At 41.1% G+C, this 72,089-nt stretch overlaps 1 protein-coding gene, 1 long non-coding RNA gene and 3 other non-coding genes across 12 annotated transcripts in view; 4 read left to right on the top strand and 1 right to left on the bottom strand.

Annotated features, from left to right (window-relative positions):
- Positions 1–15,793: 15,793 nt before the first annotated feature.
- LOC110583411 lies at positions 15,794–17,700 on the top strand. The gene is made up of 6 exons (XR_002480505.1): positions 15,794–15,821; positions 16,209–16,431; positions 16,516–16,579; positions 16,663–16,724; positions 17,030–17,079; positions 17,310–17,700. It is a non-coding gene; the product is annotated as an uncharacterized LOC110583411 (long non-coding RNA).
- LOC123325633 lies at positions 16,807–16,876 on the top strand. The gene has a single exon (XR_006540564.1). It is a non-coding gene; the product is annotated as a small nucleolar RNA SNORD50 (small nucleolar RNA).
- Positions 17,147–17,215, top strand: LOC123325632. The gene has a single exon (XR_006540563.1). It is a non-coding gene; the product is annotated as a small nucleolar RNA SNORD50 (small nucleolar RNA).
- Positions 17,701–64,721: 47,021 nt separating the features above from the next.
- LOC123325559 lies at positions 64,722–64,828 on the bottom strand. Its single transcript, XR_006540498.1, has one exon. It is a non-coding gene; the product is annotated as a U6 spliceosomal RNA (small nuclear RNA).
- Positions 64,829–69,219: 4,391 nt separating this feature from the next.
- The window catches only part of LOC110583657 (synaptotagmin binding cytoplasmic RNA interacting protein), a 30,425-nt gene continuing 27,555 nt past the window's right edge, over positions 69,220–72,089 (top strand). For 3 of the 8 annotated variants that reach the window (XM_021693652.2, XM_021693653.2, XM_044917653.1), the window contains exons 1-2: positions 69,779–69,853; positions 71,217–71,376. In XM_021693652.2, the coding sequence (XP_021549327.1) occupies positions 71,229–71,376 (148 nt within the window). In that variant the 5' untranslated portion in view covers positions 69,779–69,853; positions 71,217–71,228. Of the gene's footprint in view, positions 69,262–69,372; positions 69,418–69,727; positions 69,854–71,216; positions 71,377–72,089 lie in introns of those variants that run through there. The other 5 variants (XM_021693656.2, XM_021693655.2, XM_021693657.2 and 2 more) reach the window with 5 other exon arrangements.

Here is a 72,089-nt window from a genome sequence, read left to right on the forward strand (position 1 = left end):
AAGGAATGTGACATTCTTTGCATATCAATATTTTGGACTAAAATTCATAACTATCACAGACATTTAGACAAAATAAGCTAGAGTTCCTTATGAATACAGCACAAGAGACTGCAAAGTTTTAGGGCACCTGGGTGGCTCAGTCAGTTGGGCATCCAACTCTTGATTTTGGCTTGGGTCTTGATCTTGGGGTCATGAGATCAAGCCCTGCAGCAGGCTCCATGCTCAGTGTGGAGTCTGCTTAAGATTCTCTCTCTCCCTCTCCTTCTTCCCTTCCCCCCCACTCACATGCTCTATCTCTCTCTAAAATAAATAAATAAAATCTTTAAAAAAGAAGAGAGATGGCAGAGTTTTAAAAGAATTAAGAAGAATAAAAGGCAAAAGACAAATGTCCCAGTAACAATGAGAAAGAACAGCAAATAGGAATAAATCATATGCATTAGGGTTCTCCAAAGAAACAAAAACAATAGGAAATACAGAGTATAAATATATCTAGATAGATATCTATACTTAGATATCTAGATATATTTATATATGTATACAACAATGGAATATTACTCAGCCATCAGAAAGGATGAATACCTACCATTTACATTGATGTGGATGGAACTGGAGGGTATTATGCTAAGCAAAATAAGTCAATCAGAGGGGCGCCTGGGTGGCTCAGTCGTTGAGCATCTGCCTTCAGCTTGGGTCATGATCTCAGGCTCCTGGGATCGAGTCCCGCATTGGGCTCCCTGCTCCGCAGGGAGCATGCTTCCCACTCTCCCTACTGGTGTTCCCTCTCTCGCTGTGTCTCTCTCTGTCAAATAAATAAATCTTTAAAAAAAAAAAAAAAGAAAGAAGTCAATCAGAGAAAGACAATTATCATATGGACCCATATGTGGAATATAAGAAATAGCGCAGAGGATCATAGGGGAACAGAGGGAAAATTGAATGGGAAGAAATCAGAGAGGGAGACAAACCATGAGAGACTCTTGACTCTGGGAAACAAACTGAGGGTTGCAGAAGGGGAGGTGGATGGGGAGATGGGGTAACTGGGTGATGGACATTGAGGGCACGTGATATGATGAGCACTGGGTGTTATGTGCAACTGACGAATCAATGAACACTACATCTGAAACTAATGATGTACTATGCATTGGCTAATTGAATTTAAATAAAAAAATAAAAATAAATTCACTTAAGTATGCAGAGAGAGAGAGTGAGATCTACAGGGTAGGCCAGTAGGCTGAAGACCCAGAAGAACTGCAGTTCTAGCCCAAAGGCAGTTCTGCTGGCAGAATTCGTTCTTGTTCTGGAGAGGTCAGTTTTTGTTCAATTAAGGCCTTCAGCTGATTGGACGAGACTTATCCACATTGTGGAGGGTAATCTACTTTACTCAAAGTCCACTGATTTAAATGTTAATCTCATCCAAAAAACTCTTTCACTGAAACATTCAGAAGAATGTCTGATGAAATATTTGGGTACTATGGCCCAGCCAAGTTAGAGCATAAAACTAACCACGTATCATATATTCCCTGAATGCCAAGGCAATTTCCATTTACCATGTAAGATACCTGCAGCTGTAAATACTTGAGAATCCACTTTAGAAATCACTTGATATGTAAAATAGAGAAACAGATGTTAGGTTATTGCAAATATTTCAAAATAATAGGAACATCTATACTTAAGGTTCTAGTACAAAAATTTAAAGGATGAAAACTGTCAAATAGTGGAAGTGTCTGAAAACTGATTTTAAAAGGATGTATCTTGTAAACAGTTTGTGAGAAGTCATTCTATTTTTCCTAAAACTGGGAACAAGGGGTAAGAAAATAATCAAGAGACCATAGACTGGCACAATAGAGATAATTCTCTCCCACCTCACTCTTTTTTTTTTTTTTTAAGTAGACTCTATGCCCAGCGTGGAGCTCAAACTCACGAACCCATGACCCTGAGATCAAGACCTGAGCTGAGATCAAGAGCTAGATGCTCAACCAAATGAGCCACCCAGGCACTCTTCCAACCTCACTCTTTTACAAAAAACTAACTTGACCCTCTCTTCTCCTTCTCAGCAGCTAGAATCTAAGAATCAGAGGGAATGAAACTAACCCACTGTACTTGACCAACATGGCCCCCAACTGATATTTGACAAGGGCCTAGAAACATTCTCTGCTAGGTATAATGAGCCAAAGTAGCCTCAACTAAATCCCCAACAACTTCAGGCCTTGAAACAGGGCAAAAATTTGACATATTAAAAAATACAGTGTGGGGGGTGCCTGGGTGGCTCAGTCGTTAAGCGTCTGCCTTCGGCTCAGGTCATGATCCCAGGGTCCTGGGATCGAGCCCCGCATCGGGCTCCCTGCTCCGTGGGAGGCCTGCTTCTCTCTCTCCCACTCCCCCTGCTTGTGTTCCCTCTCTCGCTATCTCTCTCTGTCAAAAAATAAATAAAATCTTTAAAAAAAAAAAAAATACAGTGTGGCCTTCACTATCATTATCCCACATCTTTATTCTAATGAATAAAAATCGGTAGACTGGCCCTTAATGTGTTAAATACTCTAAGAAACATCTCCATCAGATTTGTCTCCACATGACTTCCTTGAAATGCCAAAAAGTTACAGCTTATACTATCGTTCTTTAGTTTTTCTTTTTTTTTTCAAAGATTTTATTTATTTATTTGAGAGAGAGAGACAGAGAACACGAGCAGAGGGGAGGGGCAAAGGGAGAGGGAGAAGCAGACTCCCCACTGAGCAGGGAGCCTGATGCAGGGCTCATCCCAGGACCCTGAGATCATGACCTGAGCTTAAGGCAGACATTTAACTGACTGAGCCACCCAGGCACCCATATTGTTCTTTAGTTTTTCGATACAGACTTTAGATTTGCTCAAGCAGATCTCCTAATTCTCAGAATGATATGTATGTGTTGAAGATCTTTATCTTCAGGGCATGCAGTAAAAATACATAAGGTCTATTCATAATGTATATCATGCTTAGTGAATCTTTGAATTTAATCACTCTTTCCAAATAAGTTGATTTTCAATATGTCTTTCTTAAAAGGTTATCTTTCATTTTCTATTCTTATACATAAGTATCTCCCAGAAATAAACTCTAAGTTTCCTTCCATTTCAATACCTTCACTGTATAATCATTTTCAAAGTTGACAAGCTCTAATTACCTACATAATATGAGGTAGAAAAATTCTTTCTATGACAGGCCATTAAATAATATTTCTGAGATAAAGACTTCTGATCCATGGCCTTGCCCTGCAATAGTACATGCATTTCAGGTTCCTCCATATACCTGAAACAGACCGTTGAGAACATCACAGAAAAGTACTAGTGTGAGGAGAGCTAAGTAAACACGTACATCGTACATCAGGGAGGCCATATACTGTAGCCAATTCCCAACACCACTTTAATTCCCAACCCCCCAGAAACTGCTCAGCCATTCATGATATTTGATACTGAAGTATTTACAAAATATAGTCAATCATTACATTGGTTGTATGATAAAAGATAACTGTCAAAACTTAGTCGTGAGCTGGGAAATTATTTTAACAACATACAATAGCCATGATTTCATCCTTCCAAAATATCTTTAAGAAATCTGTACTAGCTGTTTGCCATCTAGCTGTTTGTCATTTAGAGAATTACTAAATTCTCTAAAACCAGAGTTTAAAATACATAACACATGACTGTATATTATAAAGCTAAAGGGTGGGACACCTGGGTGGCTCAGTCATTAAGCGTCTGCCTTCAGCTCAGGTCATGGTCCTGGCATCAAGTCCCATATAGGGCTCCCTGCTCCACGGGAAGCCTGCTTCTCCCTCTCCCACTACGCCTGCCTGTGTTCCCTCTCTTGCCGTGTCTCTCTCTGTCAAATAAATAAATAAAATCTTTTAAAAATAATAATAGATAAATAAATAAGAAATAAAGCTAAAGGGTGAAAGTGTTGATATAACACCTGCTTTACAAACCTTACTTTGAAAATTTAGAATGCTAGGACTTATGTCCCTGAAGTTATCATAAAATGACAGCTAACAGCAATTATATAAAATTTACTGACAAGGTATGGGATTCAGTTATTATAAAATTTCCCAATCCGTTTCTAGGCAATCATTTGCCTGCAGCCCTTCTAAACAGTGCTTAAGAATTATCTGAACATCTTATTTAATACTGACTATAATTTATTTGTAAGGAGCTACAGTAGAATGGACAGTTGTAATATGCTTCTCACAGATACACTAAAAGCCAGCTTTCATTTAGACAATGTTACATAATCTTGGAGAATGGGGTAAAAAAAAAATAGACACTAGCCACCAGGTAAAGTTGGTATATAGAAACCAAAATATTAATTCACCTTCGCAAAGTTGACAAGACTAGAATATCCTTTATTATGTACATAAGTGGCATGTGTACTTTTAAGTGTACTTAATTGGAGCTCATCAAAATAGTATTTTATAGGTACATTTTATTCAGGGTCCCAACAGAAAACATATAGGTAACTTGAGAAAAGTTCAATAAGCTTCACAAGGTAGGCAAGATGTAGGAAAACCAAAAAGAATAGTATCCTGGGCAGTTGAGCCTTGGGTCTGAATGGGCAAGGGAAGAAAGAGAGGGGTGGGCCACTTTAAAAGAAGTTATCCCTTTAGTAGAGGCCAATAGCAACTCCCTCTTCCCTCTGATTGGGATTCCCTACTGGCCCAAACCAATGGGAAACCAGAGGACAAGGAATTCATTGATACAATCCATTTAGGTTAGCTTCCCAGAGCAAAAAGCAGGTGGAAAAGTTTAAGGAATGGCTCTAGTGGGAAATGTAAGAGAGTTAGCATAGCAGATATTTTTTTTTAAAGATTTATTTATTTGAGAGAGAGAGCATGAGCAGGAGGGCAGAGGGAGAGAGAATCTCAAGCAGACTCCACCCTCGGTGTGAAGCCGGATGCAGGGCTCAATCCCAGGAACCTGAGATCATGACCTGAGCCAAAACCAAAAGTCCAATGCTTAACCGACTCAGGTGCCCCCATAGCAGATTTTTTTAATGAGGTAAAGTGAGGTTGATATATCCCTTTGGTCCATGAAGGAGCTTCAAGGGGTTTAAGAATTAGTAGAAGCAGGGGGCACCTGGGTGGCACAGCTAGTTAAGCAACCAACTCTTTATTTCAGTTCAGCTTATATGATCTCAGGGTCATGAGATTGAGCCCCGAGTCAGACTCCACACTGGGTATGGAGCCTGCTTTTGATCCTCTTTCTCCCTCTCCTTCTGCCCCTCCCCTTTCCCCCACATTCTCTCTCTCTCTCTTAAAAAAAAAAAAAAGAATTAGGAGAAGCAGATGGTCATAGATCATTACAGTAATGACCCTGGCAAATCACACCTCTGAGTATCCACACCCTTGTTCACCTCCCCTTATATTGACCCTGGGCTTGGCCATATGACTTGATATGATCAATGGAACATCAGCACACATGATACAAGCAAAAGTTTAATAGGTGACCTCTTGTAATACTGCTCTGATATGTCTATGCCATGAAGACATCCAGAATGAAATACCATGTGGAAAGAGAGGACCAGCTGTCCTAGTTGTCCCAACTGAGCCTCACCCCCAGCAGATCTATTCATGCTGAACACCTCAGCATGAATAAGCCCAATCAGAAAAACTACCCAGTCAACCCACAGAATCATGAGAAATAATAATTGTTTTTGTTGTAAGCACCGGGTTTAGTATGGTTTATTAAGCAGCAATAGATAACTGAACACAACCTGATTTGACTGAGGAAGGGCTAAACTCCAGTGCCATAAGAATCAATCATGTTCAAATGATATCCCTACAACCTAATTCTCTCTGCCTCTCAACTCAGCTCTACTCTCTTCCCCTCTGTGTGTTAACTTAATTCTCAAAGAGGTTCTCATCTTGTGGTCAAAAGATGGTTGTAGCAGGATTTAGAGAAAACGGAACCCTCATGCACTGTTAGTGAGAATGTAAACTGGTACAGCCACCGTGGAAAACAGTGTGGAAGTTCCTCGAAAAATTAAAAATAGAAATACCATGTGGTCCTGTAATTCCACTGCTAGGTATTTACCCAAAGAAAACAAAAACACTAATTCAAGTATAGAAAAAAAAACAAAAACAATAATTCAAATATCCATTTATTGTAGCATTATTTAAAATGGCCAAGATATGGAAGCAACCCAAGCGTCCATCAATAGATGAGTGGATAAAGAAGATGTGGTATATTTAGCTTGGAATATTAGCCATAATATTCCAATCCTACTTCACTTCCTTGGTCTGCCTTTTTCACTCTGCAGACTGACACAATGGAATATTAGCCATAAAAAAAGAATGAGATCTTACCATTTGTAACAACATGGATGGACCTAGAGGGCATTATGCTAAGTGAAATAAGTCAGACAGAGAAAGACAAATACCACACAATTTCACTTATATGTGGCATCTAAAAAAACAAAATGAATGAACAAACAAAATGCAGAAACAGACCCATAAATACAGAGAATAAACTGATGGTTGCCAGAGGGGAGGGGGTTGGGAGAGAGGCAAAATGGGTGGAGTGGGAAGTACAGGCTTTCAGTTTGGGATGAATAAGTCATAGGGATGAATGGTACAGCACAGGGAATACAGTCAATGGTACTGTAATGGTGTTGTATGGTGACAGAGGGTAGTTACACTTGTCATTAGCATAGCATAACATATAGACTTGTTGAATCACTATGCCATCCCCCTGAAACTAGTGGAACATTATGTGTCAACTATACTTCAATTTAAAAAGAGAGATGGTTGTAGCACTTCCAGATTTTACATCCTCAATATGCAATATGGACTTTTTCTCAACAGTTGGACAAAAAAGTTAAATCTGACTCTCACTGGCCCAAACTGGGTTGTTTCTACCTGCAAACCAATCACTGTAGCCAGGTGGGTAGGACTGGAGTGGTTAAGCCAATCAGGCCCTACCCTAGAGCTGAGAGTGAGTAGTTGCATCCAAATAATATGAGCTGAGAGTAAATGAAGGATGGATCCACAAAAAAACTAAGAGAACTTGGAAAAGGATCCTGTGGATGCCAGGTAGCCAAAACTGATGAATTTGTAGTACGAATCCTAAATGCGTGTCTCCACCTTTCACCTTTCTCCCAAATTCTAGGCTTGTTTATTCAATTGCATACTTGGTATTTTGTATGGGATGTCTACAAACATCTCAAACTTTAAATGTCCCAAACTGAACCACCTATGTAAAGCAGGCCTGGAGGTGGAGTGCTCCCCTTATTCTTTGTTGTAGCTCCCAAATCTTACCCCCACTCTCCTCCTGCCAAAGCCCCATAATCTTTGAAGTAAGCCAATAGATTTTAACACTAGCTTCTTGTCCTTGTTACTGTCGTCTTTAAACCCCTGCATCACACTCCCTCATTCACTGATGACTCTAGCACCTGTTTGTCTTTATTCTCACCACCACTCTTATCAATTATAGTGTTAACATCCACAGTGATGATTCACCTAATACCTTACATTCTCAGTTTCTCATCCTCCTTCCCTCCAATGATCATTTCATTCTTCCAGCTCAACCACCCCATCCTGCAGTAACACTGTTGACTCCATCTTTACCAACAATTATACTACCTCTGAAATCTCAAATTCCAGAACCCCATTCTCTAATGCTCCCATTTCCTATCATTTCTAGTCTTCCCACTGCAGCTCTTCCTTGGACTTAATGAAATGTCCAGTCCACAGACACCATCTCTTCCTCGCTACAAATCATCCCCTTACCCAGTTTATATTTCCTTGTTTTTTATTCAAATCATTTCCTTGCAAACACTCTTTAACTCTTTAGTCCTTTCTTCCTTCATTATCTTGCCTGGCAAAACTTTAAGCCTAATTAATCCCACCTACTCCATACCTGCACCCAAGTGTCTGAGTATTTCTAGAAAAGGAAAGCTTAAAACTTTATTCATAAAAATTTATGGCCATAAATGTCATGGGCACACAACTCTGGCAACCAATCCTACTTCACTTCCTTGGTCTGCCTTTTTTTACTCTGCAGCCTGACAATTTCACATATCCTTTTCCTAAACCTCTTGTACCTCATTATTTTCCATTCTCACTTGATGACCTCGCCTCATGATTATTTGAGAAAATAAAAACAATGAGTCAGGATCTGCATTATCTGTACCTATACTTCCTGCCGTGGAGCAAGAGACATCTACTGCTTACTACCAGAAGCCACAGCCCCAGGATGTCAACCACTGCATGATTTGCAGGTATCAGGGTCATCAAGAAATATGACTCACACAGGCACTGGATGTAACACTTTACTCACACAAGAAGCAGAGCAAAATCAGCCTCAATAGTGAGCATCAGTCCCCGATGGCCAGCGCATCTCACCCCACAGTTGATGCACAGATGATCTACACACACTCCTCCTGTGTTGCAGGTGAAGGATCCCCACCTCTCCCTGCCAGAACAGATATAGCAGTGGGGTTGGCCAGGTGCCATATGATGCACACTTTAGGCAGAACAAAGTAAATATCAAATCAGGAACAGGGAAAGATACTCCCAAACAAATCTATACGCCCAGTACAGGGTATGAGGGCTCATCTCCATGTACAGAAATGTTCCAGGTCCAAGGCACACTGTTACGCTGCCACACAAGGGTCAACAGACTGTGCATGACTGCCTTTCTCAATGGTCCACCCCCCCCAACCATTGTTCAGCTGCTTAAATAGCAGATAAAGTGCATAAAATGTGATAGGACCACTGTCTGCCCCAAATTTGGAGGTACAGCTGGATCTAATGGGGCCCTTGAACAATCTATATGGATGCATTTTGCCTGCAGAGCCTACCTGTCATTTTGAGGCAGTACTTCATCAAGGTCTCTAGGAGAACAAGACCCAGGATGACGATCAGGCCTACCCTTGAGGATGGTCCCTAATTAGGAACCCCAAGTGCCTGGATTAAGCCAACTAAGGAGTTTTTTAAAAAATGCGTCAGGGGGATGGGGACTGCAGGTATATAGTCAGTAATCATCCCACCTGAGCATGGATGCTCTTTAGTTTTTACCTTACCTGAATTATTGATATATACAGAAGAGTTGTTGGCAATAATACAAATGCCTCAGTTCTGCCAACAGATAATCGAGGCTATTCAGTTATCCATCACTACCTTAGCTAGTGAGTTTTGTGAGTCTTGTTGGTTTTGGATAGCTTGGAGGTCTGAGTCATTCTATACCAGTCAGGCCATCACAATGGGAATATGGGATTACGGCCTTAACCTTTAATTTAGAGGACTTCTCTCTACCACATAGTATGGGTGTAAGTCTTCTGTAGGAATCTCATTCACTTCGGTTTTATCCACCCAGTTTTGCCAACAAAAGCCGTATTGCTCCATGGATCAACTCTGTGCTGTCCTTTTTTCCCCCCTTTATAATCTCTTGAATTCCCCTTTTGGCCCTCTGGGCATGGATTCCCCTTGTTTTCTATCTGTTCAGCCCAAGTTGTCGGAAACCATTGAAATCATTTTATTGTTTTTTATCCCAAGCAAGACTTTTGAGTGGAGCTTTTCCATTGTTTCCCCCACGGTCATTTCAGAGACAACAGTAGTGATAGCAGGGTCTTCCACTGAGAAGGGCCTTATTGCATGAAGGCCTCCAATGCATCATCCATGTCCCCAGAGGCAGGGTCATATAATCAGGTGTCTATGGCTTTTACCTGAAATGCAGGCTTTATGAATGATTTTCCAGAGTGTCTTAGTCTTAGGGAAGTCCTATATTGAGAATACTATTCTCATACTCCTTGCAATCTACATCAAGAGTGACATGGACTTATCTCTCTGTCCTGTTTGTTGCCTTATTCAATGCAGGCAAAAAATGCATTGCAGCAAGGGGTCAGTGGTTAGCTTCAACTGCACCACTCATCCTGAGACATTTGGGTCTGCAAGGCCTTCTCATCAAACAGGGGCACCAACCAAGCTGCACAAGACTCTCCTGGCCTCTGCCCATATCTTTCAGTTTTTGTATTTCACTCTCTGAAAAGGGCCTCATTTCAACAGTTGCATTTTCGGCAACATCATTGGTGGTTTGCATTTAGTGAAAACAAAGTCTTACTTGGGGCTTTTAAGCAATTTGGATCAAGCAAAGCTTTCTACATGGGGGCCTTTGATTCCCCTTGGGTGTCATCTGCAGCTTCTGCATGTGGGAGCTAGAGGACAGTGATGGAGTGTGAAGGTGGCCAGAAGCCAGGTTAATTTTCCAGGTTTTTTTAGGGCCCACCTCTTGCATTTCTGCCCTTATCCATCATACCAGTTTATCCTTGTTGATAGGGAAACTGCCTACATCTCATTTATTCCCATTCGGCCAAGGACAGCCCAGTACTCAGTCAACCCCCCTCGGGAGCTGACACCACCGTGGGATGGCTGGACTGATGAACGCCATGCGTCTGCATCATGTACTAAGATTGTCGGTGACCTTGCTCACTGCCCTAAACTGTTGAGCAACTAACACCTGTTGCCAACCACCAGGAAAAGCAATAGCAAGATGTCAGCCTACTGCAGAGTTTGCAGGTGTTGGCATTGCCAAGAAAGACATGACTCACACAGACACTGGATGGAACAACACTTTATTCACAAAGAAGAGATCAAGCAAGATCAGCTTCAACCATGACTGCCAGTCCGTCACGGCCAGTGCATCTTGCCCCAAAGATGACTCAGTGAGGTGATCCATACTCATCTTTTTATGTGGCAGGTGAAGAATGCCCTTCCCTTCTCACCAGGAACAGATATAGCAATGGGGTTGGCCAGGTGCCAAATGATGTACATGCTTTAAGCAGAAAAAAGAGGTATATATCAAATCCTGAATAGGGAAAGATAGTCCCAGACAAGTCCAAATGCCCAGAGCAGGTTGGTAGGACTCCTTATCTCCATGAAAGAAAATGTTCCAGGCCCTAGGGACACTTATGCAGTTATGCAAGGGTCAATGGGCTGTGCATGACTGCCTTTCCCAACACCGTTTTAACAAATAAAACAGATGAATTGTTCTTGCTCCAAAGACCTCCATCTGCATTCTGGAAAAGATCTCCTCTTCTCAAGGATTTTGCTCCTACAACTTTTTTTTTTTTTTTTGCCTTAAAAAAGCAGTCCCTTGACCTATGACCCTCTCCAGCTACTGACCCATTTCTGCCTTCTCATCTCATTTTCTCCTCAGTCCTCTTCAACTGGGCTTCCATCATCACTATTTCACTGAGACTGTGTTCTTCGTGTTGCCAAACCCAATGGTCGTTCTGATATCATACCTGACCTTTCAGGAGCATTCCAAATCACGTATCTCTCTCCTTCATTTCCAAGATATCACACTCTCCAGTTTTACCTCTAAGGGGTCTCCTTTGCTGGCACTTCCTTCTCTACTAGAACTCTAAACTAAGCAGTGCACCGAGGTTCTGCTCTGTCCTGGGCTTTCTCCTCTTTATTTATACTCTTTCCCTGATGATCTCAGTGTCATGCTTTAAATATCTTACTCATGCCAATGACACTCAAGCCCTGACCTCTCCTGAATTTTAGACTCATGTATCACACTGTCCTTGACATTTCCACACATATAAGGCTTTTCCCCTAATTTAAGCTCTTTACTTCATGAACTTAACACTTTACTATTTCATAAAGTATTCACAAGATTTTCTTCAATTCACATTTTTCTGTCCTGCCATCAAACCTAGACTTTACTGACTAGTTCAGTTTAGAAACTGGAAAAAAGAACATTATACTAAGATTCTTTCATTCTAATTTTTGAAGTTTGATTTTTTTTTTTTTCTGCTTTGGAATACTTATGCTTACACTACTTAACATGGCATACATACTTCTACCATGATTTTAGCAAAAGTTGTAATAGTGAACTTTATTCTCATGCATTATCTATCCAGATCTTTGTGTGTACTGAAATGTTTTCAAAAGTTGTCTACTGTAAGGTAGCTGCACACACTATAATACTGGTTCTAGACTATTGCAGTTGGCACTTTTCTCTTTTCTCCCCACACTTGTCCATGCACAAAACTTCAATCATCCTCTCTACATTCGTTTGTCCTTCTCTAGCTCTGACTTTTCTCTTGGGTTTCATTTCTACATTTCTGATGATCCATTGGATATGTAACGCAATGTTCCACCCCATATTTAACACAAGAGAAAATGAATCTTTTCCCTTCTCCCAAATCAGTAACTGACTTCCCTCTTCCTCTCAATGGAGTTGCTGTTCTCTTGGCTGCCCAGGCTCCATGCTGCTCCCACATCTCATCACATCCTGCTACTTCTTCCTTCAACACAGCAATATCATGCCTTCATGACATTATGAATTTGGGAAGACAGACTTGGGAATGTTAGTTAACTGAAATCTCTATACCTCACTTTTTCCATCTCTACTGCAAGGTTAAAAATACATACCAGGATTATCTGAAGATTACATGAGCTAAAGTGCAGAAGAACCTAACAGCACCTAAGTTCTGTGTGTTGTTTTCTTCCCTGCCGTCCATTTCCATGGCCAAAATTATAATGGTGTCCCTCACAATATTTCATCTAAATGACTGCACCAATTTCTAACCTCTGCTTTTAATCTTTCCTCTAAAACACTATTTGGTTCACATTATGATCTTATCCAAGTCTTTAATGACTACTTTTTAAAGCAGAGGTATCTAAAGTTAGATAGACACTTCTTACTAAACTATAAACTCAGGAAGGACAAGGACTTCTGTGTATTCTTATTAGCTTTCCCTGAAGCACATGGCATGCACCAGGGGCTCAGTGAACATTTCTTCCAAAAAATTATTAAAACGATGATTGTATCTAGAAGTGTGTTAAGAATATGAAAACTTATTTTTAGCATACTGAAGCATACATATTTAATTTCAGTTCTGACCTTTATATGGTCTTTCTTAAATCACTTCAAATATTTGGTAGCAATTTGCTTGACTGTTTTAGGTGTAAGGAGCAATGACTGATGGCTTCATCTCCCAGTATGTTTCTATGTTCCTTGATGAGATAAACTCCTTGAATGAGTTGTGTACCCGCTTCACAGTCATTGCCATGTTCACTGGAGGGCAGTGTTGTCAACAGGCAAGTTCTGGATTCATTTCATTCTGCATTTGTTAATTATTAGTTTGAGTCAAAAGTTGATACAGAAGGTTTTTTTATTTTTGGGTTTTTTTTAAAGACTGGAATATGTTTCAGGTATGCAGTACCACACTTACCCTAAAACAGTGGTTCTCAAACTTCTATAGGTATATGAATGTCTGTAGACCTGTGCTGTCCAATACAGCAGCCACTTGCCATATGGTAATGAGGCACTTGAAATAGGGACAGTCAAACCAAAATGTGCTGTGACTGTAAAATACACACTGGATTGCAAGGAATGCAAAAAAGGAATGTAAAATATATCAATAACTTGTACTAATCATATGTTGAAATGAAAATATTTTGGTTATATTGGGTTAAAAAATGTATTAGAATTTCTGATTCTTTTTATTTTTTTTAAAATGTGGCTACTACACTATTCAAAACTACATATGCAACTCGTATTTGTGGTTCATGTTATGTTCTTGTTGAACAACATTGGCTCATATGCTTGTTTGAAATGTTTCCTGGGTCCCATTTTTGGAGATTCTGCTTTGGTAGTTGCAGGTTAGGGCACAGAAATCTGATATTTATTAGATCTCCAACTAATTCAATTGATAAGTCAGGGTAGGTAATCATTGTTTTATACTGCTTTTGACCAGGTGATTTGGGTCATCTCCAACACAGCAGTAATTCAAAGATAACAGAGTAATATTTTTCAATTTCGATTGTGTAATAATTGCCACCCCATAAAGTCATATGTACGTTTTTCAATTAGCAAAACACTCTTCAAAATATAAACACAACACAACCATTTTGTGGGAATGGAAGGATGGTGGGAAAAATTAAGCAATATCTATCACAGACTTAATTGACTCACTTCTAGAAATTGATCTTGCAGATCTTCTCACAAATACACTATACCTGAAATTCACTTCAGCACAATTTGAAAGTGAAAAATTGGAAACTGAGGAAATAAATTATGATACGTCCAACTGAATACTATGCAGCGTATAAACAAGAATAAGTTCATCTATATGTACTGATACGGAAAATAATCTAGACTAATGAGGGGGCAAGTTGCAGAAAAGTATACAGATCTTATCTGTACATACGAAATATGAAAAAATATGTATGTTTGTATATGCATAGAAAGTAAAAAACTATGAATAGTGGTTACTGTTAACAATGGGGAGATTCCCAGTGATATGGAAAGGAACTTTTTGCTTTTTGTACTGTTTTAGTTTTTTCACTATGAGCAACATGCAAATTTACATTTACATTAAAAAATACTGTTGAAAAATCTACATAATGCCTAGCTAAGTAAATACTTCATCACTTAGGTTCCTGTTACAAATATTTGCTTTTCACTATTATCTTTTAATCTGCAGTCTGGTCTTTAATTTTCTAAATTTTCTAAATGAATTTTTAAATTAATTTTCTAAATTAATTTAGAAAATTATATTCTTTCATTAATATTCCACCACTTATATTCTTTCATTCATTCAACCAATCGTTACCAACAACCTACTATATGCCACACGGAACACTGTTCTAAGGCAGAACAATAAACAGTGGACACAAACCGTATGTTCCTTACGCATTGGCAGGACAATAAACAAACCCACACATAAATAATAATTAGTAATGAATGCCATGAAGACCTGAATTTTCAAATGCTAGTATGTTCAAATGTCATGTGTGCTTTTGTGTGTGCATATACACGTATTCGCTCACACAGTCATTGCTACTTAATTTTTTTAAGAGTTATTTGTATATAGTATTCGGGGATATTTTTGAAATTTAACTTTCTCCTGCATTCATTTTAACGATCTTAGCGCAAAGTAAAAACAGCAAAACTTTTCAGTTGTGCGAATTTAGGCAATTAGCTGCTTTAGGGCCTTAATTTTCTCCTCTGCCAAATGGGGTATTTACCTCTCAGGTTGGCTGTGTCGGGAAGAATTCTAGGTGCTGATCATATAACTCAACAGCAGTGCCCGGCACAAGGAAGCGCGGGGGTGGGATGGGCCCCAGTAGGGCAGGGACGCCCGCACTGGGGCGCAGCTGGGCCGCGTGTAGCGCGGCGGGCGGGCTCTCTGGGGAGGCGCGGTATTCTCGCCGTGGACCGCAGGAGAAATGCGGCGCTTTCACGTACGTTTTTCACCCGAACACTTCTGTACGCCAATTTTTCTCTCCGGGCGCGCGGGGGCCAGTGCCTGCCAGCTCGTGCGGCGCCCGCTGGACATCAACTCCCGCCCGGCGCCGGCCAACTAACCAGCCCGACTTCTCGAGAGGGCAATACGCTGAGGCCGCCCTGCGCTGCAAAATTCAAGTCCACTCCCGGCCCCGAGCCGGCCAATCTGTTCTGGGCAGACTTGGCCCGGAGCAGGCGGTAGTCTCGCCTCCAAACTGCAGCAGTTAGTTTGAATTCTGGCGCCACTCCCGCGCCACGTAGAGCCAGACTCGGGAAGCGACGGATCGCCGCGCGCACCGGGCGCGCACCGGGAACTGGGCGAGCGAGCGATGGGCGGGCGACGCGCGCACCACGCCCCGGAACCAGCCCCCGAAAGAAAAGAACCGCCGCGCGCGCTCCCGCTCTCTCTCTTCAGGAAACGGCCACGCCCCGTCCTCTCCCACGTCCAATAAACGCGAGGGGGCGGGGCAACCTCGGTCTGACTCAGGAGAGGCTATAAAGGGAACTGCTGGAGGCGCAGTTCGGTCTTTTACGTCTGGACTTGGGAGGCTCGGAGGTGGTGGTACGTGAGTGGGCGTCGTGGGCGAGTACCCGGGCGGGCGCGGTTGGAGCTGGGGCTGAGGTTTGCTGCCGCACTGTGAGATTTTAGACATTTGAGCTCAGGGTGCTGTGGGTTGGAAAGTTGCACGTGGGAAACACGCAGCCAGACCGCCACGTGTACTGCGTGGCGGCAGCGGCAGGCTTCGAGCTTAGGCGGGCGGAGGCTGGTGCTGATGGCCACGAGCGCTGCGCGCGGCCTAGTTCATAAGCGCCGACACCCGGCTGGCGGAACCTGGGCGGCGGCGGAAGAACAACAACCATGTTCCCAGGATTTGGGGCGGAGAGTTAGTTTTACGATGAGAAGAAGAGGCCTTTACTAATTAGACCATTGTTTTTTTTCTCGTCGCAGATCAAAATTATTTGAAAATGGTAGTCTCCGACCCTGTCTGAGATTGAGTGGTACTGTGCCCAGGTGGCGCTGTGTGCAAACCAGAAGAGTGAAAGGCAGGATTCTAGTACTGAAAACCTTCGCCTGCCGTTCTGTGAAAATGCTTAGTTTTCCAAAATATTGGTCCCATGCGGGAGCAGTGGCTCTCAGTGGTGTAACGGAGCTGTTACCTGGAGATGTTGAGGTAAGTACATTTGAGAGCTTAGAGAAATAAACCTGTTGATATACAGGAAAAGATGATGTATCATTGAAATTTGCTTCTTAATAGATGCAAAGGAAAATTCCAAAACACGTGAGAGAATACTTGCTTGGAACCTGACAATCTTACCCAGGTATGTGTTGGGCTAGTATTTTGATTCAGTATGTTTAGTCCATAATGTAGATAAAGTGAAAAAATTTTTTTGTCCTTGAACAGCATCCTGGAGGTTGAAGAATAATAATGGAGCTATAAATGTCACTGACGAGCAACCTTGCAAAGTAAGTTTTGTGGTTTACAAAATCTACTACAGTGTTTCTAGTACAGTACTTCTCTTCTGACATTTCGTATGGATTATGGTCTAATCAATGATGAAACCTATCCCGAAGCTGACTACCTGAAGAAAAGCATGTACGGATTCGGCTTCTGAGATGAGACCGATGAGCAGAAACAAAATAATTTTTGTTGTCTGGATTTTATAAATGAGAAGATTCTGTTAGGTTATAAATCTTGTAGGGGGAAAACTGCTACCTCACAATGATGTATTACAGGTTTAGTGTGTGTGTGTTTTTTTCTTTGCCAACAGTGAGGGATCGCTGTCTGCCCATGGAAAGAGTTTGCAGTAATCTTCCTAAGGTATAACCCATTTCTGTGAGTGGAGATTTTTTATTCAACAGTTGGTCAGTATTTTGTCCTTGGTCTTAATCTATGATGATCTTATCCCGAACCTGAATATCTGTTGAGAAAACTTAACGGATCTGGCTTCTGAGATAGACCATTATAAGGACAAAGATATTTTTTAAAAATTCTTTTGCTCTTCTGATGTTAATAGTCTTGTAAATCTCAAATGTTTTTTCCTTTTCTAGGGCTAATGCTACGAGATTTACTTGTATGAAAGACGAGGAAAAGCTCTTCACTTTACTGACATGGGAAGAAAACCTACAAATCAAGACAATATATTGTTTTTTTATTTTTGTAAACAGATTATGAAACAGCATCAAATCTAATGTATCCATAAGAATTAAGCCATTTCCTTTTACTTTTTGTCACACTGCCCTAGTTAGAACCTGTTAAATAGATTACTTGGTAGAACTAGCTCTATTTTACAGGAATGCATAGAAAACTATGTGGTTTTTATGGAGAAGTCTTTATTTTCAGTTAACCAGACTTGAAATCAGATTATTCTGAATGCTTCACCTTTGGTCACCTGTTTGAATTTAAAATGCATGATTGTAATTAAAGCTGAGTGAAAATTTACAGAGTAATGTGGGGAAATTCCTAGGTTTTTTTTTTTTTTTTGGAGCAATGACTCGGTTTGGGAGTATCAATAAGTACAGATCATGTTGGTTTTTTGTAGGGTACTAAATATTACTGGGTTAATGGTGAGCAAAATGGAGAGACTGTTAATAGGGAGAAAAACAACAGGTATCAAAATGATCAGTGATTACTGAATCATGGAATAATTGGTTCTAATGCAATTATAACTTGAAAGGATGCTCAAGATAGAAAATGTAGAATACTGAAAATGAAGAGAGCACAGCATAACAATTATAGGTCATGGGGGAAGATCAGGGAGTTTAAAGTAGTCAAACATTGCACAGAATGGATTTAGTGTAGACTGTAATATCTGCTCTAACCAAGGTGGTTGGGCCCCATGCATGATCATTTTCCCTAAATAGCTGCATGAATAAGTTGTTCTAAGCCCATACTTACGTGTCAGTCAAAATAATAGTATTTTTGTCAGCTTATAATGAGCTGTCCTTTTCCCTAAAATGTTTTCCTGCCTTGGTGAAAATTCAGTTTTGGACCCATGCAGCTCAAAAGAGGCTCATGAGACTGACAAGCATGTTGGGTGGGCAGGCACAGAGTGAATTTGCTCAAGTATTAAAGTGGTGTAGAAATTGCACACTGGAAAAAGTTTATTGCAGCCAAAGTAAAATATAAGGTATTAATGCCACCACAGAGATCAAGTAATCTAAGTTCCTGCACACTATTAAACTGTTGGTGCAAGGAATTGCAGTGACCATACATGGTCACTAAAATGTAGGGAAATGAACTGCAAGTTGTCTGCAGGAAATATAAACCAGTCTTTTGGTAGGAAGTAACCTGAGACACCAGGATATTGTCCTTTTAATGAGAGACCTTAAGGCTTGATGAAATCCAGCAATGGGAAAAGCCCCTTGGCATAATAGATTACCCATATGGTATCTTGATGTTACCAAGAGCAATCATGGGAAAGCTGTGTTGCCTTAGGACAACCACTTCAAGAAACACCTGAAGATCAGTGGTATAGTGTATATGAAGTGGAGTGGTTTGCAAAATATTAGCTACTGAAATAATTCCTCAATGCTATAAACTCACTTCCAAGTTAAAATGGCTTTGGATTAGTGACCCTGTTCTTAGTTGGATTTATTATTCAAAAACATGCCTAATTTATATAAACCAGTGTTTCTATAAGATCAGTTTCAATCACCAAAATCTTTACCTAGATACCTTAGCTATCTAACATGGCACTTGTTTGTACAGTAAATGTTAGGTGGACAATGAAGGATAAAAGTGATTGGGGTCTGCACAAAATTTTCAGGGATAAGTGTCTACCCTTTTGTCAAAGCTGGCAAACATCACTTGAAAACAAGTTGGGAAATTTTGCGTTGGAGCACTCTGACCTCTTTTCCTGCAGTTCTGTTTTTGCTCCCTTCTCACAATTGATCTAGTAATGTCACATTTCTTCAGTTGATATAATCCAAATCAGTTAATGTGTTTGTGTATTGCACTGTACTGGGCTCTACTAAGGAGGTCAGAGGTAAAATGCTTCTGTGTCCTCTCAATAGTGGTACAAAATGACAAAATCAAAGGCAAGCTATAATGAAGTACTGTGGGAGAGAAGTAATACATGAGGAAATTGAATCAAAACCAACACAGATGTGAGGAATATAAATTTATTTTTTTTTTAAAGATTTTATTTATTTGACAGACACAGCGAGAGAGGGAACACAAGCAGAGGGAGAGGGAGAAGCAGGCTCCACACTGAGCAGGGAGCCAATGCGGGGCTGGATCCCAGGACCCTGGGATCATGACCTGAGCCGAAGGCAGACGCTTAACGACTGAGCCACCCAGGCGCCACGAGGAATATAAATTTTTAAGCATATACACTTGAAGCAAAGACTGTATGCTCCAGAACCTGAACGTGATGAATTGGGAATTCGGGCTATCAATTGGGTGGTCAGATGTGGGACAAATAAGGTGGAAGATAAAGGCTGAAGTGTTTGGGGGCAACTGTAAAGCTATGGTCATTTGAATTACCTAAAACTTGACTTTTTTTTTTTCAGTGGGAAGGCATATAGCAGAAAGTCACATAATTTAGTCTGATTCTGCAGAGTCCACACTTGAGGGGGTCAGGACCAAAAAGGTACAATTTAGTGGAATTAAACTTGAAACATTAACATAATTAACATCAGCTCCCATTAAAATGGAAAACCTCTAGTAGATCTGGATGACATTTTTCATTCACACAATGGAGGTCTTGGCTGTAGACTCTACTAGCCTTAAGCTTTGTGAATGATAACATTACAGGTAACACCTTTATATTACCAAAGTAGGTAACTACTAGTTACAACCAGGGACCTTAAGTTACCTGGATAAGGGACTTAATCCTTCTGAGCATATGTGCAACTTACAGAGAACAGAAACTCAAAGCCTTAAAGACCTAAGGAATAAAGGAATTTGGCTATAATAGACGGGGATCTGCATGGTTAGGACTGATTTCAGAAGTTGAAAGCAAAATCTGTGTCTGGCTTTAGGGGCTTTAGTCACTAGGAATTCTTTTCTCTGTCTTCCATCATGCTTCCAATTCATCTTCAAATCTAGTAGGCTCAAACTTACCATTTGGTGCTTTCTAAAATTTGTTATATTGCCAGAAATCTAATATCCACTGCAGTTGGCTGCCCAGTTAAGTGCCCTCTGAACTGATTATGCACCTCATAAATCCTTACTGTTTGCTCAACCTGTATGAAATCTTTTGCTTGTGCTCAGGTTTTTAACACCACTTGCCCAGTTAGAATTAGAATCTTTATTTGAATTCCAGCTTGCTAAGATAGTCTGCTTCTCTTTTGCTAGTCCTTCCTCCCTAGGGATGAGACCTTTCCCATCTTTCCTCCCAAAAGCTTGATTCAGGATCCAAGTGGTACTCACAGCATGGTATAGTATTCATAAATGCCTGACTGAATATTGCCACTGCCTCTGGCCTCTCTCCACCTCACTGATTCTACATATTTGGATATGTATAGAGATCAGATCAAAGCACAAGGTTGCCATGCAGTTCTGGAAGCTTTATGGACCATCTTTGGGTGGAGGAGAAGGTGTCTTTCCAAAATGAGAACTAGACTCCTCGGTCTCATTCTCACAAGTCCTGGCCTCTTCCTTTACCACTAGCACACTACTAAAGTCCTGGCATGCCATGTGGCTGAGTTATAACAGGAAATAAGGATTTAATCTCTCAGAATCCCAAATTGAGTACAGTATAATCCAACCTATTTGGGAACTTCGTCCTAGTTAGGCTTACTCAGTTGATTCCAGTTTTCTTCAAAAGAGTATTAATAATGGAAAAAGCATTTAAGAATACTCAATTTATCATTTGAAGAAAAGATTTACAAATACAGTGTATTAATTTACTGAGGTCAGTAAACTTTTGACCTACCCTTGACTCCTAGCTATATAATTGATGCACGATAAATTGTACAGTTTGGTGAGTTTTTCCACTGATATACACCCATGAAATCATTACCACAATCAAAATAATGACTATCCATTTCTCCCAAAAGTGTCCTCTTGTAGAGGCTTAATTTTGAACACCTTACATTTGAGATGGCATCTAATACCCAAATGAAGTTTTGAGTTAGGTAGAGAAGTATGGAGTTCAGGGAAGAGATCTGAGCTAAAGAAATAAAATTGGGAGTCATCAGCATGTGGATGGTATATTTAAAGCCATAAGATTAGATGAGATCACCAAGGAGTGAATATAAATAGAGAAAAGAAGTGGTCCAAGAGTTGAGTCCTGGAACATTCCAAGAGTAGGGGATTCCAGGTTTAGTTGAAATCCTGGAGATTATTTTGTGCCAAGGGACAAAAATTGGGAAGCAGAAATGTGTTATCAAGTCCAACTGCCATATCAAGAACAGAAACTAGATGAAAAATAAAGGAGTTTTGGAATGAAAAGCAAGGATGAAACCTAGCAAATAACTGCTTGGGCTGTAGGGCTGGAGATAGCCTTGATTTAATGCAGAGACTTAGCACATAAATTGAGGGAGTTCATATCTGAGCACAACTTTGTAAAGTATCAGGCAAAATAGTCTCCAGGAAAGAATGAGATAAGGAATTTAGGATGTATGATAGGGTGTTCATCAAGACACTTGTCTACTTAGGTGGAGTCAGCTACAGGCAAGTTAGAGGTTTGTCTTAAAGTGCTAAAGTGCCTGCTGAGGCTGAAAATTACCAATTTTAATAGTTAATCAGCATAATTCTTACTATTTTCTGGGGCTTATCTGCCTGGGAGAAGAAAGTGGATCAGTGATTTAATCCAAAATTAGGAATAAACTGGCCAGGAGGAGCAAAATAATGGCAAGCCAAGGGAATTGAGGATGTAGGTAAAACTGTTAAAATTACTAACCTTGAGATCCAGGCTGATTAGGGAAAAAACAAAAAACAAGTGAGGGTCCCAAGTAAGACAAAATCAGACACACCATGGAAAAATGCTGATGAAAACTAGGTAAAATAAGGTCCTCTCCACTTATACTAAAATATGACCCATAGTATGGTGTATTCTGATTGTTGAGTTAGCTCTCTCTGGCCCTGGAATGTGAAGTCTTTACAAGAAGAAACTGTACACTTTAATCTCTTAAATTCTGCCTAAAACAATGTAATGGCTCCTAGAAAAAATTGTCTAAGTGGAATTCAATTTGTATATTTAGGGCAATGATGATGTGATTTAACTTCTCCAAAAGGGGTAAAAGAAAATAAGAAAAACTGGAAGGCATTAAGGACAAATATATGTGTCCCCCAAAATTCATATGTTGAAGCCCTAACCCGGGGGTGGCTGTATTTGGAGATAGAGCCTCAAAAGAAGTAAAGGAGTTTAAATAAGCTCATAAGGGGAAGGCTCTGATCCAGGAAAAAATAAAATAAAATAAATAAAAATAAAAAACAAACCACCAGAGAGCTCACTCTCTGCCTCTCCCCTAGCACATCCACAAAGAAGAGGTTGCATGAGCACACAATGCGCTGGTGGCCACCCACAAGCCAAGACAAGAGGCCTCAGAATGTTGGACTTCTAGCCTCCAGAACTGTGAGAAAATTCATTTCTATTGTTTAAGCCACCCAGTCTGTGATATTTTGTTATGGCAGCTCTAACAGACTAAGAAGCAAAGGATAAATGGCCACTGCTATAATTTTGAGAGTTTATATTTAGCTAAAGAATTATGAGTAATAACTATGAAAAAAGCCCATGCAATGTAATCCCTCTGGTTTTATACATTTTCCCTTTAGGTTTTTTATTTATTAAATTGGAACTACATCTACAGTGTGCTTTCTTATTGAATACTAACAAACACAGCTGCCAGCCACAAAGTTTCCTCTCCACTTGTTTCATCATCAAGTTCAGTTTTTTGAGAAATAGATAATTTTTCAATAAAAAAAGTATTACTAAAGAGGGATGCCCGGCTGGCTCAGTTGGTAGAGCTTGCAACTCTTGATCTTGGGGTTATGAGTTCAAGTTCTACATTGGGCATAGAGCTCCCTTAAAAAATAGAAACTAGGGTGCCTGGGTGGCTCAGATGGTTAAGCTTCTGCCTTCAGCTCAGGTCATGATCCCAGGGTCCTGGGATCGAGTTCCGCGTCAGTCTTCCTGCTCAGCGGGGAGCCTGCTTCTCCCTCTGCCTCTCTCTCTCTCTCTCTCATGAATAAATAAATAAAATCTTTTTAAAAATAATTAAAAAGAGAAATCTATACATTCAATGCTATCCATATCAAAATACCATCAACTTTTTTCACAGAGCTGGAACAAATAATCCTAAAATTTGTATGGAACCAGAAAAGAGCCCAAATAGCCAAAGGAATGTTGAAAAGGAAAACCAAAGCTGGTGAGATCACAAGTCTGGACTTCAAGCCCTATTACAAAGTTGTGATCATCAAAACAGTATGGTACTGGCACAAAAACAGACACACAGATCAATGGAACAGAATAGAGAGCCCAGAAATGGACCCTCAACGCTATGGTCAATTAATCTTCAACAAAGCAGGAAACAATATCCAATGAAAAAAAGACAGTCTCTTCAACAAATCGTGTCGGGAAAATTGGACAGCCACATGGAAGAATGAAACTGGACCATTTCCTTACACCATACACAAAAATAGACTCAAAATGGATGAAAGACCTAAATGTGAGACAGGCATCCATCAAAATCCTAGGGGAGAACACAGGCAGCAACCTCTGTAACCTTGGCCACAGCAACTTCTCTCCAGACGCATCTCCAAAGCAAGGGAAATAAAGGCAAAATGAACTCTTGGGACTTCATCAAGATAAAAAGCTTTTTGCACAGCAAAGGAAACAATTGACAAAACCAGGAGACGACCGACAGAATGGAAAAAGATATTTGCAAATGACATATCAGATAAAGGGCTAGTGTCCAAAATCTATAAAGAACTTACCAAACTCAACACCCAAAGAACAAATAATCCAATCACGAAAAAGGCAGAAGACATGAACAGACATTTCTCCAATGAAGACATACACATGAAAAAATGCTCCACATCATTCGGCATCAGGGAAATACAAATGAAAACCACAATGAAATACCACCTCACACCAGTCAGAATGGCTAAAATTAATAAGTCAGGAAACAACAGATGTTGGCGGGGATGCGGATAAAGGGGAACCCTCCGACACTGTTGGTGGGAATACAAGCTGGTGCAGCCACTCTGGAAAACAATATGGAGGTTTCTCAGAAAGTTAAAAATGGAACTACCGTATGACCCAGCAATTGCACTACTGGGTATTTACTCCAAAGATACAAAGGTAGTGATCCGAAGGGGCACCTGCACCCCAGTGTTTATAGCAGCAATGTCCACAATAGCCAAATTATGGAAAGAGCCTAGATGTCCATCAACAGATAAATGGATAAAGAAGATATTGTGTATACACACACACACACACACACACACACACACACACGTATATAATGGAATACTACTCAGCCATCAAAAAATGAAATCTTGCCATTTGCAATAACATGGATAGAACTAGAGGGTATTATGCTAAGCGAAATAAGTCAATCAAAGAAAATTATATGATCTCAGTGATATGTGGAATTTAAGAAACAAAACAGGATCATTGGGGAAGAGGAAAAAATAAAACAAGACGAATTCAGACAGGGAGACAAACCATAGGAGACTTTTTTTTACATTTAATTTTATTATGTTATGTTAATCACCATACATTACATCATTAGTTTTTGATGTAGTGTTCCATGATTCATTGTTTGTGTATAACACCCAGTGCTCCATTCAGTACGTGCCCTCTTTAATACCCATCACCAGGCTAACCCATCCTCCCACCCCCTCCCCCTCTAGAACCCTCAGTTTGTTTCTCAGAGTCAATAGTGTCTCATGGTTCGTCTCCCCCTCCAATTCCCCCCCGCTTCATTTTTCCCTTCCTACTATCTTCTTTTTTTTTTTTTTAACATATAATGTATTATTTGTTTCAGGGGTACAGGTCTGTGATTCATCAGTCTTACACAATTCACAGTGCTCGCCATAGCACATACCCTCCCCAGTGGAAGACTCGATTTAATCATAGAAAACAAACTGAGGGTTGCTGGAAGGGAGGTGGGTGGGGGATGGGGTAACTGGGGGTTGGGCATTAAGGAAGTCACGTGATGTAATGAGCACTGGGTATTATAAGACTGATGATGAATCACTGACCTCTACCTCTGAAACTAATAATATATGTTAACTAATTGAATTTAAATTAAAAAATTAAAATTAAAAAATTAAAAAATACCCCCCCCAAAATAAAATGAAATTTCCATTTTCTATATGAACATTAGGATTGTAGTAAGTTTTAAAACTTATTTTTTGTAACTGATAGGTCATACCTCTCATAATTTTGTTCCCTATTTAATGAAAAACAATATAAAATAATGATACTTTCACTTCTTTTTATTTTTCACAGTACTTTGACATATATCATCTCAGTTTCTCTTACAGAAACCCTGGAAGGTAGATAAAGTAGGCATAATTTGGTATTCATATATTTTATATGTGATAAACTAAAATTGAGATATTTAAAATATAGGCTGGTTAAGGTCTAGATCACTGGAAGGAATGATTTCATCATTTTCTGTATTTTGCACATAAAAATACTGTTTTTTAGTTTGGGTACTACATTCAAGAAAAACACTGACAGACTAGGAGGTATCCAAAGAAAGAAGACAAAGGCTCTGTAAACAATTCATTCTGGACAATATTGTAAGGACTTAGAAATATCTAACCTAAAGAAATGAAAGTCAAGGGAAAATATGATGGCTACTTCATATTTGAAAGTATATCAGGTGGGATAAAAGTATATTAATAATCCCATGGAGTAGGTACTATTATGCCCATTTTACAGTTGAGGAAGTTGAAAGTTAGTGAACTAAGTTGAAACTTAGTGAAGGTCACATAGGTCACATAGGAAGTGGAGGAATTGGAATTTAAAATCTGGCAGTCTAAGTCCAAAGATGGTGTTCCTACCCTCACTAAATACCTCCCCCAAAGGAGTAGTTAAATGTTTCTCTAAAGGGCACAAAGGAGATTAATGAAATAAATAAAAAGAGGCAAACCACAACTGAACCTAAAAATGAAGTTCCTAATATGAGAATGTACAGCCTCCAAATCGTAGTCTCCTGTCAGTGTGAGTTTGAGAAAGGAGGCCGGCTCTAATCAACTTCAAAGACCCTTTCAAGTCTAAGTTCAGATTCTTCACTTGCCCAAGGTAACCCAGCTAGTTAATGACCAAAATGACAATCGACATCCTCTATCCCTTTCTCAGTCCAGTGTTCAATCCACTAAGTATAGTGCCCCAGTTTTTTTCCAGTGGCAATGTAGATTTCCTCAAAATTCACTCATCTGTGGGAATGGGTAAAATCACATTAAATTTTACTAGCTCACTGCCCTTCTGTTGACACAGAACCTCTAGCCCCTACAAAATCCCTTCATAGATTCTGGAGTCCCCATTAGAGTATCTCACATGTATTCACAAATAGGCCTCCCGATGTCCTTCCTGATATTCTGCCTATTACTGTGGCCCCTCCGTTGGGTACCCCCACACATCCAGTGCCTCCCACAAAACTTCAAAGTCTCCTTTCTTGCTGACACTATCATAGTCCAGAGGGGTGTTATCTTCTGATATCCTTCCCTTTGGTGCTATGCCTCATAAAGTAGAAATCTGTGCAGTTCCTACTGTCAGCCTCTTGTCATAGACATTTTTCCATCAAGGGCACCTGGCTGGCTCAGTCTGTAGAGCATGCAACTCTTGATCTCCTTGGGGTCATGAATTTAAGCCCCGCATTGGGAGTAGAGTCTACTTAATAAAATAAAAAATAAAAACGTATCATAGATGTTTTTCCATAGCACTGAGACCTGGTCCCTATAGTCAGGCTTGGGCTTAGTACTTTCCTGTCCTTCTCCTCTGCCCCATCTCTGATCTCTTCCTAGCAGACTCCTACCCTGCAATTCATCCTAAGAACCTGGAAGGCTCAGCCTCATGAGTCCAGACAAATCTGAATCTCAGATTAGGCTTAACCCTGCTATGTCAATAGTAGCCTGAAATCCACATGTTGTTGTTTTTTTTAAGGTTTTATTTATTTATTTATCTATTTATCTACTTATTTATTTATTTATTTTAGGTAAACTCTATACTCAACCATGGGGCTCGAACTTACAGTCCTGAGATCAAGAGTCACATACGCTACCACCTGAGCCAGCCAGATGCCCCCAAGTAACTTTAATCAACTACTTTTATACAAAAATGTTGCTAATAGTTGATAATTTAATTACATTAGAAGGAACATGGACATTAAGCATATTAAACTTCTCTGGGGCAATAGTAAGGTGTATTCTTTGGGGTACATCTCAATTCTCATCTTTTAGTTTTATCACTGATGGAGACTCTCAGCTTATATTGCATTTCTTTTTCAAAAATGAATGCATAGGGGAGCCTGGATGGCTCAGTCAGTTAAGCTTCTAACTTTTGACTTCGGCTCAGGTCATGATCTTAGGGTTGTGAGATCAAGCCTTGTGTCAGGCTAGCATGGAGCCTGCTTAGGAATCTTTCTCTCCCTCTCTCTCTGCCCCTTCCCCCGCCTCTCTCTCTTTCTCTCTCTCAAAAAAAAAAAAAAGTGAATACACAAACATTGCTCAAAGCCAGAAATGTCAGGCTAGTTTTGAAATTCATGGACTTGTCTCTACATTCTACATACCTGGATATAGCTCAGTTTCTTGATGGATGTTGTATGCTTTAAATTGTATCTCTTCGAGATTGAACCTGATAGGTTAGGTGTGTGATGATTCAGAAATATACTAAAATTTATTCATTTGTTCATTGAGTAAATAGGTAGGAATAGCTACCATGTACAGCTACCGTCTGTCCTAAGCACTAAAGATATAGCAGTAAACCAAACAACCAAAATCCCTGCCCTTGTGTAGCTTATATTTTAGGAGGAGGGGAGGAATACTACATAATAAATACTTACATTATAAAGTATATGAGAAGATGAGAAATGATATGAAAAAAATAGAACACAGGACATTGGGAGTGGGTTTGGGGACGTAAGTAGTATGATTTTAAATATAGTTGACAGGATAGAATTCCATGAGGTTAAGCAAAGACATACAGGGGATGAGGGATTGAGCTATGCACATATCTGGGAAAAGGGCATTCCCATGGCTGCAGCCCAAAGACCGAAACATGCGTGGTAAAGAAAGAGAAGAAATAGGCCATGCAAATCATGTAGAGCCTTATGGGTCATTGAAAGGATTTTACTCTGAGTAAAATGGGAACCACGGCAAAAGAAACACAGAAACTTGAAGTGTGATTCATACGCATCAAAACCTTTGAACCCTACCCCCTAGGGCCTGGATCGTGGTCTCTATCATTTACCACTAAAAGGAAACAGGATTTAATGAAGAAATGACTGATTACAGATCTGAGGCAAGAAATGTACAAGATGAATCTAGTGCACCTTGCTAGAGCAGAGAGCAAGAAAGTTACCAAAGACTGCTAGGATTGTGTTAAAAGAACTCAGTAGCCAACCTGGAGCATCTCCTACCACACAAAGATGTAAATTTAGACTATTACCAAGGATAAGAACTACAATAGTTTTACATACATAAAATATGTTCAAATCTGTGAATTCATAATGATACCTAAACAAAACAAAACAAAACTGATTTTGATGCTGTTAGAGGATGCTGGTGAACCAACTCATCACTTTCAGAACTGGCAAATAAAGGGACTTTCCAACACCAGCTGTAGTAATGGATAATCAAATAGAAGGTAAGTTTCTCCTTATTGATGTATCCTAGCTAATAACTGAAAAAGATTAACATAATTAGAATGCCACCATTTTGCAAACATCTAACAAATTAATGTATCTAAGCAATGATCATTAATGGCTGCTAGCATTAAGAAAAAGAGAAGCAACCTTAGTATAAGTAATTGATTGATGTTCTGGGGGCATGTCAACAATATACAGATACTTTAAGATCCACTTTCCACAGGAAATATGTTTAAATAATTTTTTTCCATAAAATGTGATATATTTATCCTAAGATATTGGCACTTCCCATTCATTGCAACAATGTCACACATCTGCAAGATCTCTGATCAGTCTCCCCAGAAAGAGTTCCTTAAATGAATCTAACAAAACTCTAGAAAACTAATTATTAACATGAATAGAATAGCATGAGATTTATCACTTCAACTTCAGCTGCATCTTGGAGAGGTGTGCTTGTTACAGACACTTCAAACTCTTCCATCAACTAGTGATATCAGTCCTGCCCATATTATTGTTGTCTACCTTGATAAAGAGCCATATCTCACACATATCTCAGAAAGTAAAATATGCTCAATACCATACTAATGTTTATTCTAGATTTATGGTTCATAGATGATTCATATTATAGTACCACAAATTTCTTTGAACATTCTTCTTGATATAGAATAAATACAACCTCTAAAGTTAGTGAAATCCAAATATAAGAAACTGTCTCCTATGCAATTTTGTTTGCCATTTACTAGGAATTCAAATTATTTATCAATTTTTAACTCTCATAAAGAACAATCTGCAGAACACAAACTTCCAGAGTAAGTAAAATATACGTTTTCAACTTTAGGAATGGGTTCTGGCATGTTTAAATGTATCTAATTTCCTAAAGGCTATATTTTCTTTTTTCTTTTTTAACTATTAAAAACTTATAAAAAGGGCGCCTGGGTGGCTCAGTTGTTGGGTGTCTGCCTTCAGCTCAGGTCATGATCCTGGAGTCCCAGGATCAAGCCCCACATCGGGTTCCCTGCTCAGCTGGGAGCCTGCTTCTCACTCTCTCTCTGCCTGCTGCTCCCCCTGCTTGTGCTTTCTCCCTGTCTCTGTCAAATAAATAAATAAATAAATATTAAGTAAAAAAAAATTCAGGATAACAAACCATAGACAATATAATTCAAATTTTATTAATATTTATATCTGGAAGCACCTGGGTGGCTCAGTCGGTTGGGCATCTGCCTTTAGCTCCTGTCATGATCCCAGGGTCCTGGGATCGAACCCCTCATCGGGCTCCCTGCTCGGCGGGAAGCCTGCTTCTCCCTCTCCCACTCCCCCTGCTTGTGTTCCCTCTCTTGCTGTGTCTCTCTCTGTCAAATAAATAAATAAAATCTTGTAAAAAAACTTATAAAAAATATAAAGATATATCTTATAAAAATGTAAAAAGAAAGAAGATATTAAAAGTAAAATTAAAATAACTCATAATTCCACAAGTTAAAGAAAACCACTGTAGGGGCGCCTGCATGGCTCAGTGGTTGAGCAGCTGCCTTCAGTTCAGGTCATGATCCCAGGGTCCTGGGATAGAGCCCCGCATCAGGCTCCCTGCTCTGTGGGAGGCCTGCTTCTCCCTCTTCCACTCTCCCTGCTTGTGTTCCCTCTCTTGCTGTGTCTCTCTCTGTCAAATGAATAAATAAAATCCCTAAAAAAAAAAAAAAACACTGTAAAAAATGTTTTATTTCTGTATGCAGATATAAATTATATTTTAAAGATTATATTTATTTGAATTAAAATGCTTCTGGTAATCTATCTTCTCACATCCATTTGCCATTCTAGTCCATACTGCAACCCAACTGGCACCCTCTCTCCCAATCTTTTCCACTGCCCAGTCTACAGGGGTAAGAAACTACCTAACATCCTTAACCATGTACGTTCCTTCCAGCTCCTTGCCTTAAGTAGAATCTACTCCATCCTTGAGCACACCACTTCCCTTTGCATCCTCTTTTTTTTTTTTTTTTTAAGGATTCTCCACACCCAATATGGGGCTTGAACTCAGGACCCCAAGATCAAAGGCCAAATGCTCTACCACCTGAGCCAGCTAGGTGCCTCTCTTTGCAGGCTTCTTAAGCTATTTCCCTCAGGTGAGAAAGTTAAGGTAAATATCTTCCTTGCATCCTACTGCCACTTCTTGACAATTACTCCTTCATCTTTATGTACACCCCTGATTTAAAAAAAAAGATTTTATTTATTTTGGGGGGCCTTGGAACAGAGGGAGAGGGAGAAAGAGCCTCAAGCAGACTCTGCACTGAGCATGGAGCCCAAGGCGGGGCTGTATATCCCAGGACCCTGAAATCACGACCTGAGCCCAAACCAAATGGGATGCTCAACCAACTGTACCACCCAGGCGCCCCCCTCCCCTGATTTTTTATGTTCATTCCACCTGACTTGCCACCCTTTGTCCTGCATTAAGGCAATTATTTTCCAACTGTCTAGTTACTGCCTTTTACTAATTTTGAAGAGTTCAGTACCAGGTGTGCTGTGCTATTCTGTACCATCTGTTTCCAGTGTCCACACATCAATGTCCAAACAATTTGGCTTCTCAGTTCTTTGACTTCTTCTTTTTTTTTTTTTTCTATTTTATTTATTTATTTGAGAGAGAGAATGAGACAGAGAGAGAGAGCACGAGATGGGGGAGGGTCAGAGGGAGAAGCAGGTTCCTTGCTGAGCAGGGAGCCCGATGCGGGACTCGATCCAGGGACTCCAGGATCATGACCTGAGCTGAAGGCAGTCGCTTAACCGACTGAGCCACCCAGGCGCCCCTCTTTGACTTCTTCTATTTTCTCCCCTCCACACCCAGCATTCGTACCTGGGATCCACTGGCCTTCAAGGAGCTATGATGGAATTCAAGGGATCTATAAACTTGGGCAGGGAAAAATCTGTATCTTTATTTTCACTAAGCATTAACTGAAATGTAGCATTTCCTTCAATAATAAAGGTAGGCAATATACCACTGAATTACTAGCAGTATCTATGGCTTTATCACCATAGAAAACACAGCTATTTTTATATACAATGCATTACAGTTACTTTCACATACAAATACTTAAGAATTTCACGTATGCTTATTTCTATCTAGAAATTATGGTTCTTTTTAAGCCTGACACTAGACCTTGTTGTTTAATGCAAAGAAACACATTATCTTAGTCCGTTCAGGCTGCTATAACAAAATACCACATACTAGGTAGCTTATTAACAACAGAAACTTATTTCTCACAGTTATAGAGGCCAGAAGTCCAAGATCAGGGTGCCAGCATGGTTGGGTGAGAGCTCTCTTCCGTGTCACAGCTTCTCATTGTATCCTCACATAGTGGGTGGGAGTGAGGGAGCTCTTTGAGGTCTCTTTTAAAAGAGCACTCATCCCATTCATGGGGGCTCCACCCTCATGACCTAATCATTTCCCCAAATCTCAACCTCCTAACACTATCATGTTGGTGTTAGGATTATGACATGTGGGTTCTGGGGGAACACAAACATTCAGTTCATGGCACACAGACATTGCTGTAGCATTCGTTTAGTTTGTTCAAAGATTTTTATAACTATATTTTAAAGGTTTTTTAAGTAAAGATTTCATTTATTTATTTGAAAGAGAGCGAGAGAGCATGTACATGAGCCCCGGGGTGGGGAGGGCAGAGGGAGAGAGAGAAACAAACTCCCTGCTGACCGGGGAGCCCATGGGGCTCGATCTCAGGACCCCGAGGTCATGACCTGAGCTGAAGTCAGACACGTAATTGACTGACCCACCCAGGTGCCCCTATAACTATATTTTAATGTAAAGGTTTTTGGGGTTTTTTTTAAGATTTTATTTATTTATTTGACAGAGAGAGACACAGCAAGAGAGAGAACACAAGCAGGGAGAGTGGAAGAGGGAGAAGCAGGCCTCCCGCGGAGCAGGGAGCAGGATGCGGGGCTCGATCCCAGGACCCTGGGATCATGACCTGAGCTGAAGGCAGACACTTAACGACTGAGCCACCCAGGTGCCCCTAATGTAAAGGGTTTTATATATAATCCTACATATTTTGTTTTATACACTTAAAAATATTTTTTGAAAAGTGGTCCATAGGCTTCACCAGAGTGGCAAGTAGTCCATGGCTCAAGTAGTTAAGAACCTCTGCGTTATACAATAGTCCCCCTGTATCTGCAGGGATACTTTCCAAGACCCACAGTGGATGCCCAAAACCATGGATAGTACAAAACCCTATATGTGTTATGGCTTTTCCTATACATACATACCTATGATAAAGTTTAATTTACAAACTAGGTGCAGTAAGAGATTAACAACAATAACTAAGGGGCACCTGGCTGGCTCAGTCAGTAGAGCATGCAACTCTTCATCTTGGGGTTGTGAGTTGGAGCCCCACACTGGGTGTAGAGATTACTTAAAAATATCTTTTAAAAATTTTAAAATAAAATAAAAACAATAATAACTTATAATAAAATAGAACAATTATAACAATACTGTAATAAAAGTTATGTGAACATGTTCTCTCTTTAAGATACCTTATTGTACTGTACTCACCCTTCTCATGATGATGTGAGATGATAAAATGCCTACATGATGAGATGAAGTGAAGTGAATGATGTAGGCATTGTAACTGAACCCACAGAAAGTGATACTGTGGATAAGGTGGAAGTACTGTATATCAAATATACAGTACTTGTGTTTAAGTTCCCTTCCTATCTAGCCTAATTCCAAGACTCATCAGTGGTCCTCTTGTGCCAGTGTTCTCAATTCCCTTACCCCTATTGTCTTTCCTTGGCTACTATATGGCGAAACCCCAACTATCTGCGCCAGCCCTTTGCCTTGCTACAGAAATCACACAGCAGGGTAGATTTATGCCACCATACAATTCATGGTCTCTACCCTCAACCAGCCCCTCAGTGCTTCAAAGGAATCCTCTCTTCCCCTGTTAGTTTTCTTCCCCATTTTAGGCTTCGTCTCTGCACCATACCTCTTAATTCCTCTCTCCCCCTACCTCAACTTTCTCCTCACCTCAGCAGAGATTTCACCTCCCTTCCCTCTTCATGGAGAACTTTAAAGACTTCAGTTGACACAATTTCCTGATGCCAGTCATTATACGTAGCCACAGTTTTTCCTTCCCTCTCACTACAATGGAATGGCGTCCTCCCCTGTCTAAGGCAAATTCATCCTCCAGTTGTACAAATCACATTCATTCATTCAACAAATACTGAATCAAGACTCCCTATGTTTGTTGTAAGTTATATCCATCCTCCCCCTGCAAAAAAAAAGAGACCTGTTGAAGTCCCAAACCCCACTACCTCAGAATGTGACCTCATTTGGAAATAGGGTCATTGCAGATGTAATTAGTTTAGATGGGCTGGACCTCCCACCCCGATCCAATATGACTGGTGTCCTCATAAGAAGATGGTCATATGAAAGCAGAGACACAGAGGGAATGTCATGTTGCAATGAAGGCAGACATTAGAATTCTGCACCTGCAAGCCAAGGAAAGCCAAAGATTGTCTGCATGCTACCAGAAGCTAGGAAGAGGCAAGGAAGGTTCCAGAAGGAGCATAACCCTGCCAACACCTTGATTTCACAGTTCTAGCCTCCAGAGCTGTGAGACAATAAATTTCTATTGTTTTGAGCAACCCAGCTTGTGGTGCTTTGTTAGATCAGCCCTCGGAAACAAATAAACTGTTGTAGGCTCAAAACAGTAAACAGAGCAATGATTCCTGGCCTGTTTGTGGAGCTTACCTGCCCTCGTTGGAAACTAGATATAAAAATAATCCCCTTTTTCTCCTCTATCTTCAACTTCTCTCTTCTGGCTCCTCCCAACTTTAAGTATCCAGTATCTCTTTCTCTCTCTTTTTTTAAAGATTTATTTATTTATTTGATGGGGGGGCAGGGTGCAGAGGGAGAGAGAGAGAATCTCCAGCAGACTATTCGCTGAGCCCAGAGCCTGATGCAGGGCTAGATCTCAAGACCCTGAGATCATGACCTGAGCCAAAATCAAGAGTCAGATGCTTAACCAACTGAGCCACCCAGGTACCCCAAAGTATCCAGTATCTCTTTACATAGAAATTAAAATATCCCTGGCCTTCACTTTCCTTTCTGACAGGTTATCTCTTGTTCCTCTTTTATAGCCACATTTCTTAAAGTAGTCATCTCCAGTTGTCTTTATTATACTGATCTCCCACTCACACTTCAGCCCTTTATATTCTCACCTTCGTCCTCACTATTCCACTGAATTTCCCTTTGCCAAGGTCCCCAGATAAACTTGTCACTAAAGCCAATGGAACCTTGAGTTTCCTCCTTGCTTGATCTCTCAGCAGCATCTGACCATGTTGACTACTTCTCCTTCCTGAAATGCTCTTAACATTTGGTGTCTGTAAAGCTATTCTCTCCTATCGTTTCTCCACATTTTGTGACTGCTCCTTCTCAGATTCTTTTGAAGACATTTCTTCCACATAAATGTTGATGTTTTTTAAGATACTAGCTGGGTCCTTTTCTTACTTTGCACACTCTTCCTAAGGAATCTCTTATTTCCTTGACTTTGTCACAATCTGTATGTGGAGGATTTCCAAATCAATAGCTCTAGTTCATATCTCTTTCCAGAGATAGAGATCTGAATATTCTACTGTCTATAAACATCACTACCATGTGATACGTGTACCTCAAATGGAACACTTTTAACCTTCTTCCCTTCCCTCCATTCCAGTTCTTTCTCTAACATTCCCAGAAAATGACATTTCCATTCTTCTCATTGCCAAAGCCATTCCTTGGACTCATTCCTAACTCCTCTCTCCTTTATCCCTCTACAACCTAGCAATCTACACATGCTACTGGTCTGGCAGTCCAAATATTTCTTGAAACTACCTGCTTTCCCCCAATTTCAAGGGTACTCCATTAGTATCAACCAGTATTCTCTCTCATCTCAATTATTACACCACCCTCTTTATTGCTCTCAGGGCCAGTGTCAGGGGCAGACAACTTGTGCAATCATGCAGGGCCCTCACTGAAAAGAGCTCCTCACTTGGTTTCATGTTCTGAGGTTTCCATCTTGAAATACTTAATACTTTTATCTTTGAACTTATATTTTTTAAGTGAAGTCCAATAGGAGTCCAATAGAGCATATATGTGAGTGGAGGAGATAAAGGCAATATGCATGTCTGTCATTTCTTGCCATTCTATTTCTATATAGTGGCCACAATGCCTCATGAGCACAGAATTCCAGCAGACCCACCATGTGTGCAAGTTCAGTAAGGCTCAAATGAGTACAAGGCAAGAGTGTTAAGTCTGGGTCAGCAAAAGAAAGCCATGGTTTCCACTGGGGAATCAGAACTTCTTTTGAAGGCAGAAAGAAGGCAATGGCATTCTAAGAAACATCAATGACCAAGTACCCCTATGATACCCTTTTTTGTTTTTATTTGATTATTATTATTTTTACTTTTTATTTTTATTTATTTATTTTTTTAAATTAACATATAATGTATTATTTGTTTCAGGGGTACAGGTCTGTGATTCACAGCGTTCACCATAGCACATACCCTCCCCAATGTCCATCCACCCAGCCACCCCATCCCTCCCACCCACCTCCACTCCAACAATCCTGTTTGTTTCCTGAGATTAAGAGTCTCTTATGGTTTGTCTCCCTCTCTGGTTTCGTCTGGTTTCATTTTCCCCTCCCTTCCCCTATGATCCTCTGTCTTGTTTCTCAAATTCCACACATCAGTGAGATCATATGATAATTGTCTTTCTCTGATTGACTTATTTCGCTAAGCATAATACCCTCTAGTTCCATCCACGTTGTTGCAAATGGCAAGATTTCATTTTTGATGGCTGCATAATATTCCATTGTATATATACACCACATCTTTATCCATTCATCTGTTGATGGACATCTAGGCTCTTTCCATAATTTGGCTATTGTGGACATTGCTGCTATAAACATTGGGGTGCACATATCCCTTCGGATCACTACATTTGTATCTTTGGGGTAAATACCAAGTAGTGCAGTTGCTGGGTTGTATGGTAGCTCTATTTTCAACTTTTTGAGGAACCTCCATACTGTTTTCCAGAATGGCTGCACCAGCTTGCATTCCCACCAACAGTGTAAGAGGGTTCCCCTTTCTCCACATCCTCACCAACATCTGTCATTCCCTGACTTGTTAATTTTAGCTGTTCTGACTGGTGTGAGGTGTTATCTCATTGTGGTTTGGATTTGTAATTCCCTGATGCCGTGGGATGTGGAGCACTTTTTCATGTGTCTGTTGGCCATTTGGATGTCTTCCTTGCAGAAATGTCTGTTCATGTCTTCTGCCCATTTCTTTTTTTTTTTTTAATTTTATTATGTTATGTTAATCACCATATATTACATCATTAGTTTTTGATGTAGTGTTCCACGATCCATTCTTTTCGTATAACACCCAGTGCTCCATGCAGTACGAGCCCTCCTTAATACCCATCACCGGGCTAACCATTCCCCCTTCCCCCGCCCCTCTAAAACCCTGTTTGTTTCTCAGGTCCATAGTCTCTCATGGTTCATCTCTTCCTCCAATTCCGCCCACCCATTTTTCCCTTCCTTCTCCTAATGTCCTCCATGTTATTCCTTATGTTCCACAAATAAGTGAAACCCTATGATAATTTATTTTCTCTGCTTGACTTATTTCATTTAGCATAATCTCCTCCTGTCCCATCCATGTTGATGTAAAAGTTGGGTATTCATCTTTTCTGATGGCTGAGTAATATTCCATTGTATATATGGACCACATCTTCTTTATCCATTCATCTGTTGAAGGGCATCTCAGCTCTTTCCACAGTTTGGCTATTGCGGACATTGCTGCTATGAACATTGGGGTGCATATGGCCCTTCTTTTCACTACATCGGTGTCTTTGGGGTAAATACCCAGTAGTGCAATTGCTGGGTCATAGGGTAGCTCTATTTTTAAATTTTTGAGGAACGTCCACACTGTTTTCCAAAGTGGCTGTACCAACTTGCATTCCCACCAACAGTGTAAGAGGGTTCCCCTTTCTCCACAACCTCTCCAACATTTGTTGTTTCTTTCCCTGTCCATTTTTGCCATTCTAACTTGTGTAGGGTGGTATCTCAGTGTGGTTTTGATTTGGATTTCCCTGATGGCTAATGATGATGAACATTTTTTCATGTGTCTGTTAGCCATTTGTATGTCTTCTTCAGAGAAGTGTCTGTTCATCTCTTCTGCCCACTTTTTGACTTGATTATTTGTTTTTTGGGTGTTGAGTTTGAGAAGTTCTTTATAGATTTTGGATACCAGCCCTTAATCTGTAGTGTCATTTGCAAATACTTCTCCCATTCTGTGAGTTGCCTCTTTGTTTTGTTGACTGTTTCCTTTGCTGTGCAGAAGCTTTTTATCTTGATGAAGTCCCAAAAGTTCATTTTTGCTTTTGTTTCACTAGCTTTTGGAGATGTATCTTGAAAGAAATTGCTGTGGCCGATGTCAAAGAGGTTACTGCCTATGTTCTCCTCTAGGATTTTGATGGATTCCTGTCTCACATTGAGGTCTTTCATCCACTTTGAGTTTATCTTTGTGAATGGTGTTAGAGAATGGTCGAATTTCATTCTTGTGCATGTGGCTGTCCAATTTCCCGGCACCATTTATTGAAGAGACTGTCTTTTTTCCATTGCATGTTTTTTCCTGCTTTGTCAAAGATTATTTGACCATAGGGTTGAGGATCCATATCTGGGTTCTCTATTCTGTTCCATTGGTCTGTATGTCTGTTTTTGTGCCAGTACCATGCTGTCTTGGTGATCACAGTTTGTAATATAGCTTGAAATCGGGCAGCGTGATGCCCCCAGCTTTGTTTTTCTTTTTCAACATCACCTTGGCGATTCGGGGTCTTTTCTGATTCCATACAAATTTTAGGATTGTTTGTTCCAGCACTTTGAAAAATGTCATAGGAATTTTGATCGAGATGGCATTGAAGGTATAGATTGATCTGGGTAGCATAGACATTTTAACAATGTTTATTCTTCTGATGCATGAGCATGGAATATTTTTCCATCTTTTTGTGTCTTCTTCAATTTCTTTCAGGAGTGTTTTGTAATTCCTAGAGTATAGATCCTTTACCTCTTTGGTTAGGTTTATTCTGAGGTATCTTATGGTTTTTGGTGCTATTGTAAATGGAATCGTTTCTCTAATTTCTCTTTCTACAATGCAACTGTAGAACTGATTTTTGTGCATTGATTTTGTATCCTGCCACATTACCGAATTGCTGGATGAGTTCTAGTAATTTTGGGGTGGAGTCTTTTGGGTTTTCCACATAAAGTATCATGTCGTCTGCGAAAAGAGAGAGTTTGACTCCTTCTTTGCCAATTTGAATACCTTTTATTTCTTTTTGTTGTCTGATTGCTGTTGCTAGGACTTCTAGTACTATGTTGAACAATAGTGGTGAGAGTGGGCACCCTTGACGTGTTACTGATCTTAAGGGAAAGGCTCTCAGCTTTTCCCCATTGAGGATGATATTCGCTGTGGGTTTTTCAAAGATGGATTTTATGAACTTGAGGAATGTTCCCTCTATCCCTATATTCTGAAGAGTTTTAATCAGGAAAGGATGTTGTATTTTGTCCAGTGCTTTTTCTGCATCAATGGAGAGGACGATATGGTTCTTCTCTCTCCTCTTATTAATGTGTTCTATCACACTGATTGATTTGCGAATGTTGAACCACCCTTGCATCCCAGGGATAAATCCCACTTGGTCGTGGTGGATGATCCTTTTAATGTATTGTTGGATCCTATTAGCTAGGATTTTGTTGAGGATTTTGGGAGCCATATTCATCAGGGATATCAGTCTGAAATTCTCCTTTTTGATGGGGTCTTTGCCTGGTTTGGGGATTAGGGTAATGCTGGCCTCATAGAATGAGTTTGGAAGTTTTCCTTCTGTTTCTATTTTTTGAAACAGCTTCAGTAGAATAGGTATTATTTCTTCTTTGAATGTTTGGTAGAATTCCCCAGGGAATCCAGCAGGCCCTGGACTCTTGTTTTTTGGGAGGTTTTTGATCACTGCTTCAATCTCGTTACTGGTTACTGGCCTATTCAGGTTGTCAATTACTTCCTCTTTCAGTCTTGGCAGCTGATAGGTTTCCAGGAAGGACTCCATTTCATCCAGATTGCTCAGTTTATTGGTATATAGTTGTTGATAATAATTTCTAATAATTGTTTCTATTTCCTTGGTGTTCGTCGTGATCTCTCCCCTTTCATTCATAATTTTATTAATTTGGGTCCTTTCTCTTTTCTTTTGGATAAGTCTGGCCAGTGGTTTATCGATCTTATTAATTCTTTCAAAGAACCAACTTCTGGTTTCGTTGATCTGATCTACTGTGTTTCTGGTTTCTAATTCATTGATTTCTGCTCTAATTTTAATTATTTCTCTTCTAATGCGCGGCTTAGGCGTTGTTTATTGCTTTTTCTCTAGTTCTTTAAGGTGTAGAGTTAGTTGGTGAATTCCGGATTTTTCTATTTTTTTGAGTGAGGCTTGGATGGCTATGTATTTCCCCCTTAGGACCGCCTTCGCAGTATCCCATAGGTTTTGGACCAATGTGTTTTCATTCTCATTGATTTCCATGAATTGTTCTAGTTCTTCTTTGATTTCCTGGTTAACCCAAACATTCTTGAGCAGAGTGGTCTTTAGCTTCCAAGTGTTTGAATTTCTGCCAAATTTTTTCTTGTGATTGAGTTCCAGTTTTAGAGCATTGTGGTCTGAGAATATGCAGGGAATAATCTCAATCTTTTGGTATCGGTTGAGACCTGATTTGTGACCCAGTATGTGGTCTATTCTGGAGAAAGTTCCATGTGCGCTCGAGAAGAATGAGTATTCTGTTGTTTTAGGGTGGAATGTTCTGTAAATATCTATGAGGTCCATCTGGTCCAATGTATCATTCAAAGCTCTTGTTCCCTTGTTGATTTTCTGTTTAGATGATCTGTCCATTGCTGAGAGTGGAGTATTGAGGTCTCCTACAATTAACGTATTGTTATCAATATGACTCTTTATTTTGGTTAACAGTTGGCTTATGTAGATGGCTGCTCCCATGTTGTGGGCGTAGATATTTACAATTGTTAGATCTTCTTGTTGGATAGACCCTTTAAGAATGATATAGTGTCCTTCTGTGTCTCTTATTACAGACTTTAGTTTAAAATCTAATTTGTCTGATATAAGAATTGCTACCCCAGCTTTCTTTTGAGTTCCGCTGGCATGGAAGATGAATCTCCATCCCTTCACTTTCAGTCTGGATGTATCTTTAGGTTCAAAATGAGTCTCTTGTAGGCAGCATATGGATGGGTCCTGTCTTTTTATCCAGTCTGCAACCCTGTGCCGTTTTATGGGAGCGTTTATGCCATTCACGTTGAGAGTGATTATTGAAAGATATGAATTAATTGTCATCATGTTGCCTGTGAAGATGTTGTTTTTATAGATTGTCCCTGGAAATTTCTGTTGTAGATCAGTCTTGGGGTCTTTCTCCTTTTATAGAACCCCCCTTAATATTTCTTGCACAGCCGGCTTAGTGGTCACATATTCTTTCAGTTTTTGCCGGTCGTGGAAGCTCTGCATCTCTCCATCCATTCTAAATGAAAGCCTTGCCGGATAAAGTATTCTTGGCTGCATGTTCTTCTCATTTAGTACCCTGAATATGTCTTCCCCGGCCTTTCTGGTTTGCCAGGTCTCTGTGGATAGGTCTGACGTTATTCTGATGTTCCTCCCTCTGTACGTAAGGAATCTCTTCCCCCTAACTGCCCTTAAGATGGTTTCCTTGGTTCTAAGATTTGCAAGTTTTACTATTACATGCTGGGGTATTGGCCTGTCTTCCTTGATCTTAGGAGGAGTCCTCTCTGCCTCTAGGACTAGAATGTTTGTTTCATTCCCCAGATTAGGGAAGTTCTCAGCTACAATTTGCTCAAATACATCTAGTCCTCTCTCTCTCCACTCCCTCCGGGATTCCAATTATTCTGACATTGGAACACCTCATGGTGTCACTTATCTCTCTGATTCTATTTTCATGGCTTCTGAGTTGTTTTTCCCTGGCGTCCTCTTTTCCCTTTTTATCTATTATATTGTCTTCCAGGTCGCTTATTCATTCTTCTGCCTCTGTTACCATACTGGTAGATTATCTAGATTGGATTGGATCTCACTGATAGCATTTTTAAGCTCTGCCAATTCACCTTTTATTTCTGCCCTTAGAGACTCTATGTTGCCATTAATTGATTTCTCCATTTTAGCCATTGTCTTCACAATTGCTAGCCTGAATTCCATCTCCGACATCTTGGTTATGTCTGCATCCATTTGTAAATCTGCAGTATAAGTCATAATCTCTGAGTCTTTTCTGTTTTGGGGGCTCCTCCTCCTAGTCATTCTGTTGATGGGTGTTTGAGGGAATGTATAGAATCCAAATTATTGACCAGAACCCAAGTAAGATGTACCTGTTTTCTTAGGACCTTAGGGTTGCTGGCCTCTTGTTTTCCCAGCCTGTCTTCTGGGGGAGGGGCCTGCCGCGCTGTTACTCAGACAACCCTGTTTGGGCGGAGTTTCCCTGCGCCCCTGTGGCGGGGGATGGGCTCAGTGGGAATCAGTCTTTGGGGCTTTTGTTCTCTAGCGCCTTTCCCTGGCGGCTTTCCACCTCTCTTCCGCGAGTGAGAGCAGAAGAGACCATTTCCAACCCTCTGCCTCAGAGCGGAGAGACCTCAGTCTGTTCTTCAGTGAGCTCTCCAGGCCACACCGTCTCCGTTTCTGTCCGTGCTGCTATAAACTGCAGTGGCCTGGGTTGTGTGCCCCTCCGCAGCACTCCCAGTCCTGCCTCCAGTTCGGGGCACGTCTCTGCCCTTTGTGCTTCTAAAACCCCAGCCGCTCCCAGTTCGTGCGCAAGCAACTCTGCCGCTTGGGGTTTCCACCCCAGGGGTTGCAGTTCACTGGCGTGACACCAGCGCACTGGGTTTCCATCTCGGAGTCTGCAGTTCGCGTGCGCACAACCGTGGCTCCAGTTTCTGTCCGGGAGGCTGCGCTTCGCGTGCTCGCGACCCCGCCGGTCTGGTTTTCCACCCCGGGGGCTGCCCTAAAGTCCTTTCCTGACGCTACCGGTCTGTGAGTTTGTTCCCCGTCCGCAGCGCGCAAGGTTGTCACTCACCGGCGGTGTAGGATCCCCACGGCCAGGCACCCTCCCACTGCCGTTTATCCTCCGATATCTGCCCACAGAATAACGGCTCTCCGCTTCGTACCTCAAAACCAACTGCCTGCGATATTCTGTTTGTAGAGATCCAGATCTTCTTACATCTCAGGCTGGTTTCCTGCATGCTCAGAGTGGTCTGGTAGATATCCAGCTCAATTCCGGGGACCAGTTGAAATAGGGTCCCCTACTCCTCCGCCATCTTTCCCCCCTCCTGCCCATTTCTTGATTGGATTATTTGTTCTCTGGGTGTTGAGTTTGATAACTTCTTTATAGATTTTGGATACTAGCTCTTTATCTGATACGTCATTTGCAAGTATCTTCTCCCATTCTGTCAGTTGTCTTTTGGTTTTGTTGACTGTTTCCTTTGCTGTGCAAAAGCTTCTTATCTTGATGAAGTCCCAAGAGTTAATTATGAAACCATTCTTTATTTTTATTTTTTTATTTTTTAAAATTTTTTATTGTTATGTTAATCACCATACATTACATCATTAGTTTTTGATGTAGTGTTCCATGATTCATCGTTTGTGCATAACACCCAGTGCTCCATGCAGAACATGCCCTCCTCAATACCCATCACCAGGCTAACCCATCCTCCCACCCCCCTCCCCTCTAGAACCCTCAGTTTGTTTTTCAGAGTTCACCGTCTCTCATGATTCGTCTCCCCATCCGATTTCCACCCCTTCATTTTTCTCCTCCTGCTATCTTCTTCTTTTTTTTTCCTTAACATATATTGCATTATTTGTTTCAGAGGTACAGATCTGTGATTCAACAGTCTTGCACAATTCACAACGCTCATCATAGCACATACCCTCTCCAATGTCTATCACCCAGCCACCCCATCCCTCCCACCCCACCCCCCAATTGAGCAACCCTCAGTTTGTTTCCTGAGATTAAGAATTCCTCATATCAGTGAGGTCATATGATACATGTCTTTCTCTGATTGACTTATTTCGCTCAGCATAACACCCTCCAGTTCCATCCACGTCTTTGCAAATGGCAAGATCTCATTCCTTTTGATGGCTGCATAATATTCCATTGTAGTTATATATACCACATCTTCTTTATCCATTCATCTGTCAATGGACATCTTGGCTCTTTCCACAGTTTGGCTATTGTGGATATTGCTGCTATAAATATCGGGGTGCATGTACCCCTTCGGATCCCGACATTTATATCTTTGGGGTAAATACCCAGTAGTGCAATCGCTGGATCCTATGGTAGCTCTATTTTCAGCTTTTTGAGGAACCTCCATACTGTTTTCCAGAGTGGTTGCACCAGCTTGCATTCCCACCAACAGTGTAAGGAGGGCTCCCCTTTCTCCACATCCCTGCCAACATCTGTCATTTCCTGACTTGTTAATTTTAGCCATTCTGACTGATGTGAGATGGTATCTCATTGAGGTTTTGATTTGGATTTCCCTGATGCCGAGCGATATTGAGCACTTTTTCATGTGTCTGTTGTCCATTTGGATGTCTTCTTTGGAAAAATGTCTGCTCATGTCTTCTGCCCATTTCTTGATTGGATTCTTTGTTCTTTGGGTGTTGAGTTTGTTAAGTTCTTTATAGATTTTGTATATTAGTCCTTTATCTGATATGTCATTTACAAATATCTTCTCCCATTCTGTCGGTTGTCTTTTGGTTTTGTTGACTGTTTCCTTTAATGTGCAAAAGCTTTTTATCTTGATGAAGTCCCAATAGTTCATTTTTGCCCTTCCTTCCCTTGCCTTTGGCGATGTTTCTAGGAAGAAGTTGCTGCGGCTGAGGTCGAAGAGTTTGCTGCCTGTGTTCTCCTTTAGGACTTTGATGGACTCCTATCTCACATTTAGGTCTTTCATCCATTTTGGGTCTATTTTTCTGTGCGGTGTAAGGAAATGGTCCAGTTTCATTCTTCTGCATGTGGCTGTCCAATTTTCCCAACACCATTTGTTGAAGAGACTGTCTTGTTTCCATTGGACATTCTTTCCTGCTTTGTCAAAGAATAGCTGACCATAGAGTTGAGGGTCCATTTCTGGGCTCTCTATTCTGTTCCACTGATCTATGTGTCTGTTTTTGTGCCAGTACCATACTGTCTTGATGATGACAGCTTTGTAATAGAGCTTGAAGTCCGGAATTGTGATGCTGCCAGCTTTGCTTTTATTTTTCAACATTCCTCTGGATATTCGAGGTCTTTTCTGCTTCCATACAAATTTTAGGATTATTTGTTCCATTTCTTTGAAAAAAGTGGATGCTATTTTGATGGGGATTGCATTGAATATGTAGATTGCTCTAGGTAGCACTGACATCTTCACAATATTTTTTCCAATCCATGAGCATGGAACGTTTTTCCATTTCTTTGTGTCTTCCTCAATTTTTTTCATGAGTATTTTATATTTTTCTGAGTACAGATCCTTTGCCTCTTTGGTTAGATTTATTCCTAGATATCTTATGGTTTGGGGTGCAATTGTAAATGGGATCGACTCCTTAATTTCTCTTTCTTCTGTCTTGTTGTTGGTGTATAGGAATGCCACTGACTTCTGTGCATTGATTTTATATCCTGACACTTTACTGAATTCCTGTATGAGTTCTAGCAGTTTTGGGGTGGAGTCTTTTGGGTTTTTCCACATAAAGTATCATATCATCTGCAACAGTGAGAGTTTGACTTCTTCTTTGCCGATTCGGATGCTTTTTATTTCTTTTTGTTGTCTGATTGCTGTGGCTAGGACTTCTAATACTATGTTGAATAGCAGTGGTGGTAGTGGACATCCCTGTCGTGTTCCTGACCTTAGGGGGAAAGCTCTCAGTTTTTCCCCATTGAAAATGATATTCGCTGTAGGTTTTTCATAGATGGCTTTTATGATATTGAGGTATGTACCCTCTATCTCTATACTCTGAAGAGTTTTGATCAAGAAAGGATGCTGTATTTTGTCAAATGCCTTTTCTGCATCTATTGAGAGGATCATATGATTCTTGTTCTTTCTTTTGTTAATGTATTGTATCACACTGATTGATTTGCGGATGTTGAACCAACCTTGCCACCCAGGGATAAATCCCACTTCGTCGTGGTGAATAATCCTTTTAATGTACTGTTGGATCCTATTGGCTAGTATTTTGGTGAGAATTTTTGCATCCATGTTCATCAAGGATATTGGTCTGTAATTCTTTTTGATGAGGTCTTTGTCTGCTTTGGGGATCAAGGTAATGGTGGCCTCATAAAACGAGTTTAGAAGTTTTCCTTCCATTTCTGTTTTTTGGAACAGTTTCAGAAGAATAGGTATTAATTCTTCTTGAAATGTTTGGTAGAATTCCCCTGGGAAGCCATCTGGCCCTGGGCTTTTGTTTGTTGGGAGATTTTTGATGACTGCTTCAATTTCCTTAGTGGTTATAGGTCTGTTCAGGTTTTCTATTTCTTCCTGGTTCGGTTTTGGTAGTTGATACATCCCTAGGAATGCATCCATTTCTTCCAGGTTATTTAATTTGCTGGCATAGAGTTGCTCATAAGATGTTCTTATAATTGTTTGTATTTCTTTGGTGTTGGTTGTGATCTCTCCTTTTCACTCATGATTTTGTTGATTTGGGTCACTTCTCTTTTCTTTTTGATAAGTCTGGCCAGGGGGTTATCAATCTTGTTAATTCTTTCAAAGAACCAACTCCTAGTTTCATTGATCTGGATTTTGATGTCTGTTTCCTTCCCCAAATTAGGGAAGTTCTCTGCTATAATTTGCTCCAATATACCTTCTGCCCCTCTCTCTCTTTCTTCTTCTTCTGGGATCCTAATTATTCTAATGTTGTTTCATCTTATGGTATCGTTTATCTCTCGAATTCTGCCCTCGTGATCCAGTAGTTGTTTATTTCTCTTTTTCTCTGCTTCTTTATTTTCCATCATTTGGTCTTCTATATCACTGATTCTCTCTTCTGCCTCATTTATCCTAGCAGGTAGCGCCCCCATTTTTTATTGCACCTCATTAATAGCCTTTTTGATTTCGACTTGGTTAGATTTTAGTTCTTTTATTTCTCCAGAAAGCGTTTCTCTAATAACTTCCATGCTTTTTTCAAGCCCAGCTAGTATCTTTAAAGTGATGATTCTGAACTCTAGATCCAACATCATACTAATGTCCGTATTGAGTAGGTCCCTGGCAGTCAGTACTACTTTTTGTTCTTTTTGTTGAGGTGATTTTTTCCATCTTGTCATTTTGTCCAGAGGAGAATAGATTAATGAGAGAACAAAATGCTAACAGGGTAACAACGTCCCCAGAAAATATACTCTAAACAAATCAGAAAAGACCTGAAGCCGGGGGAAAAGAAAGGGAAAGAAAGGAAAAAAAAGAAAAAGAAAAAGATAAAAACAAACAAAAACAGAACAAAACAAAACAGAATATGATCAAATATGATCAGGCTGGTGCATAGATCAGTGCCACACACTAGATTTTGGGTGTATTTTGGTCCTTTAGAAGAAAGTGCCTCCCAAAATTTTAAAGAAAGAAAAACTTATATATGTACAAAAATAAGATTTGATATGATGAAGGGATGGAATATGACTGTAAAGATGAAAATTATAAAAAATTTTATAAAAGGAATTGATAAGAAGTTGTTTGAAAAAAGAAAGAAGAGGATTTAAAATAAAAAGAAAAGAAAAGGGAGAGAACGTGATTAGGCAGGAGAGTAGAACAAAACCATACGCTAGAGATTTAGGGTATATTTTGATCTGTAGAAGAAACTATCTCAAATTTTTTTTTTAAAGATTTTATTTATTTATTTCAGAGAGAGCACATGAGAGGGAGGAGGGTCAGAGGGAGAAGCAGACTCCCTGCCGAGCAGGGAGCCCGATGCGGGACTCGATCCAGGGACTCCAAGATCATGACCTGAGCCAAAGGCAGTCGCTTAACCAACTGAGCCACCCAAGCGCCCCTATCTCAAATTTTTATATTTGAGAACTTTATATTTGAGAACAACTTATATATATATGCCAAAAATAAAGGTAACTACTATGAAGGGATAGAATATGACTTTAAAAATGAAGAATAAAAACATTTTTTAAAAAAGGGATTGATAAGATATTGGTTGAAAAAGGGAAAAAGAAAAAAAAAAGACAGTTAAAAAAATTAACTTTGAAAGACTAAAGAATCATGGTAAAAAAGCCATGAATTCTATGTGCAGTATTCCCCTAGCGCTGGAGTTCTGCCATTCTCATTGATTGGTAATCTTGGTCTTGGCTGGCTGTTCTCCTTAATCTTCTGGGGGAGGGGCCTGTTGCCATGTTTCCCAAATGTCTTTGCCGGAGGCGGAATTGCCCTACCCTTACCCAGTTGGGGCTAAATAATCTGCTCCGGTTTGCTCTCGGGAGCTTTTGTTCCCTGCAGGCTTTCCATACAGCGTTGGAGGACAAGAGTGAAAATGGCGGCCTCCCAATCTCCGCCGCGGAGGAGCCGAGAACTCGGGGCCCCGCTTCTCAGTGAGCCCCCAGAGAAAAGCCGTCAGTCACTCCCGTCTCTCTGGTCTCTGGCCGCACTCCATGCTCACTCGGCCTGTGACTGCGGGTTTCTATCTCTGGCACCCAACCCCATGTGGAGTCTCCAAACCCAGCAGATTCCTGAGGTGTGCTCCCATGCCGCTCCTCCCAGGGGAGGAAGGTGAGTCTCCCCAGATCTGCCACTTGTTGGGTCCCTGCTGGAGGAGCTGTGGCCCGACTGTGCCGCGGATAACGGATTATGGCAACCCCGAGCTGAAAGCCTGCGCCTCAGCTCCGTCTCTGCAGCCGGCTTCCCCACTCCAATCCCTGGGAGCTCTGCCGCACTCAGGCACCCCTGGTCTTTCTGTGACCCCAAGGGTCCTGAGACCACACTGTCCCGCGAGGTTCCACCCCCCGCTTAGCCACTGGAGCGACGTCCCTCAGTGGAGCAGACTTCTAAAAGTTCCGATTTTGTGCTCCGCGGCTCTATCACTTGCCAGAAGCGGCCGACGGAGGCCCCTCCCCCGCCGTCTATCCTCCCGAATATCGCCTCGGATTCACTTCTCCGCACGTCCTACCTTCCAGAAAGTGGTCGCTTTTCTGTTCAGAGAGTTGTTGCTATTCTTTTCTTCGATCTCCTGTTGAGTTTGTAGGTGTTCAGAATGGTTTGATCCCTATCCAGCTGAATTCCTGAGACCAGATGAAATCCAGGTCTCCTACTCCTCCGCCATCTTGCTCCGCCCCCCATGATACCCTTTTTAAAAATTCATGTTCCTTCCCTGTGTTAACTCAGAATTTATGCTGAAAATGGAATAGAAGGAAACCCATACTTACTTTTCCTTCCAGACTCTCCTTACTCAAAAGTATTCCAAAGATAGCGTATTGGTAGAATATGTACCTATCAAAAAGTGAAAGAAAAATTTGAGCTGATTTGTACAGTGTTTCCACTGTTCTGAAAGAACAAAATACATAAGCATGTACCAGTTATGAAATACAAATTGTATAATTTCAATGATTCTTCATATGAGTTAACTGTTCTTATATTTGCATCTAGAGCTGGCTTTGCACAATATAAAGATGAATGGTAAAATTTATGATAATAATTTAAATTCTTAATTTTTCTCTATTTAGAATGTTAGATAACAAATAGAAAACATTATGACAAGTGAAGAGAAAGACTGCGGAGGAATGAAAAAGCTTTATATTTTAGTACCTTTAACACCACATTTTTCCTGTTTTTTTCAAGAAGCTCTACATATTCATTTTGTACTAGACTCAGGAAATTATGTAGCCAGCTCAGGTTGTTGCTCACCAATCCATCCTACAGCTAGACTTAACCAAATTGTTTATTAAGTCATTTTCTTATATAAAGCCTTTCTGATGGGTGCCTGGGTGGCTCAGTTATTAAGCATCTGCTTTTGGCTCAGGTCATGATCCCAGGGTCCTGGGATCGAGCCCCGCATCAGGCTCCTTGCTCAGCAGGAAGCCTGCTTCTCCCTCTCCCTCTTCCCCTGCTTGTGTTCCCTCTCTTGCTGTGTCTCTCCCTGTCAAGTAAATAAATAAAATCTTTAATAAAAATAAATAAATAGGGACGCCTGGGTGTCTCAGTCATTAAGCGTCTGCCCTTGGCTCAGGTCATGATCCCAGGGTCCTGGGATCAAGCCCCACATTGGGCTCCTTGCTCAGCGGGAAGCCTGCTTCTCCCTCTCCCACTCCCCCTGCTTGTGTTCCTTCTTTCTCTGTGTCTCTCTCTGTCAAATAAATAAATAAAATCTTTAATAAATAAATAAATAAAGCCTTTCTGAAACTTGCCCAAACCTTATCCTACAGTTGCACTCTACACAAGGATGCTCAAGGAGGAGAAAGGGATCTGAAATCCAGCTTGCACTCTGCCTGACCTGCTTTGCACCCTGACATGTGGTACAATACTGACCTTAGACCAAGGAGAGGCCCCTGGCCTGACCTCCTTGCTTGATAGTGTTCTTAACTTTAAAGTGCATGCAAATCAGCTAGAGGTCTTGTTAAACTGAAGATTCCAATTTGGTTGATTTGGGATGAGGCCCAAGATTCTGCATTTTTTTAAAGATTTTTTAAAAAGATTTTATTTATTTACTTGAGAGAGAGAAACAGACAGAGAGAGCAGGAGGGAAAGAGAGAGAGAATCTGAAGCAGAGTCCATACTGAGCACAGAGCCCAATGCGGGGCTCGATCCCATGACCACGAGATCATGACCTGAGCCGAAACCAAGAGTTGCGCAATTAACTAACTGAGCCACCCAGGCGCCCCTAAAGGTTTTACTTTTTTTTTTTTTTTTTTTAATTTTTTTTTTTTTATTTTTTTTATTTATTTATTTGAGAGAGAGACTGAGAGAGAGAGCACATGAGAGGGGAGAGGGTCAGAGGGAGAAGCAGACCCCCTGCTGAGCAAGGAGTCCGATATGGGACTCGATCCCGGGACTCCAGGACCATGACCCGAGCTGAAGGCAGTCGCTTAACCAACTGAGCCACCCAGGCGCCCAAGGTTTTACTTTTTAAAGTAATCTCTATGCCCAACATGGGGCTTGAACTCGCAACCCAAGATCAGGGTCATATGCTGTACCCACTGAGCCAGCCAGGTACCCCTTTGAGATTCTTCATTTTTTTAAGCTTTCATGTGATGCTCATGCTGCTGGTCCGTAGACCACATTTTGAGTAGCAAGGCTTTAGAGGACCCTGCTCTTGGGGTCCTCAGGCAATGCCACTTCCATACAAAAACCCCATTGGGTTCAGATACCCAGGACCATAGAATTCCCTATCCAAATAGTTCTGAATCCACTTTCTAATTGTTTGCTGGGGGAAAGGGAATGGTGAATAGAACAAAGACAAGTGGATCAAGATGTCCACATGTATATGAACAAGGCCCTTTTTGGTAGGGGATGACTTGGAAGTAGAAATAGAAGGAGACCAGGCTTGAAATTATATGCCAACACTGAACTCTGAGTCCAAGAATTTTCAATTTGAACTTGGTCTTTTAGGTCATTACGAAATTATATGTGTCAAGTTAGAGGAATAGAACACGATTATTTAGTAGTCAATTAGATTGATCTACAACTTTAAGATGTGGGCCTCTATTTGTATTCTTGCCCTAAGCTTTACAAATGTTAGGGGCAAGTCTGTGGAACTTCATCCACCATGAGGAAGGGGCATCTTCTTTGGATGAAGACACTTTCCACTGCCCTTTTCACTCTCTAAGGCCAGGCCTGGAGTCTCTAAGTTGCAACTGCCCAGAGAGGATGCTTATTTCTAATTCACACAAAGGCTGAGTAGGCTTTTAGGAGGCAGACAGAATTTTTTAAAAGTAAAATTGAACATGAAATAGAAAATATAGAAGTGCTTTGCACATAGTAATAATATTGTCATGGAATATGGTTCATATATACATATCTATGAAATTTGTAAATTGGTGGCGTTATGAACTATATCTTTTTCTTTGAATCATGGTCAAAAAAGTGTGAAAGCCTCAGTTCCAGATGGTAAAGGCCTTCATAATCTGGTTGTAGATTATCTCTCCACAATCACATCTTGCAATTAATTTTCCTTCCCCAGACCTGCCTTCTGCTTATCTAAGCACTTTGCATTCTAACTGCAGTGACCTTTTCTCCATTTCTAGAAGGCATGTTTCTTACCCCAGCACTTGCCTATGTTTTCCTTTAGCCTGGAATGTTCTTTCTCTATCTCTTCACTTAGATAACACCTCCTCAGCCTTGAGGATTCAGTACAGACATCACCTCCTTGGGAAGCCTTCTCCGACCCCTATATTCAGGTAAGTCACTCTTCCCAAGGACTCCAACATCATCCCTTCCCCTAGCGTTGAATTCATCACCAGGTTGTATAACTGCTTAACTGACTTTTGGTCTTATGTGGGAAGGGACAATGACTGTTTTATTTATCTTTACCTCTATTGTTGAACACAGAATCTGGCATATAGGAAGTGCTCAACAAATAATGTTGCACTGAATTAAAAACACATTTTCTATTTTTTTTTAAAGTAATCTCTACACCAGACATGGGACCAAACTCATGACCCCAAGACCAAGAGTCAGATTACCAACTGAGCCAGCCTGGTGCCCCACACGTTTTCTATTTTCTATGTAAAATAGATTACACTATTATATATGCATCACATTGTACTTAAATCTTTTCAAGGCCTATGATTATTTTCTTAGGATAAAGCCCTAGAAGTAAAATTATTACTAGATCAAGGAATATTATCATTTTAAAATCCTTGACATATATTGGTAACTTCATTTCCAGAGGCTTTTGTTCCAAATCTATTTAGGAACTATTGACAATTTCTGCAACATTCAGTCAATCTCATTTAGGGTATATATCTCTTATATCTGTTTTTCTCTCCATTTATAGAAGTCTTATTTTTATTTTATTTATTTATTTATTTATTTATTTATTTATTTATTTATTTATTTGACAGGGAGAGACACAGCGAGAGAGGGAACACAAGCAGGGGGAGTGGGAGAGGGAGAAGCAGGCTTCCTGCCAAGCAGGGAGCCTGATGCGGGGCTCGATCCCAGGACCCTGAGATCATGACCTGAGCCGAAGGCAGACGCTTAACCATCTGAACCACCCAGGCACCCCCAAGTCTTATTTTTATAATCACTGAACATAATTTTATGATTTTCCTGATATATGATCTTCATGATCTTTTTTTTTTTCTTAGAGAGGGAGACGTGGGTGGGGAGAGGGACAGAGGAAGAGAGAGAGAGAGAATCTTAAGCAGGCTCTACACTCAGCACCGGGCCTGACATGGGGCTTGATCTCACGATCCTGAGATCATGACCTGAGCCGAAATCAAAAGTTGGACACTTAACCACCTGAGCCACCCAGGTGCCCCTGATCTTCATAATCCTTTTAAAGTGACTAAGCATTTAAATATGTTGTGTATGTATATGTGTGTGGATATGAACATACACAAATGTGTAAAATCATTATTATGAATCCAGTCTTCTCCACCATATTTTTATTAACAGGTTTGCTGTCATATAGGAAATCTAATAGAGTTGGTGATTGCTTTCTTATCTGGCTGCTGTATTGATCTTTCAGTTATAAATGTACACAATCTTATCATATGTAAATAATAATATATATATATTTTCTCTTTTCTATGGTTATGCTTCTTATTTGTTTCACATCTCACTTTAATTGCTAGAATTTCCAGGGGCACCTGGGTGGCTCAGTCAATTGGGTATCTGCCTTCAGCTCAGGTCATGATCCCAGGTCCTGGGATCCAGCCCATGTCAAGCTTCCTGCTCAGCGGGGAGCCTGTTTCTCCCTCTCTTCCCTGCTGGTACTCTCTGTCACTATCTCTTTCACTCTCTCACAAATAAATAAATAAAATCTTTTTTAAAAATTCCTAGAATTTCCAGAACTTTAAATAAAGGTAATAAGGGCAGGATCCCCTTTGATTTCTTTACTTTAATGGAAACACTAGTATTTCAGTATTAAGTGTGATATTACCTGTATTTCATGAAAATATTCTTTATTATTTTAAGGAAGTTTTATTCACTTTCTAGTTTACTATAATTAAGACTCAAAAGTAGAGGCACCTGGCTGGTTCAGTTGGTAGAGCATGCAACTATTGATCTTGGGGTTGTGAGTTTGAGCTCTACATTGGGTATAGAGATTATTTTTTTTAAAGATTTTATTTATTCATTTGAGACAGAGAGATACAGAGAGAGAGAAAGAGCATGAGCTAGGGGAGAGGGTGAAGCAGACACCCCACTGAGCCAGGAGCCCGACGTGGGGCCCAACATGCCCTGTGCAGGGCCCAATTCCAGAACCCAGAGATCATGACCTGAGCTGAAGGCAGACTCTCAACCATCTGAGCCACCCAGGTGCCCCTAGAGATTACTCAAAAAAAAAAAAAAATACTCAAGGGGTGCCTGGGTGGCTCAGTTGGTTGAGCATCCAACTTTTGGTTTTGGCTCAGGTCATGATCTGGGGTCTTGGGATTGAACCCCACCTCAGGCTCCTTGCTCAGCTGGGAGTCTGCTTGAGATTCTCTCTCTCCCTCTGCCCCTTGCACTCACACACACTCTCTCTATCTCTCTCTAAAATGAATAAATAGGGCACCTGGATGGCTCAGTCGTTAAGCGTCTGCCTTTGCCTCAGGTCATGATCCCAGGGTCCTGGGATTGAGCCCCGCTTCGGGCTTCCCGCTCCACAGGAAGCCTGCTTCTCCCTCTCCCACTCCCCCTGCTTGTGTTCCCTCTCTCACTGTGTCTCTATCTCAAATAAATAAATAAAATCTTTAAAAAATTAAAAAATAAAATGAATAAATATTTTTCAAAACCTCAAAAGTAGGTTTTATTTTTATCATTTGCCTTTTAAGCACTTATCTAAATGAATATATACCTTCCTCCATTTGACCTATTGATGTGATGATCAGGTGTTTTGGGATAAACTCGGCCAATTTTTTAACCAATTGTAGAATTGAACTTGCAAATACCTGTTTTATTTTGGATTTTTACATTTCTTTCATAGTGAAAATCAGTCTGAATTTGTGTATGTGTGCTTTGTCAGGTTTTATATCAAAGTTTATGCTGATTTTGTAAAATTAACTAAGAGATTTTCTATCTTTTTCTATTCTATGTAACCGTTCCTATAACATTGTAATTATGTTTTTCAGGAAAGAATCCACTCTTCAAACTATTTAGGCCCAAAATCCTTTGAGGAGTTAATTCTTTAACATCTTTTTCAATTTCTCTCATAGTTTTTAAACTTTTTCTGTTTTCTACTTCACTTAATTTTGATAACATATTTTTCTAGAAAGTTTTCAATTTTATCAGTATTTCCAAACATATGGCCAGGCATTATGAAGTAGTACACAAAATATTCATGATTTTTTTTAAAGATTTTTAATTAAAAAATAAATAAACTCTATACCCATCATGGGGCTCGAACTTACAACCCCAAGATCAAGAGTCACAAGCTCCACCAGCAGAGCCAGCCAGGCACCCCAAAATAGACATGATTTTTTAAAAAAAATCTTGTGTTATCATTCTTAATTTTCTGAACTGTGTTTTCACCCTCTTTCCTCAAACTGCCTGCCTTTTGTCTTCATTACTGGTTCTTTAGAAGGAAAGATAGTCTTGGGGTATATAAATCAATTACATTCTCCTCTTATTTTTCAATTAATTTTTTTCTGTTTTTCCTCATTTTTCCTTTTAAAATTTTACCTTATGTTATTTCATAGTTCTCTATTTCTGATTGGAATGTTATGCTTAGTTCATTTATTTTCCTTCTATATTTTTCCAAAGTGAAAATATGTAAGATTATAAATTTGCCTGTAAGTACAGCTTTGGCTGCAGTCTATACCATTTGCTATAAATATTAAACTGAAATTTGGCTTTGGCTTTGGGATTAGGCTAAAATCTGCTGTTAGACTATTACATTTCAACTTTAGCCTGTGGAAGACTGAATTGCCAAATGCTGACTTCAAAAGCATTCAAGGCAGGGCGCCTGGGTGGCTCAGTCGTTAAGCGTCTGCCTTCGGCTTGGGTCATGATCCCAGAGTCCTGGGATCGAGTCCCACATCGGGCTCCCTGCTCGATGGGAAGCCTGCTTCTCCCTCTCCCACTCCCCCTGCTTGTGTTCCTGCTCTTGCTATCTCTCTCTCTGTCAAATAAATAAATAAAATCTTTAAAAAAAAAAAGAATTCAAGGCATTCCTGAACTTGTGTGCAACCAATGACCAGCAGGCATATATATTACCATGATCTTTAATCAGATTAAGTACATCAGTAATGTGAACAAGGCTTGTCATTTGGATATGTTTTAATTTCTGAATATAGGACAAGCATTTTGGATGTTCCTTTAGTAAAAAACTATATGCTTTATATGTTGAAATTCTTTTTTTTTTTTAAAGATTTTATTTATTTATTTGAGACAGAATGAGAGAGCGAGAGAGCACATGAGAGGGGGGAGGGTCAGAGGGAGAAGCAGGCTCCCCGCCAAGCAGGGAGCCCGATGTGGGACTCGATCCCGGGACTCCAGGATCATGACCTGAGCCGAAGGCAGTCGCTTAACCGACTGAGCCACCCAGGCGCCCCTATATGTTGAAATTCTATCAGTCAGTTGAAGTGTAACAGTATATTACTGTAAGAGTGTAACATTACAATAATTAATGATGATTGTGAAAAGTAGGTAAAGGTGTACAAAATATACATATTAAGTGAAAAAGGATGTTATATTAGTAAAATTTTATGTATATGATATGAGACCATTATTGTTAAATATATGAATATAATATTAGTATCTGGAGAGATAAAAATCATTGCTTCTCTGCCTTTTGGCTAAGATCAAGTGTAGAGAGATAAAAATCAGAAGATTGTATTTTTGTACAGTAATCATCCCTGGCAATGAGGTTCTAAGACATTTTTACTTTTATTTTATATATTTATATGATGCTTGAATTTTCATTAAGAGCACACATTATTTTTTATAAGAAAAAAACAATAAATATATTTAAAATACAAACAAAACTCTTCAGATATACAAGTTAGCAGTCTGATAAACTATATGATGATCTTTCTTTTCTTGGAAGATTCTGTGACCCAGTTACCTAGGACTTTTATTTCCTCACACTTTTTTTGCTGGCCTTCCAACCACTTCACAAATCATTATGCATATACAAGGAAAGAAAAACTAGTCAATTATGTCACATTTTATCAGCTATGGTGAAGAAATAGACAAAGTAGTGCAATTGATTCATATAAATCGTTCAATCTTAAATGGTATATTCTAATTGGGTCCTTTTGTGCTTGATCAAGGAACTCAATTTAGCCAAATAGATTGTTATTTTAATACATGGGAGAGGGGTGAGCAATAGGGGGGAACCGAGGAATCTGAGATGCAGTGATGGAATGATCGTCCTGTAAGCACTCACAGGAATTGGACCTGGAGGGACAACAGGACCCAGGAGGCTCAAGGGACTGACAACTCTGTGTCTCCTCTCTTGCTGTATATGGCCTTTCTTTTTCAGAGTATCTTTGCCTATCTCTGAAGTTTTGCTCTATTTTTCTCCTGCTTCCCATTGGCCTATTCCCTCTCTCTCTACAATTTACATCCATTCTCTTCACACTTACCTTCTAGAAGCCTTACTCCTTTGTTCAACTCCTCTCTCTCCTGCATCCTCAACCTTTTTCTTTCTATTGGATTTTATCCACAGGCATAAAAGTTTGCTTTTCGCATCTTAAAAACCAAAACAAGCAAACCAAACGAGGCAAAACAATAACCCCTGTCTGGAACTCAAATCTTACTTAAGCAACTGCGCATCTTTCTGGGTCCTTTCTCAAAGGTCTTGAAAGAGCAGTCCAGATACGCTGCCTCCTCTTCCCTGTCACTGCCTCCTGGCTGGCTCTCGCCCTTATGTTGTAAATGAAGCTGCTCTGCTTAAGATCCCATTTCTGTTCCAGTCTAAACTCTTAACCACATTCATTCAACATAATTGATTCCTTCCACTTCCTTAAATACCCTCTTCTCTTCTGTGAAACCTCACACTCTCTTGTTTTTTCTTCTACCATTCTGGCCATTCCATCTCACATTTCCTTTACAGGCTGCTCCTTCTTTACTTATTCTCTATAAATTGAGCTTTACCAGGACTTAAAGCTTAGACTTCCTGTCCTCGTTCTCTTCCTACTCTTCTACATTCTACCTAATTGTATCCATTAACATGGCTTTAAATACTTTTTTTTTTTAAGATTTTATTTATTTATTTTAGAGAGAACGCACGCTCAAGCAGGGGGAGGAGCAGAGGTAGAGAGGGAGATTATCTCTAGCAGATTCAGTGCCGAGCACAGAGCCCGACTCTGGGCTTAATCCCAGGACCCCGAGATCATGACCCACTGGAAACAGTGTCGGTCGCTTAACCGACTGCACCACTCAGGGGCCCCTAAATACTTTTATAACAAGTTAATTGAAAATGCAAGTGGATTGTTCTAGATTAGTGACATCTGATAGAACTTTCTGTAGTGATTGAAATGTTCTATATCAATGCTATCCAATACCGTATTCACTAGCCACCGGTGGCTATTGAGCACTTGATAGGAAGCTAGTGTGATTAAGGAACTGAATTTTATTTTATTTTATTTTATTTTATTTTTTTTAAGATTTTATTTATTTATTTGAGAGCGAGAGAATGAGAGAAAGAAAGCACATGAGAGGGGGGAGGGTCAGAGGGAGAAGCAGACTCCTCGCCGAGCAGGGAGACTGATGTGGGACTCGATCCGGGGACTCCAGGATCATGACCTGAGCTGAAGGCAGTCGCTTAACCAACTGAGCCACCCAGGCGCGCCAAGGAACTGAATTTTAGACTGTATTCAGTTTTAATTATTTTAAATTGAATAGCCACATGTGGCTAGTGGCTTTGATATTAGAGTTTGGTTCTAGATTAAAAGAAACAAAAGAGGTGTGTCTGGCTGGTTCAGTTGATAGAGCATGTGACTCTTGATTACAGGGTGTGAGTTCAAGCCTCACATTAATTTAAACATTAAATAGTATTAAATAGTAGTAATAAAAGTTTGTGTGAATTTGGTTAAATGTAGTGGAAAACAGATGCACAGGTGCTATGTGGTTTCAGCTTAGTCTCTGCCTCCCTTGGTCTGCATCTAGATCTTTTTCCCAACTGTTAATCCTGCTAACCAACAGTGACTCCTGGCCTGCCACCAGCCACAGAACAGCCTTCCCTATAGCTCTCCACTAGTTCTCCTTTCTGGTCCCAGATTCCCCTGCAAGGTCTCCCTTATTCACCCAGGCTTCAGGAGGGCTGGTTAGGGAGTCAGCTCTCATTCTCCAACTTTCCCTTTTGAATCATTGATTTCCTAGCTTCTCCCATCATATTAATTCTTTTTTTTTTTTAAGATTTTATTTATTTATTTGACAGAGAGAAACACAACGAGAGAGGGAACACAAGCAGGGGGAGTGGGAGAAGCAGGCTTCCCGCTGAGCAGGGAACCTGACGCTGGGCTGGATCCCAGGCCCCTGGGATCATGACCCAAGCCGAAGGCAGACGCCTAATGACTGAGCCACCCAGGTGCCCTATCATATTAATTCTTATTCCTATAATATACTCATTTTGTAATATTCATAGTGGTTCTGCTTCCCTGATTCCTGATACACTCCTGAAATCTTATTCTCTCAGAATTCCTCAACTCAATAAATAGCATCAATATCCATTAATTTCCACCTTAACTCCCTACTTTCAGTACACTACTGAGTCCTTAGCAAACTTGGGCTCAAAATACATTGTTGAATACGCCCACCTCTTTCTATTTCCTCTGCAATACCCTTGTCCAAGTAACTTCATTCTTTTCCCTGGTTACATTTCCATCATTAACCCCCAATATCAATTCTGTTTCTAAATACTAATTTTATTTTATTTTTTTTAGATTTTATCTATTTTTTTTGACAGAGAGAGACACAGCAAGAGAGGGAACACAAGCAGTGGGGAGTGGGAGAGGGAGAACAGGCTTCCCGTGGAGCGCAGAGCCCGATGCGGAGCGGGGAGCCTGATGTGGGGCTCGATCTCAGGACCCTGGGATCATGACCTGAGCTGAAGGCAGACGCTTAACGACTGAGCCACCCAGGCGCCCCTAAATACTAATTTTAAACATGTGAAAAATTTCAATGGCTTCCCATTGCACTTACTCACATAGTCCTGTGTAATTTGGCTCCACTCCTGCCGAATTCTCCAAACTCATCTTGAGCCACTATTTCCCTGACCAAATACACTCCAGCCACAGTAGCTTCCTTTCAGTAAAGACCAAGCTCTTTCTCCTCTCAGGGTTTTCACAATACTATTCACTGTGCTTGAAATGTTCTTCCAGCTCCCCTTTATTCCTCACTTTCCTTGGTTTACTCTTTCAGGTCTTAGTTTATACATCACTTCCTTTGAAAGGCCTTCCTTGACCAGCCTAAGTAGGTCCTCCCTATTTTGTAACACTATATTATGCTAATTTCTTCTTTGCATTTATCACATTTTATAAATGTTTTGTTTGTTTATTTGTTTAATTAATTAATTAATTAATTAATTTCCTCACTTAGCTGTGGTTTCCATGAAGGCAAGAGACATTTTCTGCTTAATTCACCTTGTGAATTTGTGATTCAGTGCCTGGCACATAATTTGGTACTCAGAATGTGTTTGTGGAATGATGAATGTAGTGTGTGGATTCCTCCTAGCTTCTTTTTTTTTTTTTTTAATGTTTTATTTATTTATATGAAGTAGGCTCCATGCCCAATGTGGGGCTTGAACTCACAATCCTGAGATCAAGAGTTCCATGCTTTGGCCAGGCAGGCACCCCTAAACATGAAAGTTTTTTTTTTTTTTTTAAAGATTTTATTTATTTGACAGAGAGAGACACAGCAAGAGAGGGAACACAAGCAGGGGGAGTGGCAGAGGGAGAAGCAGGCTTCCCGCGGAGCAGGGAGCCTGATGTGGGGCTCGATCCCAGGACCCTGGGATCATGACCTGAGCCGAAGGCAGCCGCTTAACTGACTGAGCCACCCAGGCACCCCGAAACTTTTTTTTTTTTTAAGATTTTATTTATTTATTTGAGAGAGAGAATGAGATAGAGAGAGAGAGCATGAGAGGGGGGAGGGTCAGAGGGAGAAGCAGACTCCCTGCTGAGCAGGGAGCCCGATGCAGGACTTGATCCTGGGACTCCAGGATCATGACCTGAGCCAAAGGCAGTCGCTTAACCAACTGAGCCACCCAAGCGCCCCTAAACATGAAACTTTTACCTAGGCTTTTTTTTTTAATGTTATGTTAATCACCATACATTACATCATTAGTTTTTGATGCAGTGTTCCATGATTCATTGTTTGTGTATAACACCCAGTGCTCCATGCAGTACGTGCCCTCTTTAATACCCATCACCAGGTGAACCCATCCCCCCCCCCCCTCCCCTCTAGAACCCTCAGTTTGTTTCTCAGAGTCCATAGTCTCTCATGGTTCATCTCCCCCTCCGATTCCCCCCTTCATTTTTCCCTCCTCCTAGCTTCTTATTTATGGTTTTTGTTTCCTTATAATTTTAGTTTGACATGACTCTCATAGCCCAGCTCTAACTCCCTCCTCACGACACTGACTCTCTCTTTGGTTTTCCTCTAGGAATGGTCTGGTGCCTGATGCTGGTTTAATTAATCCTAGCAAGGCAAGTTTGAGTGGTGTTATAGAGTAAAACTCTGACAGCCTAGGCTGCTCCCTTAGCAGGGGCTTTGGGTAAGGTTACCCTTGAAAAGAGCTTTGAGACACACCATGATGGACATGTTCAGTGTAAGAATTATCACTATATTTTCCTCTTCTGTGCCATGATTCATCATGAAAATCTGAACACCAAAGATTGCTTGTATTCTGGGACTCCATTCAGAATAGAGTGGGAATACTTTGATAAAACCATTATGGTTTATGTTTACATAATCCTTGTTGTTTTTTTAGTTACTTGTATAAGTTGGCTTCTTATAATTTAATCCATCACTTTTCATTGTAAAAGTTAAATGCAAACAGCTAAAATGAGACTGGACTTTTTTTTTTAAGTTATTTATTTATTTATTTATTTATTTACTTTTTAATTTAAGTAATCTCTATACCCAATGTGGGGCTCAAACTCACAGTCCTGAGATCAAGAGTCACATGTTCTTCTGATTGAGCCAGCCAGGTGCCCCTGAGATTGGATTTCTAATTTAAAAAAATAAATAAAAGAAAGCTAAAAGCAATAGAAAGAATGTCTACTATTTCAAGTATATTTAAAACATTAACATGTTTAATTAATAGAGTTTATTTTTAAGAGCATGTTTAGGTTTAAGAAAAATGAGCAGAAAATACAGTTTCCATATACTCCCTCCCCAAGCCCTCCTCTACCCCAGTGTTAACATTGTGTGATTGTTGGTACATTTGTTACAATTGACAAACCAATATTGATACATTATTATTAACTAAAGTCCACAGTTAACATTAGTGTTACATGCAGTACATTGTATGAGTTTTGACAAATGTATAATGACCTGTATCCTACATTATAGTATCACACAGAATAGTTTCACTGCCCTAAAAATTCCTTGTGTTCCACCTATTTATCTATCCCTCCCACCTTCTGATCTCCTGACAACCCCTGATCTTTTTCTATAGCTTTGCCTTTTCCAGAATGTCATACAGCTGAAATCACACATTTGCAGCCCTTTCAGATTGGTTTCTTTCACTTAGCAATGTGCATTTAAGATCTCTCCATGTCTCTTCATGGCTTGATAGTTTATTTCTTTATAGCACAGAATACTATTCCATTATATAAATACCAAAGTTTGTTTATCCATTCACCTATTGAAGGACATCTTGATTGCTTCCAAGTTTTGGCAATGTGAATAAAGTTGCTGTAAACATCATGTGCATTTTTGGAGGCACCTGGGGGGCTCAGTTGGTTAAGTGTCCAACTCTTGATTTCGGCTCAGGTCATGATCTCAGGGTTATGAGCCTGTGTTGGGCTCCATGTTGAGCTCCATGCTGGGCATGGAGTTGGCTTGGGGTTCTCTCTCTCTCCTTCTCCCGGTGCCCCTCCTCCCCTAAACAAAACAAAACAAAACGTCATGTGTGCTTTTTGTTGTTGTTTTTGGTGTTTTTGTTTTGTTTTGTTTTTGGTGTGGGCTTAAGTTTTCAACTCATTTGAGTAAATATCAAAGAATACAACTGTTGAATCATATGATAAGAGTATGTTTAATTTTGTAAGAAACTGCCAAACTGTCCTCCAAAGTGGTTATACCATTTTGCATTCCCACTAGCAATGATTAAAAAAGTTCCTGTTGCCCAGGGAAACTGGGGTGGCTCAGTTGGTTGAATTTCTGACTCTTCATTTCGGCTCAGGGTCCTGGGATCGAGTGTTGCATCAGGCTCCACACTTACGGAGAGTCTGTTTCTCTCCCTCTTCCTCTGCTCCTCCTCCCCAACCACTTGCACTCTCTTCCTGCCCCATAAATAAATCTTTAAAAATAAATAAATAAAAGTTCCTGTTGCCCTACATCCTTGCCAGCATTTAGTGTCAGTGTTTTGGATTTTGGCTATAATAGGTGTGTAGTAGTATTTCACTATTTTAATTTGCAATTCCCTAATGATATGTGATGTTGACTTATCTTTTCATATGTTTATTTGCCATCTCTATATCTTCTTTGGTGAGGTATCTATTCAGGTCTTTTGCTCAGCTTTTAATTGGGTTTGGGTTCTTTGCTTATTGTTGAGTTTTAAGAGCCCTTTGTATATTTTGTGGTTTTTTTAAGATTTTTAAATTTTTTTATTTTTAATTAACTACTTAATTTTTGAGTAATCTCTATACCCAACAGTGAACTCACAACCCCAAGATCAAGAGTCACATGCTCCACTGAGTGAGCCAGTCAGGCACCCCAGAGTTCTTTGTATATTTTGGATATTAGTCCTTTAACAGATATGTGCTTTGCAAAGATTTTCTCCAATTTGTAGATTTCCTTTTCATTCTCTTGGCAGTGTCTTTGCAAAGCAGATGTTTTAAATATTAACACATCAGCCTTTTAATTACCATAAAGATAAAATGTCAGAGATGTTGCAGAAAACTCTTTTTTTAAGGAAAAAATCAATTTTTTAAAAAGGGAAAAAATCCACTTTTTTTTTTTCAAAAAACTATCTTGATTACTAGGAAGATGGACTTGAATAACTTCCAGTCTCTTTTGACTCTAGTTTTTATGATTCTGTGGAAAGAATGATGGTGTATTATGGATTTTTCCCATATTAATTCTAGCGTCCCCTATCCATTACCACATTAATATATGGTAATTGAAGAAAGTTTAGGAAACATCGAAAAGAAGAAAATATGATTTTTTTTCCTAAACAGTATAGCACTAAGTGCAAGAATTTTGGATAGCAAAAAATTCAAACAGGTGTGCCTATATGCCTGTCTTTCAGTAACTGCAATGAAATTAACCTTTTTACTACTTCATGGATGAAAAGACAGTAATGTGGTACATAAATAATTAACTTTTATTTTTTTTAATTTTTAAAGTTTATTTTTTTAAAATATGGAATGCTTCACGAATTTGCATGTCATCCTTGTGCAGGGGCCATGCCAATCCTCTCTGTATCATTCCAATTTTAGTACATGTACTGCTGAAGTGAGCACAATAATTAACTTTTTAAAAACACATATTTAGGGGTGCCTGGGTGGCTCAGTTGGTTTAGTGTCTGACTCTTGATTTCAGCTCAGGTCATGATCTCAGGGTCATGAGATTGAGCCCCATGTTGGACTCCATGCTGGGCATGGGCCTGCTTAGGATTCTCTCTCCCTTTCCCTCTGCCCCTCACCCCACCCCCTCAAATAAAATAAAATAAAAAATAAAAACATGTATTTATTGTAATAAGTATCACCAAAGTGTATGAGGTAAAAAGTGATGGTCTCCCTCCACACCATCTTTCTTTATAATTGTAATTATTTTCTATAGAAACAAAAATCTTTATATCTATGCTTACCTGGTTATACACATACATACAGACATGCAAGCTTCATGAGTCAGGGATCACCCATGTCTATCTTGATGTACATCATTGTAAGCCTAGTGCGCACCATGGGCCTTAGTACACAGAAGGTGCTAAATTGAATGAATAAATGTCACACTCTACCTTGTTCTGTAGGTGGCTTTTTTTTTTTTTTAATTTAAGAATGTAACCTGAATATGTTTCCATGTTAGGGCATCAATAACTACTTCATTATTTTCAATGGCTCCAGAATAATCCACTATGTGAATACACTATAATTTATTCAACCAGTATCCTATTACTGGATGTTTAGGTTACATTATATATATATAAATATACATATATTTTAATTTATTTGAGAGAGAGAGTGAGAGAGAGAATGAGCAGGGAGAGAGGCAGACAGAGAGGGAGAAGCAGACTCCCCACTGAGCAGGGAGCCCGATGTGGGGCTCAATCCCAGGACCCTGGGACCATGACCTGAGCCGAAGGCAGACGCTTAACGACTGAGCCACCCAGGTGCCCCTAGGTTATATATATTTTTATACACACACACACGCACACTTATGTACAGCATTACAAACAATACTGCAGTAAGCATGATAGCCAAATTATTTTGTATAAAAGTTCTATCAATTTGTCTTCTTACTAACAGTGAATGTGTGTTGAGTTCTCCACATCAATGCTAGGGATGATTTCCCAAATTGGATATTATCAATCTTTGTTGTTGTTGCTGTTTCTTTTGTTTGGAAAAAAGGTCCTTACAAGGGGAATTGCAGGCTATTTTGCTTTAAAGTGAAGTTGGGATTCAAATTGGGAAGATTCTAAATGGCAAATAGGACATTTGAATATTTTTAAAGCAGTGAAAGAGAAAGGGTTTGAGAATTTTTTTTTTTTAAGATTTTATTTATTTATTGGACACACAGAGAGTGAAGGAACACAAACAGGGGGAGCAGCAGAGAGAGAGGGAGAAACAGACTCCCCGCCGAGCAGGGAGCCCGATGCAGGCTCGATCCCAGGACTCTGGGATCACAACCTGAGCTGAAGGCAGACGCTTAACGACTGAGCCACCCAGGCGCCCCTGAGAATTTTTTTTTTTTTAAGATTTTATTTATTTATTTGACAGAGAGAGAGAGAGAACAAGTAGGCAGAGAGGCAGGCAGAGGGAGAGGGAGAAGCAGGCTCCCCGCTGAGCAGGGAGCCCGATGTGGGGCTCCATCCCAGGACCCTAGGATCATGACCTGAGCGGAAGGCAGCGGCTTAACCAACTGAGCCACCCAGGTGCCCCCCCTGAGAATTTTTTTATACATTATAAAATGTTTGAGCTCGAAGAGATCTTAAAAATTATGTTTCAGTGAACTTTTTTTATAGATGGGGAAATAGAAATTCTGAGAAGTAAAATGATTTATTTAACCACACACTATCCATTAATAGCAGATCTGATATTAGACCAAGATTTTTTGGGTCTCAGCCCATTATTCTTTGGTTTTATTCAGCAAATATTTACTAAACATCTTGTACTAAGTACTAAAGAAGATTCAGCAAGTAAGAACACATACTTATTGAGCACTTTCTTATGCCAGATCTTTCAGATACATGGTATGGTATATACCACATCAATCTACTACATTTTTTATTTTTGTTTTGTGTGTGTGTGGGTCCTTTTTTTTTTTTTTTTTAGTATTATTAGGTATTCCTATGTTTCAGTAATAGTAGTAATTCTTAGAGTCAAGCCTGGAATAAGTTCTGTAGATCAGGAGGAAAATGATACTATTGTTTTACTCAAAAAGGTGTCAAATGGAAAGCATGGCTGATTGCTTTTTTTCTCAGGTCTGTTTAGGGTATCAGGCACTTCTCTGTGTAGGTCCTCAGTGTGCACAAACCTGAGAAATGCCGCAATTGAGAGAAGGCCAGCTAAGTTGGAAGAGTGCCTGAAATGTGGCTGGGGACATAGGTTGGACAGATCAAGGAGGGCTTTGTTGATCTAGTTAAAGATTTTTGCTTTTGTTCTAAGGAAATGGTAAACTAACGAAGGGTTTTAAGTGGATGCTCCACAGGGTCTTATTTGCAATTAAAAGAGGAGGTGGGGACACTTGGGTTTTAAATGCATTAGGAAAGCTGCAAGGTCAATGAGTCAGGAGGCTATATATCATTAGTCCAGGTGGTAGTTGATGGTGACTTGTTCCCTGGCTACAATATATAGAGAAGTGGAGGTACATTAGGGACACAGAACTGACAAGATTTTGGTTAACTGATATGGCATTGAGAGGGAGAAGGGGTCTTGTATTACTCTCTAGTTCCCAGCTAATGCTGCTGGATACAAGTGGGTGATGTTCACTGAGATGGGAACTCTGGATATATGATCGGGGGGAAGATCATGTGGTCAGTTTTGAAATGTTGTTTTGAAGGGCCTGAAAATCCACTTAAAGGTCTAGGGGGTGATTAGACAAAGGAATTAGAGGTCAGAGAAGAGCTAGAGATTTTAATTTGGGAGTCTTGTTCATATGGTAGAAGACATTGCCTAGGTAGAGGCACTTTTTTTTTTTCTTTAAGGAACTTGATCGCCAGGAAGGTCTAAAAAAGCGTTAGATGGTTCAGATCCACAATTTTCATTTCATTAATTAATAGGATTACTCTATTTTTATTTTTGTAAACATCTGGGTTGTTTTTTATTTATAATATTATCTAACCTTTGGATTATCGAAACGAAAATCCTTGCTGCTGAATTAGCTAAATACCATAGCAGATACATGTTTAATAATTAGTAAGGGATTTTTAGGTAGTGGCAATGTCAGATCCTTGCTGAACAGTTTGGCTAGGTAGTACTTTGGTCAAATATTTCATATTTTGATCCAGCTACCTTTGGAAAATAAACTGGCATTTTATGTGCTTAAGCACTTTCAAGAGCACTCATCTAACTTTTCCTCGAACCACTGATTTGTTGTCACATCATAGAGCTTATTTCGGGAACCAGTGAGCTCTTAAAAATAAGCTTGTTTCTTAATCAAAAGGACAGTATTACATTACAGCTGAATTGGATAAAATTAGTATCCAAACCGCGATTGAAATTCTAATGCCTTTGTCTTGTCTTTCTTATACCTAGTAAATGGCTACAAGGAAATGTCACTTCACATAAGATTAGTTGCCAAGATTTTAAAAAAGAAACACAGATATGTTCCTCACAGTTGCCCTAACCACGCAGCTTTTGTGCTGCTTCAAGTTGCTCAAACTGTGCTGAGGAAGCCCTTATACTGCTTAAAAGGCCAGGGACTCAAACAGACTATTGCACAACTCTTCACCACCGGGCGGTTTCGCTTCCAAATCTGGCCTTCCTATCATCCCACGGCCGGAGTCGCTTCTGGCTCCACTGGAGCCAGCCCGGTTCCCCCTCAAAAGCAGCCAGGGTTTCCTCGTCCGAGCCATGGGCGCCCCTCCCTCCGCCCAAGGTTTACGCGAAAGTGAAGCCGCGCGGGCGCGGGGCCGCCGGAGGTCCCATTGTCAGGCTGGGGAGACCTGCTCTCCCCAGCGCGACTCCCGCACTCGGGTCCCACCATGTAGGTTAACCAAAGGTCTACGGGTCTCCGCGCCACTCCCCTCCCCCCGCCGTCCCATTGTCTGCCTCGCCCCGCCCCGGGGGACACGTGCGCCTGCAGCTTCCCGAGCGAGAAGAGCGCGGGGTGGCGGCGGCGTGGACACCGCCGGGAACGGCTGCGCGGCCGCGGCGCCGGGGGTGGGGGCCGGGCGCGCACGGACCGGTGGGTGCCCTCCGGGAGCTGCGGTAGCGTTCCGCGCCCCCCGCCCCGCCGGCCCGGGACGGGGCGGGGGGTGGGCCGGGTGGGAGCTCAGTGGGGGTGGCGTGCGCGTGGTGCTGCGGTGGGGGTGGGGTGGGGTGGGGCGGGGTGGGGAGATGCCTGTCTCCTGACAAAGGAGAACGACTGGGACACGCTGAGCCGGCCCACCCCGCTGGAGGCGAGAGGGAGGCGGAGTGCCGGGAGGGGAAGGGGCGGGCCTTTCATTCACTGTCGGCCCCTCCGTCGCCGCTGGAGCGGAAGGGCGGGGTCTCGCGCCCCCCACCCCCGGGAGGTGAGGAGCAAGGGAGGTGGTGGGGCGTGGGGGCGGAGCCCGCGGGCGCGCGTCCCGAGGCGTAGGCTACGTCGTCACGTCAGCGCGGGAGAGAGAAAGAGAGGAGCCGACTCGGCTGGGACTGGGGGACGGAGTCGAGAGAGCGAGCGAGCGAGGGTGTGAGCGAGCGTTCGAGCGAGGAGGGGAAAGGCGGCCACTCGTGCCTGAGCGGCCGCGGGCGACACTGGAAGTGGTGGGGGAAAGGAGCAGGGAGGGGAAGAAGAAAGGCCGAGAAAGGAGCCGGACGGAGGCTGGTGGTGGTGGTAGGGGGAGAAGGAGGAGCTGGAGGAGGGCAGGGGCAGAGCGAGTGAGTGAGAGAAGCGGACGCGCGAGGGAGGGGAGGGAAGGGGGGGTCACGCGGGCGCGCGCGCGCGCGCACAGGGAGCGCGCTCGGAGGCGAGTGGAACTGGATCGGGTTTGCTGCCAGCGGCGTGAGCTTCGGCCGCCATTTTACAACAGCTCCACTCGCGCCGGACACAGGGAGCAGCGAGCACGCGTTTCCCGCAACCCGATCTCCTCGGACAGGATTCTTCCGCCGCAGCCCAACGGGGAGGTAACGACCGCCTGGACCCGGGTCTGGGAGGGGAGCACCGTGACATTGTGGAGTGAGCTGGGAGAAGGAGGAGTGGGGAGAAACCGGCTTTTCTGGAAAATGGATTCCAAGGGGGAGCACGTTGACTGGGGCTGCTTGAGAGTAGGCCGCGGCCCGCGCCGCCACTTCCTCCTCTTCTCCATGTGCTGCCGCCGTTCGGGCTTTGTCTGCGGCGCTCCAGGGAGGAGGCGGCCCCATGGCCCGCGCGGACCACGAGCGGCGGCGGAGTTGGTGCTGTCGTGGCCGTCGTCGCGGCGCGGGAGTGGGCGGAGAGGAGCGGGTCCCGTCCCGCAGCCGCGCGGCGAGCTTGGGTGGTGCTCGCGGTCCGGCGGGCGTTAGGCAGTTCGTGGAACGCCCTCATTCCGCCGGGTTGCCGGCCCCGGGCCGGGGGTGGGACAGCTGGCCCCGGCGCCGCAGTCACTGCACGGACGGGCGAGGGGTGGGGGCTTGCACCATGCGCCGCGGCTCACGTCTCGGCGGGGCGGGCGGGCGGCCGGGGGTCGCCGGCGCCCGGGGCGGAGAGAGCCATGTGTCACGGCGGAGACGGCGGCGCTGGGGGGGGGGGGGCGGGGAGAGCTTGTGGCCTGGCGCCGCCGCGGCCTCGGTGTGGAGGGGCGAGATTGTGCTGCTACTGCTTTCTGGGGGCTCCGATCTTGGCTTCAGGTTGACGTTGGGAGCCGGTGATGGTCGTCTTGGCCTGGGACTCGGTGGGTTTCCGTTGAAGGAAGTTGTAGGACATTTGAAGGCGCAGAGCACGTGTTTCTAATGGGCTCCTGGTGGCCGCAGCGGTGAGGCTGCCGCTATGGGTGCGGAGTCGGGGGCGGGCTTTGGGGTGCGGGGGTGAAGGGTGGAGAAATTGGGTGGTAGGAAGGTAGCTTGTGTGAGCGCTTTGTTCTTCGCTGGCTGTTGTTACTGATCTATAAGCGGCAGGCGGGAAAAGCGCGCACTTTGGGGGTTTACCTTTGAGAGAGAAAAGCCCAGCTTTGCTTTCTCCACACACCTCATTCTCTGTACAGGCACAGCTGTATGTGGCACGCTGGCTCGTCCTCCTGCTGATTGGGCTCCATTTGTAATATGGTTTTTTCTAGGGAGTGTTAGCAGGTGAGTCAGGGGTGGTGCTAAGGAAAAACATAGTGAATCTGTCCTCCTGTGCCCCGCGCTCCAAATCTGGCTTGTCAGGCGATAGTGACTGTAAGGCTTTTTTAAAGGGAGGCGCAGGTTGGCTGGTGTAGAAATTGGTAGAGAAAGTAAAGATTGGGGCTCTTATATTTCCTCTACCCTTTTTGAAGATCCTAGTTTAATTTTGCTTATTGCGTTTGAACAGATCTCTGGAAACATGGCTACAGAACATGTTAATGGAAATGGTACTGAAGAGCCCATGGATACTACTTCTGCAGTTATCCATTCAGAAAATTTTCAGACATTGCTTGATGCTGGTTTACCACAGAAAGTTGCTGAAAAACTAGATGAAATTTACGTTGCAGGTAAGAACTAACACTTGCAAAATTATATTATGAAATTTTTCTATTGGATTTCTGGCTTTGAGCTAAAATAGCAACTTTTTGTGGTTTCCAATAAGTGTGGGAACTAGAGTTTTGCTTTGTTGTGATAGTTGTGAACTAGAGGTTTAGGTGTATAGAGGGAGGGAAGAAGGAAAGGTTAGGAGGTAAAGGCTGGCTGGCCAGATGGATAAGTATATGATGGTAGCAACAGCTGCTAAATGTTGGGAACAGGCCATGTGACTTTTTGGGGGTATTTTTATAGTAGGATTCTTGTTAAATAACTTGGTAACTGTAGACTTGTAGTCTGTCTGTTTTGGTGTGGCTGTTGCTTTTTCTAGTGGTATTTGAAATTGAGTAGAGGTTCAGTTGTCATGCTTGGTACTTTGTTGGTTGATTTTAGGATTTGTAAGCTTATATATTTACTGTAGAAATATTTAGCCTTCAGAACTATGTGATTTAGACACAACATGATGTAAAAGAAGTTGATTCATTATTGCAAGTGTGGTTGAGAGGCCTTATTTAGTTGAGATTGCAGTTCAGAATGACTAAAGTATGTGTGTTTCTCATTATATATAGATAAGGGAAATGGAAGAATTCTTAGTTGGCAAGCATCTACCTGTATTGGCAATCATGGTTTCTTAAAAAAAAAGTTTCCAAAAATATTAAAGTTGACAACTAATTAAGTTTTCTCTTCT

This window comes from Neomonachus schauinslandi, chromosome 8 (genome assembly GCF_002201575.2).
Source record: "Neomonachus schauinslandi chromosome 8, ASM220157v2, whole genome shotgun sequence".
Taxonomy (NCBI): domain Eukaryota; kingdom Metazoa; phylum Chordata; class Mammalia; order Carnivora; family Phocidae; genus Neomonachus; species Neomonachus schauinslandi.